This window comes from Lissotriton helveticus, chromosome 4_1 (assembly GCF_964261635.1).
Source record: "Lissotriton helveticus chromosome 4_1, aLisHel1.1, whole genome shotgun sequence".
NCBI classification, from domain to species: domain Eukaryota; kingdom Metazoa; phylum Chordata; class Amphibia; order Caudata; family Salamandridae; genus Lissotriton; species Lissotriton helveticus.
Window position 1 is genome coordinate 107,986,215 of NC_136063.1, and position 72,089 is coordinate 108,058,303.

Sequence of the window (72,089 nt, forward strand, 5' to 3'; positions counted from 1 at the left end):
CACCAGATTGCAGAGAAAAGAAGAGACGGGCGTTTTCAATAAAAGATGTTATTTATTGATCAGTCTCTTTTCTCATACAAGAGAAATGAATTGCTACAATTGCAATACTTATAGTTAAGTAAAGTGCATACAGTAAAAGCAGGATTATAAAATAATACTGTAAAAGCATTGATATGGTTTCTTAGCCGTATGATACTTTAAAATGGATAAAATAGATACATACATATATACATTTGACTAATCGTACTCAACTGGTGCTTCTAACTATGCCTACCCCGGTGTACCTGACCTAAGCCTAATACATGGGAAGGAGTAAGTAAGCAGCAGTTTAAGTTAAGTTTGGTTTGCCAAGAATCTGACTCAAGAATTCTCTGTAAGGGTTTAGTCAGTTCAGTACCTGGGGATTTGAAGGCAGGAGTGCTGGTATCTCTCTCTCAGAACTCGATATCCCAGTTCACCCGCAAGGGCAAGCTGGAAGCGCCGGAAGCTGGATTTCTCTGCAGCGTCCGTGGGCTCTCATCAGCTGGGCTCTCGGCAAGTAGTCGCTGCTCCAGATTCACCACCACCGTGTCATTGCTTAAGGCAGCGTTGGTATATTTATACCTGAAAGGTGCCGGGTTTGACGTAAGGATGGACATAAGACGTCAATAAAGATGTCATTAAGAACTGGTCGTTCTTACAGTATTACAGGAGTTCTCGGACGAAATCAAAACAATAGCAGAGGGGATTTCCCAGGGTACCTGGAGGTTTGGATTTGTTTAAGAACTCGGTGTGCTTTCTAGGGGGCTGGAGGAATAGGCTTGCTTAATGTGACAGCATGCGCTATGACCGAATTATGAAAAAGGGTTTCTGTGCCGTTTGCAGGGATATTATTGATTTATAACCGATAAGTGCAAAGAATAGGATATTGATTCAGGTACCTTGATAAAACACACTACATCATCAGTCACACTTCTAACAAGTTGGGTAACCAAATGCCATTATATACATAACTGAAAACGTGGAGGCCTATTCTAACATTTCTCCCTCTACGGGATATATTCAGTAGATTTTTGCCCTTTCTTACAGATAGATTCATAGTATTGAACACCAATGAGACTATATTATTGCTTTTAGATTAGCGTTTTGAGCGACAAAGTGTTTGGTAACTGATAATGATATCGTACTATGAGGAGTCTACTATGGGGTACTCGTAAACGTTCCAAGGAATTCACGGGGGCCACCGTGGTCTGGGCGGTGGATGACTCAGGTGCCTGTGACGCAGCCCGAGCAAGCCGGTCAGAGACCCCTGACTGCAGCTCAGCTCACACTGAGCAGGCCCGAGCGAGCTCGGCAGCCGGTCACCGGACAAGCGGAGGCCGCGGGCGGCCGACGGAAATGTGTTTGAACAAACAGTATCCCAACAGGTATCATTTACTTAGACAATTACAAAGATATGCAAAAACATTATCATTGACAGACAAGAGACTCAGTATATCCGTTTATATGTGCCAGTGGCATCAAAAATGAACAAACAAATTAGCAAGGACAGGATTATCAGCACTGGAAGTTAAAATTACACAACCCAAGTTGTACTTGGTGCAAACATGGTGCAAGTGATGTGCATGACAGTGACGCAAGTGACAAACGTGCTCAGCGTGAACGGCGCAAGAGATACAAGTGTACAATATTTACAGTGATACAGTGTGACTAGATACTAAATAGGAACACATTGTTTTTGGTATTTGAAGGTGGTCACATTGTAGGTGGCGCCTTTTGAATGGGCTGGGGAGTCGACGACGTTTCGATCCAATCAAGTTTGGATCATCCTCAGGACAGGGTTGTAGAATGGAACAGTGCTGTAGAGAGGGGACAAGGGGGAGTGGAGTTAAAGGGAGATAGGTGCCAAGAATGGACATCAGAAAGCTCTAACTATATATTCCTGGAAGGAGGAACTGGAGTGCAGGAAGGTACTAGGATTGTTGTGGCTAACCGGGTCCAAGTTGTATTTTAATCCCTTTAGATGTATGGTTTAAGGAGAATCAAAGAGATATGACCCCTTGAATGGTTAATGGAAGCCAGGAGAAAAACGCTGTGCCCCTCGAGATAAGGAGCATGTGATATCTACGGTCCAAGGGGTCTACGCCAGCGTATCCCAGTAATATACAGAGCTCAATTGCAGCTTGCAAGTATATCTGGCTCGCAGTGAGGCTGGGGGGTTTGGGGAAGAGGGGAAAAGGAAAACCTTTAGCGCTGTCATTCTGAACAGCGTGTACGGCATACAGCGTGTATACTAACTCGGGGATCTCAGTATATGCATGGCATTAGCATTTAAGTTACCTGTCAGATGTAAAGGGGTGTTCCGGGGTGTCGACTCAATCGGAAGTTGGAATACGGTTGTGACCTAAGAAAGAGTAATAGACGGGTGAAGGAAGTCCGTCAATGACGTCCAGGGGCTCAAGGAGTGGAGTGACGCAAGGTAACATACCTGTAGGGCGTCTGTAGTCCCGTGTACAAGTAGAATTACGGACCAGGAATCGGCGGCCAGGGGCAATGCCGGGAATTGCGATAGCCAGGGGTTAAGTCTGTAAATATAACCAAAGGACTAATGAACAAATCAAGGGACGGAACAATGGCGTGAGCAATATCAGAGGGACGGAATCATGGCCGCATACCTCTAGTATCTTCAAGGGTACTTCCGGGTCAGTCGGGAAGCCTCGGGGCGTAGTCTGGGAAACAGTGGAAAACCGGAAAGAAGTAAGGTAAGGGGGTAGCTAATTCCGATGGGAGGCATTGTCAGACGTGACACAGGGACGAGGGGCGTATTGCACGAAGGGACAGACATGAAGCTGCTGACACGGCGAGGGAGGAGGCGTGTGGTAGGGCGGGGCTGGCATGTGAGCTGTCCCGAAGTACAATGTGTCCTGTAACATTCGGAGTCACAATTAAGGGCATAATCATAATAAAATGAATCACAATTAAGCGCATAATCATAATGAAATTGAGAAACTGGTGAAATACAGCAGTTGAGGCGATACATTGGTAAATAATGACAATTTAGATAGTTTGAGAACATAGATTCTTAACATTCAATATTTTCATATATAGTTCATCACGTGAAATTAAATCAGTAATACATTGAACAACGGTATCAGTGATAAGACTGTAGATTCAACACGTACAATATACTAATATATAGTTCAGCCTGGGGTCTACGGTCACAGTCAAGCCAGGGACAATGACAATAGGAGTTGCCTGCATAGGACAATCGGCAAGAACAATGACACAGTTAAGTATGAAGCAAACAATGGGGGGCAAAGACAGATTCATTAGTGGATGATGGACAGAGAAGCAGGTGTCAGTATGGGATAGTACAGTTGAAACTTAAATGGCAATAGTACTATTCCATTCGTCTAGGGTGTTGAGCCCTCGATTAACTGAATCACAGTTTGTCATCCACTTACATTCGCATCGATTGAGTATGTTGCGAATGTCACCTCCCCTGATTGGTAAAGAAACTTGTTCCACAACCTGCCAGATCATATCTGTGTCCTTATGTCCCTTCTCTAAGTAGCGTGTGACCAACGGTGACCAACGGTGCTGTGATGGTTTTACAGTTAATTCGGCTCTTGTGCTGGATAATGCAGTTTTTTACCAGCTGGGTGGTTTTGCCGCTGTACACCAGGTCGCAGGGACATTTAATGGCGTAGATGACATTTGTAGACCGGCAGTTAGTGAAAAGTCTCAATTTATATGTTTTGTTTAGGTAAACAAAAACCTTAGAGTTGACGGTAAGGTCACAGACCGAACAGTTTTGGCACTTGAAATGGCCAATAACAGGTGGGAGCCCCCATGCTGCTGTTAGAGTGTTTCTGTCGGTAGCTTTGTTGGGCCAAGTAATGGTATGTACCAGATGAGTAGCCAAGTTGTCACCTCTCTGGTATGAAAAAAGTGGTTGTTCTTGAAATGGTTTGAGTGCCCATAGTATTGGCCAATTTTTCTTTATTATCTTGGCCACTTGGTTGCTTGAAGGACTAAATTTTGATACAAATGGAATCCTCTTTATTGGTTTCTTGATTTGTGGGGTCAGCAGGTGGCAATACCAAGCCCTCTAACGGAAATGCAGCAGCACTCGTGGGTGCATGAAGTAAGTGTGTTTGCAAGGCAAGCTCTGGATGCTTACAATAATTAATTGATGTAGCACGTTTATTTAAAGTTCCTTTTGTAGTGCTTGCTAGAATTTGGAGCCTCTGCCTGCCAACAGTGTCCATTTTGGTGAGTATCAAACAAAACCAGCTTATTTACCGTGTTGGCAGCGCTACGTTACATGTCTGCACAGAGTGCGGCTTTTTTAAAACTCAAAATCATAACGCCCAATACAACACACCTCTCTTTTAATTTAATCTGTTTTGAACTAACTATACGTGTACCATGCCTCAGCCTCCCTCTCCCGAGGTTTGCCCAATGACAGTCTGTGGTGGCTCTGGCGACTCGAGTCAGCTGAATGTTGTTGAGTATTTATTAGGCAGCTGCCGAGATGGGGCCTCTCACATCCTGGGAGACTCGGCCGGGGTGCACATGGGACAGAGAAGCCATGGAGTAGGCTGAGGCTACTTGATTAGTTGCTAGGGAGGAGCAAGGAGGCCAAGACATTTACACTATGTGCCTTACTACTTACCTAGGATATCCAGACGCTCACTGCGACCTTCACTTCACTATTCGTGCCCTGTGCTGAGTTAAGACACACACACAGCCTCATACACAGCACACTTTGTAGCATTAGGAGTACAGGCATGAGGCAGACAAACAAACTAAACACAAGGCTATTTTCATGTTGTGCACAGTACAAACTAACGCAACAGGAGAGATTAATGTATGGAAATGTGCTCTCCCCGGGATTGTATGCAGTTAACACTTGGTTATTTGTAGCATTTATTCAGTCTAGGTAAACTCGTCTTCATTGCCTCATTTTGTTCGCGAGTGTCACTCATAGTCGTTGAAAAGTCACTCTTAATTCCACTGAATTCATGAAAAGGTCACACATAGCAATCTGAAACCTTGGCAGCTACTTTACAAATGGTTGCAACTAGATACAACCCTCTCTTCTACTTTCCCAACCTAGGTGATACTATTCGAGTCGCAAATACTATGCTTTCTACAAAACACGCGGTGCTCATCGCATTCAATTTCTCGAAATTATAGTACATGCGGGCGTCTTGCTCAACCCCACATTCAGTGCTGTAGTACTGTCCTTACTCTAGTGCTACCAAATAACCAGCCTCAGCCCTCTCAATAAAGCCGGAAGATATAGATGAGGAGATACACCCAAAATACCTACTCCCTCTGATCATAGTTGTAGTAATATGATGCCAAGTTAAAACGGAGCAGTTCTGCTAGAATCCAAGCTCTAAAGCGCCCTAAATTATCAAGCTTGCCTATTGTCTGCGATGCGGTTCCCAAATCACGATGGACCCCAGCTTTTCGAACGATGAATGGTAACTTCGCCACGAATATCAGTAGCTTTAAATCGACCCGTTTTGCAATCAAAAACGGCGCGAAACATTGTGCAAGTCTGAAAAACACCCGGAAAAGGTGATCATTCGCATAGAAATAGGAGTATTTTAGTACCCGATATGAGCGCCAAATTAAGCACCATAATAACAAGCAAAAACCGGTGGGATGTAAAAAATCCACTACGTAAAGGAACATTGTAATTCTGTCAGAGTATAAAGAAATGAGAGGTACCCCTTAACTGAATCAAGGGAAATGAGGTTCAAACACCTAAGAAAGATCGATCCACTTGATCTAACTTCACAATCTGGCACAAATATAAACAACTCATAAGTGAACAACTATATTAAAAACAGTATTTTTATTCAGTGAAAATGTTTTTTTCGAATAATGTTAAAAACACAGTATAATACACAATACAAAATAAAAACGATTGAACCATACAAAAGAATTGCAGTAAAATTAGACTAATACATAGTCGATTATGACCCGCATAATCACAAAAATAGACAGAAACATGTAAGACATAGAATTTGTTCAATACAATTTGTACATTCAATTTCCTATGATCTCACTCCGTTTTATACAAAGATTAAATCTGTATTTAAACAGAAGTGCTGGAATCCTGAACTGTACATAGAAAGTGCGTCGACGCGTTTCGATGGATACAGTAAATTACACCATCTTTTTCAAGACTTAATCTTTTTCTGTCATGTAAGTGGGGTCATTTGGATTTTTCACCCCTTGCTGTCAATTTAGTTGTGGTAGAAAAAGGCAAATCCTAGTCCGTTCTACCCTACTAAAGTTTGCTTGGAGCGGAGGACGTCAGGCAATAAAGGGATAAAGCCTTGTGAGCTAAATCGCTAAAATGTAGTTTTACTTCAGAGTCCTATTTGCGGTCTGTTGTGGTAAAACGCTGTCCTAATCTTGAGGACTTCTTAACATGGATCCGTATATAAAAGGATCTAGAAAATGGTTAAATCCTATTTCTGTCAAGGTCCCTGTTGAGTTGGGTTGCAGTCTGGTAATCCCAATTGTGCTCACAGGTCCAGATAGGCTTCTTAACTATGCCCGGCGTGGCGTCACTTCTGGGGTATTTTAGTTTATATTTAAAATGTATGTGATATATGTTTTTTTGTTTAAGTACTGTTTGTTTTTTAATAAATGTGTTACATTTTTAGTAGCAATAATTTTTTTTTAATTACATTTTGCATGTTTTAGTTCTGTAGCAGGTTGTGGGTTTATAGGGGAATAGGGTGGGAAGTAATTTAATTATAATAAACAAATGATTATTTTTTTATTCATTAATGTTTATTTAATGGAGATTTTATAGTGGTAATTGTGGGAAGTAATTTATTTGCAATTAATTGTTAATTGGTTGTTAATTAATATTAATTAATTTATTGGTAATTAATTATTGTAATTGTGTAAAAAAATGTAAGAGCAGGTAGTGGGGTTGATAGTGGTAAAGAGTGGGAAGTAATTTATTTTTGATTCATTAATAATTTGTTAATTTATATTAATTAATTGATTGGAAATTAATTATGGAAATTGCGTAATTAATTTTAGGTGCGGGTTGTGGGGTTTATAGGTGTAAAGGGTGGGAAGTAATTTATGTTTAATTAATTGATAATTAGTTGTTAACTAATATTGATTCATTAATTGAAAATTAAATATGGACATTTTGTAATTCATTTTAGGTGTGGGTTGTGGGGTTTATAGGGGTAAAGGTTTGGAAGTAATTCATGTTTAATTAGTTAATAATTAGTTGATTATTGATATTAATTAATTAATTGCTATTAATTAGTTGTTAAATACTATTAGTTTTTTTATTTAAAATAAGTTTTCATTGTGTAATTGTTTTACAGTTTAATTTTAGCTGTGGGATGTGGAGAATAAGGGGTAAAGTGTGGGAAGTAAATTAATCTTTATGAGTATTAATTTGTTTTTTAATAAATAATATTTCTTTAATTGATAATCAATTATGTTAATAATGGAAGTACATTTTTTTTACATTTAGATGTGGGTTGTAAATTGTGTGGTGTTATGGGGTAGGACATAAAAAATGTATATTTATGTAATAATTAATGTTGTTGTTTCTAAATCATTTCTAATTAAAATATGTATTTTTTGGAAATTATTTTTTATTTCATTTAACCCCTTCACTGCGGTGGCTATTCCGCCGCAGTGCTACAGGGGAGGGGGGCTGCGCGGCGCTCCCGTGCTCATGACGGAACCTCTCGGTCATGAGCCTCGGGTGAGCTGTGCGTGTGACGGAACGATTCCGTCACGGCCCTGCCCACCCAATAAAACCCTCAGCGCAGGCGCGGAATTCGCGCCGCGCAGGCGCGGCGAGCGGGCCGTGACGAAACCGTTCCGTTACAAGCACAGCTCACTCCGTCACAAGCATGCAAGGGGTTAATATAATATTTGTATATATTTGTCATATGTATTTAACATTATAATATGTATTTCTAAATGTTTAATATTAATTTAATTTGTATTTTAATTGTTAACATATTTATATTTTTTTATTTATTTTGATTTTTAAATACTTTTGTTGTTAATATTTTGTTTGTTTTTAATTTTGAACTGACTGGAGTGAGAATATTAATTCTTACCCATCCGCAATCCAACACTTTCCCTACTGTTGCACTCACTGGAGTGGGAATAGTAATTTTTACCCCTCCGCTATCCAACACTTTCCCTACTATTGCATTTATTGGAGTAGGAATAGTAATATTTATCCCTCCGTTTCCATCACTTTCTCTACTGTTGCACTTCCTGGAGTGGGAGTAGTACTTTTTACCCATCCACTATCCAACCCTTTCCCGACTGTTGCACTCACTGGAGTGGGAATAGTATTTTTTCCCCCTGCATCCAACACTTTCCCTACTGTTGCACTCACTGGAGAGGGAATACTAATTTTTAACCCCCGCATCCAACACTTTACCTACTCTTGCATTTATTGGAGTGGAATAGTAATTTTTACCCCTGCGCTATCCATCGCTTTCCCTACTGTTGCACTCACTGGAGTGGGAATAGTAATTTTTACCACTCCGCCATCCAACACTTTCCCTGCTGTTGCACTGACTGGAGTGGGAATAGTAATTGTTACACCTTCGCTATCCATCACTTTCCCTACTGTTGCATTTATTGGAGTGGGAATAGTCATTTTGACCCTTCCGTTTTCTATCACTTTCCCTACTATTGCACTCACTGGAGTGGGAATAGTAATTTTTACCCCTCCGCTCTCCAACACTTTCCCTATTGTTGCACTCACTGTAGTGGGAATAGTAATTTTTACCCATTCGCTATCCAACACTTTCCCTACTGTTGCACTCACTGGAGTGGGAATAGTAGTTTTTACCCTTCCGCTATCCAATACGTTGCGTACGTTTGCACTCACTGGAGTGGGAATAGTAATATTTACCCCCCTGCACCCAACACTTTCCCTACTGTTGCACTCACTGGAGTGGGAATAGTAATTTTTACCCCTTCGCTATCCAACGTTTTCCCTACTGTTGCACTCATTGGAGTGGGAATAGTAATTTTACTCCTCCTATCCAACACTTTCCCTGCTGTTACACTTTTTGGAGTGGGAATAGTAATTTTTACCCCTCCGCTAAGCTCGAGATAAGCGCTGCTGTGGGTACGCCTGTGATGTCTGCGCACTCACATCTATTATTGGTTTGATGAACAGACTAGATTTTGTCGCTAGAATTTGTGTTTGGCAATTGTGGAGGAGGCTGGCATTATGCACTCTGAGCTGCAGTCATTTATTAGACTTTAAAGTATTTCCTTCCAGTGAAATTTGATAACAGATCTCATCTCACTGTGCTGCCAAGTTCCCGTCAGACACAGTAAGTTCGTCTTTGTTTCTCTGACATGTTGTCATGGTATTCTTAAGAACTATTTTCAGGACGTTATTGAATTGTGAACTTACATTCCTTGATAGATTTTTGTTAAAGAGTGCCATTGATTTATTAATTATGTGTGCTGCATAGGCAGGAAGTCGGAGAAGTTATTATGACAGTGACATGAAGCTGAATTAATTTCTTTTAAAGTTCTGACTATATCCCATGTACGCCCACAATTGGCCAGTGTCACATTTTTCCCTGTTAATGCATGTTTTCATTTAGCCACATGGGTTAGCAGACACACATTGTGACATTTTATCTGTCACCTATGCCATGCATTCTTAATATAAGTTTGATGCACCTTGTCTAGACATTACAGAACGTGCACCGGATTTAAATTTATTTTAAACACAGAATAATTTTGTTAGCTTCATGTTTCTGGTTCGTCCAAAGTCTTTTATTTAATGTCCTTGTGTCAGCATGCATTTATAGGTTTTGCCTGCATTGTGCTTGCACTGTGCTTGTTTGGTTTTTCCTCTGCCCTTTACCTAACTGCCCCATAGCTGCACCCATTTCAAGGGCACTTGTCTGGGAAAATGTTTTTTTCTCTATGTCCTCCGCCCTTTAGCTAATCTACACGGTTAATATTGCCACCAGTAACAGCACAATATAATGCCTTTCTCAATAAACAAGTCATAACACTTTCACGGAGTTTCTGTAACTTATATTGCACACCTGCTCACCAAGCTACAACTTACAACAAAAAAACGATTTATTATTAATCATATAGGTGAAACCTATTGCATTTACCAATGCTTGCTCAAGATTACTGTTGTCGGCATCAGGCTGAGAGCTCTACTGACACGTTCTTACCAACTTCACAACTGCTGAGTTGGCAAAAAGGGAGGACTCATACAAAGATGTTTCATTGAATGATCTGACTCATGTGCTGTGCCGGATTAAACCCTGAGGAGGCCCCAAGGCAGTCGAAATTTTGCCCCGCACCTCGAAAATTATCTCCAAATATGTTTTAAATTTTACCAACCAACAATTTTAATACATAAATTACATTACACATACGTAGTTTGCACTAGTTTTTTTACAAACTGCCAGCTGCCAGAAGATGAGCTTTTAATAGACAAATTGTTATGTGAATCTGATGTCTCTGGTTTATGTACTTTAAGTTGTTAATGGGTACATAACATTAATACAGTATTTATTCTATAGAGTCTTTAATGTAAAGTTTTTGGTTCCTTGAGTTTATTTATTTTTTTCCTATTTTTTGGAACCAATATTTAAGAAAGCTTTATTTGTAATTTCTTTCAAGATCAAATCAATGTTATTTTAATCAGTTGTCATGGGGACCATAAAAAGAGTGGGGCCCATAGGCCGGTGCCTACTTTGCCTATTTCGTAACTCGGAACTGCCCCTGTGTTGTGTTTGTTGACTCAATGCCTACCCTGTGCAGAGGCAGGAATCCTCCTTGACAAGGAACCCCACATTTTTCTCAATGTTGATGGCAGCTCTGTGCAGTCTTTGAATACTTAGTGAAGACACATACACGGAAGAACTGCAAACGATGAAGTGGCTGAAAATAATTTAATCTCCAGCTCCCCAAGTCTTTCACACGTACCCCTCCCATTCTTAACCTGAAGTCCCATGCCCCGATGACTGAGGCGACTGGACTTTTTTCATAAGTCCTGGTGATTCAGTGTCATCATTCAACAGTGAAGACAAACTGGAATTAACACGGTGGGAAGAGGCAGTCTCATACTGGGAGGTGGAGAACACGGATGCTTTTAGAAGCTCTGCCTTAAAGACGTTACATGCTGAATCATCATTTATTCATTCATTCATTCATACTGGCAGTCGCCAGTAGGTATTAATAGTTATAAGCTTTATTTGCCTTGGCTATAACTTTGGCGTCTTTTGACCAATCTTCATGAAATGTTCCAGAAAAAGTGTCAAGGTGGCTTCTATTGTCATAAAAAGTTTGGGGGTCATCCGTGCAGTGAGGACCGAGTATTTGGGGCATGAAATAAGGTTGCGTTTGTAATCTTAATTCCCATAGGAACCTGTGGCCACACATACAGCCCAAACAGCTGAGCCGACTTACACCAAATTTGGCAGGGAGCTAGATGTTGGTTCCAGGAAGTGCGTTTCGCTTATTTGGTGTTAATCTGTTCAGCAGCTGTTGAGAAATTTAAAATGACAATTATAGTGATATCTCTGGCCGCGGATATTTCGTGGAGGTTTTGCGATGAATCTCAAATGCACGTGCCAACTGGAATGCTCTGAGTGACTGCACGCAACTGAACAGAAAGTTGCTGCTGCTAATTTATCTATTAGGAATGGTTCCTGGAGCCGAACGTTTGTGTGAAAGCCCACATAAGGGTTTAGGGTGGAAATACTCAGACCCCATGGTCGGGAAATGGGGGTGTTAGTGACACATGTTGTGTCCAAAATCAACTTTTTAATCACGTGCGATATTCACCACGACCGCCAGTGCGGGCCCCGTGTGCCATCGCGGGCACATCGTGACTATCAACGTTGTCGCGAATATTGGTGGAAATATAAAAAATATCGACGTCATCGTGACTATAAAAAATGTGAAGAAAAAAAAACAACGCTTATTAATCCACTTAAGAAAATACAAGCTTATAAAAATACCCCTTAAAGAACCATTTTAAGGAATTGGTAATATCTTCAACTTCAAATTTAAAAACCTTAAAAATTCAATAAAAAAATTATAGGTTAAGTGGACATTATAGTTGGGAAATAGAATTTGAAAAACCTTAGAAATTCACTGAAAAAACCAAAGGTTACAGGGACATTATAGTGAGGATATATCATTTAAAAAATCTTCGAAATTCACTGAAAAAAACAATGGGTACAGGGATGTCATAGTTAGGCTATTTCACTCGTACAAAACCAGAGAAATTCGCCATTTTTAGTTAGCTGGGCTAACTATAACTTACACCCCCTGAATGCACTGCTTGTGACCACACATATTACATCAATCAGGAAATGGTCAGTGACATCACTGATGACATCTCAAATGACATCACTTATGATAACACTGATGGCATCATCCACCGAATCTCTGATGCACCCCCTCACATCCCCATATAACCTTTCATACACCCACTCCAACTTCCACACTACCATTCTCAAAACCAATGACCCATACTAGTACTTACACACCCACTCTCAGATTCATAGGTCTACAAACATCCACTCAGTCACCCATAAAGCCACTCATACACCAACTCACTCACTAATACATCCATTGATATATCCATATCCACTCATGCGCCCATTCAACCACTCACACACTGTCAGTCACTCATAGAACTACTCACTCACCTAAAGAGTCACTCACACAGCCATTTACTCACCTTTACAGTCATACACGCTCATTCCCTTATACATAAAGATACCAAAATGTACTCAGTCACTGACACAAGCACACACTCACCCATACAGCCACTATCCCAATCCCTCACTCACATATACACTCATATACTCCAACACTAACTTATACTGCCTTTCACATATCCAGTAACTCACCCATATACGACTGACACATTATTTCACTCACTGACACACCCATACACACACTCAGTCACCTATACAGCCCCTCACTTACCCACTCACTAACTCATGCAGCCACTGACTCCCCCCTTACAAACACATGCAGGCAGTCACACACCCACTCTCAGAGACACTCACACACCCATGTAGGTACTCAGAAACCCAATCAATCACCCATACACCACTCATATACCCACTCATATAACCAATTAGACACCATCTGACAGACTGATTCAGACATTCTCAAAACCTAGTCACTCACCCATACATTTACTGAGACACCTACTCACTCACTTATACAGTCAGTCACCCAGTGAATCCTTCATACAGCCACTGATTCATCAATACAGCTTGTTTTATATATATATATATATATTTAACAGTCATAAACATGTTAAAAATTCTCACAGTCACTGGATGATGTCATCAATGTTGTCACTGACCATGTCATGAGTGATGTAATATGTGAGGTCATAAGCAGTGCATTGCTGGGGTGCAAGTTATAGTTAGCTAAGCTAACTGTAACTGCTGAATTTCTCTGGTTTTGTACGAGTGAAATATCAACCGAACTATAACATCCCTGTATCCTTTGGTTGTTTCACTGAATTTCTTAGGTTTTTTAAATTCTATTTCCTAACTATAACATCCCTGTAACCTTTGTTTTTTTAGTGAATATATATATAAAGAACATACATCAGTCTGGCGAGCAATACTTTTCCTTGTAGTTTATCACCACCTAAATCAGAACTAAAACTAAAACAACTTGTTTTGCTGGAAACACCTGTATTTCCAGTAAATCATGTGACTTAGCTCCAGCAGGGTTTATTGTTCCAGTAAATTCTGACATGAAACAGACAAGCTGCAAGCATTCCTTCATTGCATTATGAATTATGAAAGGTTGTTTTAGTTTAAGTTCTGATGTAGGTGGTGGGTGGGGTTACAGGCCAGGCATATGCCTATAAAAGCTGTCAGGGAGTGAAGAGACAGACACCGCCAGAGGAGAAGGAGCTACCACACGGATGCTGACTACACAAGCCCCTCTTGAGCTGAACTACAAGGAAAAGAAGAGCGCAGAAGAGGTATCCTTCCCGGGGGGAGTATGCGAGTGAAGAGGGGGGTATTACTGCTGTACCAGGGTGAGGGGCCACCTCTCAACCTGAGAGCTGACATTTAAGGTGAAGTGCTTGTACATTCAGGCCTTTCTCTCTGAGCAGCATCTCTTTGTGGGCTGAGATACAACGCTAACTACAAGTCCCAAAATATAGCGTCATGTTGCCTAAAACTCAAGACACAGGGCTGTGTAAGTGGGCTGTAGGAGGGGGCGATGTTTGTATTACTTTTTCTTCTCTTTTATTATTTGATCTTTAACACTTTACTTCTTCTCCTACACTAATCATGAAGAACAGAGGTGCGCCCCATGGGTTGTTGTATGGAAAGAGCTGTGTAGCACACAATTTTGAGCTTCTTGGCACTATTCTTAACATTTTAAAACAAAGACATATAGTACCAGGTGCTTGACTATCAGCCTTTTTCTTCAGAATATTTATAGCACTCTGTGTTAGCATCTAGGAAAAGTTGCATCCTCTGGATTGCCTTCATCCTCCACCTTCCTTCCATGTCCCTTTTAATGTTTTATTTTACTTTCATTGTAATGTATTCATCATTTTACTCACCCCATTCTGTGCTTCACCTTTTGGTGCTAAAGTTTCACATTAGTGATTACTGGATTGATTCTGTCACTAGTTAGCTTTATCCCCTTTGTCATCTGCTGCCCTCATTTATAGATTATACTCTGTTTCTCTATTTTCCCTGCACTCCTCTACAATGGCATAGCTAGACCAACTGCCAACCAGCACGGACCCTAAGTTTGCGGTCGGTTCATGTAAGAGTGGTTGGGGGTGGCAATGGATGGACGACTTTTTGGGGGAGGGTCTGGTGGCCAAAGGACGACCTGTTCTTGGGGGCAGGGGGATGGTGGTAGTTGACATACACGACTTGCTCACCTCAGCCGCCCCCGAAAACAGTGCTGCCCAGGGCTTACTGCTCCCGCTTCCCCTAGCTACACCACTGCTCCTCTTCTCCTAAGAGGTGGGCTCTTTTGCATGGTTTGTTTACTTTATATTGTGACTCTGAGTGCTAATACAATTTCATGGCTTGAATATGGCAAGGATAGTTATTTTAAATTAGTTTGCCCTGGTTTGTTCGTCCTACCAGAAAGTCAAGGGTGATATTATCTGGATGCTTTTATGTCATTCAGATCTGGTGAATAGGAAACTGGAGCACTATCCATGCCCTCTGTAAGATCTTGGGCCCAATGTAGGTAATAGTGAAATACCGAATTCTAAATACCGAATTTTATCGATTCGGTATTCAGGAATTGGTATTTCATATGTAGGTAAGAAATCGGTAAAAAATATCAAATCCTTAATATTTGTTATTGCCGAATCGATAATAACGAATACCTACCCATTCATTCCTATGGGCTTGGAGGGCCATAGGAATGAATGCGAAGACATTCGGTATTACCGATTCGGTATTACCAAATCGGTAATACCGGGAGGTATTTCAAGGGTGCCATGCACCCCTGAAATGTGCATGTCTGCACATGTGGCACACATCCATGCCCTAAGGGCATGGATGTGTGCCACATGGCACTTAAAAAAAAGCAAGAAAGTGCTTTTTTAAAGGAATTCGGTAATTACCACCAACTTGAAGTTGAAGGTATTACCAATTCCTTAAATGCAAGGCCAATAAAGAATCGGTATTAGGGAATCGGTATTTACCGATTCCTTATTACTGATTCCTTCCCTACATCAGGAATGGCTAAATACGAGTCAGTAACTGTGAAATTTACCAAATATCACCGTTACCGACCGGTATTTGGGCCACCTACATCGGGCCCCTTATGTTTGTTGTTGTGCCAAATGTCTGGACAACAGATAAAATCGATACTCTCTGCCGATGTGATGGTTGTTGCATTCAAGAGACTATGCACTTTTTGTTTGTCCTTTCTATTCCAATATTAGTAAAAGATTTTTAAAACCACTTTGTACTGGGTGGAATTTTAGGCAAGCCAGGCCAGCCCTGCTACATTTGCAGATGCTGACTAATTTTCGAACCTGGCTTTATGTTGCCTGAATTTTAGGTTGCAGCCTACCAGACAGCACAACTGTCTTGTTTGCTAAAGACATCTTGGGGACTTTCAGAAAGCTGACCTAGGGATGCATGCCGCCCGTTGCATACCATTGGGGGAAACATCCTTTACAACGCAACTTTTACCACGCAGTGCCTTTACGACGCAACTTTTACAACACAAACCATTACAACGCATTGCGCTGGGGGGCGCTCTAGGATAGGGAATGTGTTTAATGTACTATCCAACACCTTCCCTACTATCCACGGGGACTGGAGTTGGAATAGTGAATTAAACAATTCACTATCCAGCGCCTAAAAGCACTATGCGTTGTAATGGTATGCGTTGTAAAAACAGCGTTGTAAAAGCATGCGATGTAAAAGCATGCATTGTAATGTCATACATCCACCATTGGCTTTATAGTTTGTAACTCACATTTTCTGGCTTTCTATTTTTTGGCTATATTTGCTTTAGGCACTCTATGTTCAGTTCGTCCCTCCCATTGCCTAAACTGTTTTCTGTATTCTTTCACGAATCTGCTCTCTGTAAAAATGCCTTTAAATCTTATTGTTATCTTGTCACATTTGCTGTGTATTCAAAGACAGAGGTCAAATGTCAGGCGCTGTCTTTTGCTAGATACTGACAGTGGGAAAGATTTTTTTTTCTAGCACACTACAACATTTAAATGAACTGTGTAAGTATTTCAGAATACATCAGAACTAGGAACACAAATGTTTAATATTTTTTGTTATTTCTGTGTGTTGGAAACACATACTTTAATATGATCAAAACAAATCATTACACTAGGTGATGCAATTTCCACACATTTTCGTTTTTGGAAACTCTATTCTAAGCCAATGAATTCTTTGTCACTGCACTCTACACCTCTCCAGTCTAGGCCACACCATTCGACTCTGCACAACTCCACTATATGTCACTGTACTCTATGCCAAAACACTCTGCGCCAATGCACTTTTCTCTATAACACTCACCTCTATGCCCCTGCACTCAATGCAAATCCACTATATGCCACTCTAATCTACTCTACACCACTTTACTCTAAGCCACCTCACTCTATGCCACTCTACGCAAATGCACTCTACCCTGCACCACTCTACTCTCTGCCACTTCACTCTACTCTGAAGCAATCTACTCGACGCCACTGCACCCTATACCACTCCACTTCACTCTATGCCACTGCACTCTACGCCACTCTACTCTTAACCACTGCACTCTACACCAATGCACTCTAAACAAATGCACTCTATGCCACTGTTCTCTGCATCACTGTACTCTACACCTCTTTTCTCCACTCCACACCACTGCACTCTGACAATCTGTTCTGTAACACTGCTCACTTTGCCACTGAACTCTACACCACTATATTCTACACTACTCCATTCTATGCCACTGCACTCCATGTTACTGCACTCTACGGCATTATACTCTACACCAATCTATTCCACTCTACTGTGCGCCACTCTATGCCACTGCACTCTTTGCCACTCACCTATAATCTGTGCCACTGCATCACTCAACTCTACACCACTCCACTCTGCACCACTCCTGTCTGTGCGTCTCCACTCTTCTATGCACCACTCTAATCTACTACACTGCATTCTATGATGTTGCATTGTACGCCACTGAATTCAATACCACTACACTCTACACCACTATACTCTACAACACTCTATGCCAATGCACTCTACACCAGTCCACTCTACTGTTTGCCACTCCACTCTACAACACTCTATTCTACTCGGTTATCTGTCACTCCGCTCTACGACACTCCATGCACCTCTCCTCTATGCAACTAACGTTTAGCCATGCTAAACAGCAGCCACGCTGGTGTACAACTTGACTAAAACATATTGGCAAAGCCAATAGCTCTTGCATAGGCAAGACCATATGGCTTTGCTAATGCTTGCTAAAATGTGCTGTTAGAATGAGAAATTCAATTATTTTAGGTTAACATAATGATTTTAGCATTGCTTTCATATTTTGTTAAACTTTTAATTGTTGTTTGTTGTTTGAACCCAAATACAGCTTACTATGTACTTGATTCTTGTCTTATTTATTTGTATTTTTACTGTATTGAAATATTTTTCTTTCATGGTTTACTTGTTTTAAACGAATAAAAAATATTGATTGATTGATTTATTCTGAGTGTAACTCTTTCCTCCTTTTCAGGCCCTGTGCACCTTCCTATAAATGTTTCCAGATAAATGGTTTCAAAGTGCAGATGAGTGACATTCTACTGCCAGTTGTATGACACTTCGAGTTACGCTTTCTCTCAGGTAATTCAAAGTAATGAACGTATTTGTGGTCTCTCTGTGAGTTTTCTGTTATTGCATCCAGACGTGTCACGAAACAAAGACCATACATAAAATACAGGCCAGACCTATTGATAGCACTTAATTTGTTAAAGAAAGAGTGCTGGTACCCGAAGCTGTACCCTAAACCCACAACCGGTGTAATTACACATTGGCCAGGGGCATAATAAATCCCCCTGCAGCCTCGTGGTACAGGGGTTGGAGGCCCCAAAAATACCCATACTGATGTGAGTATGAGGGGCCCCTTCAGCATAGCTTGCAGGGGGCCCCCTCACGCTTTGTTACGCCAATGACATTGGCATGCCGAATACTAAGGCAGGTAGTTTTAAATCCACTTCATGCCTCTTTAATCCACTACCACACACTCTATGCTCCTGTATCCCACTCTTTGAAGACTCCTATTTTCTTCTTTTGTGATGTTTTGCCATCTTTCCCTTCCTCCGCCTTTCCGATTTCTGTCTTTTTCCCTCTCTTGTGCGCAGTAAATATCTGATGCAGAAAAATAAGTGCCAGTCCCCAAAAATAAGTGCAGATGGCCCCCATCTGCTTAAATTAAGCTCTACCTAATGGCATCACCAATCCTTTTTTAGCAGTGATGGCTGTATAAATAATTACAATGATTTGTTGTAAATGGTTAGAATTGAAAATGTTTTAATTTGGAAGTTATTATACTAAGGTCTGTGGCAGCCCCCTGTGCTCTTGCACCCTCCCCCCCTGCTCCCCCCACCCGCAGGACCTCGTTATTGAAGGCAGCACTGTTACGGATATGGATTTCGTGATGGAAGTGTTAAACAGTTTCAAGAATTACCCCTGAAGAAGAGCTTGTGAAGCTTCGAAATGCATTGGGTTTTTAATAAAGGAATACTGCTATGGATGAATCATGCATTTCTATTGTGTTCTTAATAGAGGTCTGGATGGGCACTTCTTGAGCAATTGAAGCTGGGAAAGAGCATGCTACCTTACATGTGGATCAAACCATGAAAAAGATTTTTTTGAAAAAACTGGAGTAAAATTGAAAAAATGGAGTAAAAGGAAGAAAGTATTTTGGAAATATCGTAATTCTACAATTTTGCTGTGCAACTGGGTTTGGGGTGAAATGACGCCCCATATAGTATGGTTAACTATCACTGTGCCACCGGGTGAAGGCACAAATCCAGTAAATTAGCATGCACACTTTAATGATTTTGGACAAATAATGGATGAATTGTGATTAGTAGGGTGTGCATCCCATCACCGTTTGATGTATGACGCAGCATGGACCAGCCATAAGTAGGTTGCATAGTGCCCGCTTACCCCCCTGACTTACCTGCCACCAGTCCTCCGACAGGTCAAGACCCATTTCCAGAGCCTCATGGCACCCTCCTCATCTCTCCCCCTCTAGTGGGCGCTCCCTCTCTCACCCGGTTCTTTTCTCTTTCTCTTTCAGATTTTTTGGGTCATTTCTCTCATACCCTGTGCCTTTTCTCTCACTCTTTCTGTAACTTTTGTGCCATTTCATTTGCTCTCTATGCCTTTGCTCCCACTCTCTGTGGAACTTTTGTGACATGTCTTTCACCATTTCTATGACTTTTGTGCCACTTCTCTCATTCTTTGGGCCTTTTCTCTCACCTAATTTTTATGCTGTTTCTCTCCCACTTTTGGCCTTTGCTCTTGCTCTGTTTGCCGTTTCTCACTCTTCTGACATGTTCCGCTCTTTGTGCCATCTCTTTTGCCTCTCTCGCTCTCCTTTTCGGACTTTTCTTTGACATCTGTGCTGTCTCTCTTTCTCCTTTCTCTGCGCGGTACTCCTTCCCGTGCCCCTTTCTGGCCTTCTCTACATCATTCCCTCCCACCGTCCCCTGCCCTCCTCTTAGACCAACTTAATGGCGGCCGCAGTGCAGATGCGTCAAAGGCATGCCACAAGTTGCCCATCCCGCCTGGACCATACCCAGCACTACAACCCCCAATCCTTCTCTGACCCACCGCAACCCTTCCGCTCTCCTTTACGCCATGAGCCCCAAACATCAATCCACCCTCTGCTGGCATGTCAAACCGCACAACATGAGGGAAGCTTTCACCTGATCTTTCTACCACTTCAACTGCACCACCACTCCTACAACTCCAAAATCCACTAAACCCACACTCACTCAAATACCTACTTGCTCAGCAAGCAAATCAAAGAGATTTGGGACCTGCTGGGCGACACCCTGGACCGCCTCTTCCTAAGTGAAACATGGCTGGCCAAAGCCCAATGCCAGACATCCCTGCAGCCATCACCACCAGATACAAGATCACCAGGCATGACTGCTTAAACAGCCCCAAAGAGGATTTTCTATAGTGTCTGAATACTCATTGAACTGCACCCCCTCCACAGAATCCAGAACAAACTACATGGAACACCTCAACTGTAAAATACAAATCATAGAAAACTTTGCCCTGGGTGGAACCCTGGTCTACGTCCAACCATCGCTCCACTAATCCTACAACACTTTCATTTTCCTAAGAGACCTCATCTTCTACCTAGAAGACTGGACTGACCCCAACTTACCCGTCCTTCTAGACAGCCCCAGACACCTGGGACTAACCCAATGCACCAAAGAGCCCACCCACGATGACAGACACATCCTCTATCCTGTCTTTACATCCTTCAAGAACATCACAATCAACACATACAGACCAGTCACCTGGACCGACCAAACGATAGTCATTTTCACAATCAACATCCATCAATGCAAAAACCCCACCCTCCACAGCGTGCCCAGCTCACCAACACTGGAACAACCTAACCGAGTTGGATTGGACACCCACACTCTATGAGAGCAAACTGGAACACATGGGCCTCCTAGTATGCAACACTGAAAACTTTAACAAGTAGATCGCTAACTGCACCAACAATCTGGCTCCCAAGAAACGAAGCAAGACAGCCAAAAGTAGAAAGCAAGCCAGCTGGTACATGGAAGTCCTCAGAATGGCAAACAACTGGAAATAGAAAACGGGCCATTGTGAAGTGGAAAAGACACTACCAAAGATACCAGCGAAGGTACCACTAGATAATCTGTGAATATAAAAGGAAGGCCCTATTTGAACAAATAAATGCGAGCTGCAACAGCAGCAAACAAATCTTCCTGCTTGTCAAGGATTTCTCCACCCCCACAGCTGCTGCTGGCAACATCAGCCCAACTCCAGATCCGTGTATCAACATTTCAAACTTCTTGCAGCAAGAACGCAACCATTGCCCCACAAGAAGACCCCTGAATCTCACAAGAATCCTTCCATTGACACATGAAAACAGCACAATCACAACATGGGACCCCATTTGTACAGAGGAAACCACAGCAATCATGAAGACTACACACTTCAGGCCCTGGCTGATCCCTGCCCCTATCACGCCTTCGACAAAGGAACAAGCCCTATCAGTGAGTTCCTCCCCCTCATCCTAAACACCATGATCAGCACTGCCATCTTTCCAGAACCAGAAAAGCATGCAGCCGTCAACGCCCTCCTAAAGAAGGCTGCTGTCAACTAGACCAAAGACGCCAACCATGGACTGATATCCCTAGTCCCTTACAAAGCCAAGGTCATGGACATACCAGCCACAAACCACCTGGATACCCTCATGGGTGATAAGTGCGCTACAAAAACACTGTAAACATAACTTAACACAAAGACCAACAGTGTCTCAATCACTCCAGTTCTCCCCTCCTTACCACTTTCCTCTGCAGTCTCTCACAGTTAGACACTTGCACTTTTCTCCTCATAACGTTTCTGAAATCTTCCATCTGCATATCTCACACTCCATCTCCTTCCTCATCATCACCGTCTTTTCACTCTGCCATGCATGTACCTTCTTGTGTTGCCCCCTTTTACCGCCCACCCTTTTATTCTCTTCCACCGATGCTTCACCTGTAAACACATCTTTTTCTCTGATACTGTCAATATTTCAACAGCTGTGTGCTGCCTTCACACACTTTCATATAAAATGGAAATTACAATTGGTGCACATGTGACCATCGTACTGAATGCTACACAGAGAAGCCAAGGACGGCATGAGCATGTAGCCTGAAAACCTCTTTTACCCACCAACAGCCATTTTTAGAAAATCTCACTGCCTTGATCTCCTACCCAAGAACTCTTCATTAAGCCCCTCTTGCATACCCATCCATAACCTGAACTCACTCAGGAACTTAGAGACATCTCACTTCAAAGTATAAATCAAACAAGAGTCACATGTTGAATGGAAAACATTACAGAAACAACATCAAAACCTTAAATATTAACAGAAGCATCATTGACATGGATTACCTTAAAGGTTTACGCCATTGTTGAGAACTTGATCAGGGTTGGCTAGCTGAGTCCCTGCAGCAGTTTGGGAATGCATGCAATTTACCTAGGAATATGTCCAGTGTACAATATAAAATTACAGACGAGTGTTACATTGTGAAAAACTTCAAAGAGTGTATCCAATTTTCAAGTGATCAGTAATGCTGCTCTTGCATGTTCAGCAACAAAAATGTGCATGACACGGAGATGAGTAATTATTTCTTGCATTAGTTAAATTCACATTTACTTGTCAAGTCTCCCTGGACAAAAAGTTACTTCACAACTGTTTTACAAGTTAACCTACGTACAGCCCTTCTAACTCTGATATATTTTAGATTACAAGGGCCCACACATTTTGCATTTCTTATCGGTCTGAATCGCTATTTCAGACTGTTAAGAAATGAAAACTGTCTTGCGGTACAAATAAAAGCATATGTGGCATCAAAAAATGAGATTTCTACCTAGTAGAAATTGCATTTTGGGAATTTCCTATTTGCGATTCGGTAGCCGCATGTCCAGCGGAATTCCTAATTGCGACTAGTCACAAAAACAGCATTTAGGAAATGCAATGACCAGAATTTGATCTGATGGTAACCAGTTGCAAACATTCACAAGCATTGGTAAATGCATTAAGTTTCGCCTATGTGATTAACAATAAGCTGTTTTTGTTGTAAGTTTTAGCTTGCTGAATAGTTGTACAATATAAGTTACAGAAAGTTTGTTAAAGTGTTATGACTTGTCTATGTACAAAAAGGCAATATTGTGCTATTACTAGTGGTACAGTGTGGGTAAGTAATAGCAACATTTTTAAAACTGAAAGAGGGAAATAATAGAATAAATTGATGTAGTAGCAATAATATGTTTCGAGGAGTTCGGATTACTTTAGGGCCCGGTGCCACTGCACCTGCCACACCATTGAAATCATGCCCCTAGTACCTGCAAGATAACTGCATTTGTGAGAGCCTGTTTAGTAGTAAACTATAGCAATATTTGGTGTTTAGAAGAGCTATGACAACGTTTGGTCCTGGTACCACTGCACCTGCTGTGCCATTCAAATCATAACCCTATTGACTGTAAGGTAACTGCACTTGTGGCTGCCTGTTTAGTAGTAAAATATTGCAATATTTAGTGCTTAGGTGAGTTCCTAGAGATTTGGGCCCCGGTGTCACTGCAACTGCTGCACAATTGAAATCATGACCCTAGTGCATGCAAGGTAACTGCACTTGTGACAGTGAAGTAGTGTGGCTCACTGGTTAGAGGCGGCAGACCCGAGAGCAGAGGACGGCCCGGGACCAGGGTTCGATTCCCGGCGCGGCAGGTTTCTGGACCAGGGTCAGCGGACTCGACAATTCTCTCGCCTCGGTGCCCACTCTGATCAGCGATCACACTCGGCAACTCTGGGCATTAGCTTGCCTCATCTTCACTAACGGCCCCACCAGACCGCTGGGGATGCCTGGTCTCACCCTGGAGATACCCATTAAGGGACCATCTCTCAGGGAAGCCAGGAAGGGTTTTGCAGCGGTCGAAGCGCCTTGGGACCCTACGGGTAAGTAGTGCGCTATATAAATGCCTATACATTTACACATTTACATTTACTGCTTATTTAGTAGTTTAATAAAGCAATATTTAGTGTTTAGAGGAGTTCTGACAACTTTTGGGCCCGGTGCCACTGCATGTGCAGCATCACGGAAATCATTGCCTGTTTAGTAGTAAAATTTAGCAATGTTCTGTGTTTAGTGGGGTTCCTAGAGCTTTTGTCCCCGGGGCAACTGCATCTTCTGACCATTCAAATCAAGCCCTTTTTAATAGAAAGATAACTGCAATTGTGTCTGCCTGAATAGTAGTAAAATATGGCAAGATTATGTGTTTAGAGTAGTACTGACAACTTTTGGGCCTGGTGCCACTGCACCTGCTGCACCATTCAAATGATGACCCTGTTGTCTGCAAAGTAACTGCACGTGTGTCTGCCTGTTTAGTTGTAAAATATAACAATATTAGCTGTTTGTGGAGTGCCTAGAGCGTTTGGTCCTGATGCTATTGCGCCTGCTGCACCATTCAAATCGTGACCCTTTTGCCTGCTAAATAAATGCACTTATGACTGTCTGTTTAGTAGTACAATTTATCAATAATCTGGGTTTAGTGGGGTCCCTTATAACTGTTGGCCCCAGTGCCACTCACAATTCGAATCTCTTTTATCTGCAAGGTAACTGCAATTGTGACTGCCTGATTATTAGTCAACTATAGCAATATTATGTGTTTAGATGCGTTCTGGCAACTTTTGGGCCCAGTGCAATTGCACCTGCTGCACCATTCAAATCATAACTCTGTTGCCTACAAGGTAACTGCATTTTTGGTTGCCTGTTTATGAATAAAAAAGAGCAATGTTAGGTGCTTAGTGGGGTGCCTGGAGCTTTTGGTCCCGGTGTCACTGCACCTGCAGTACGATTGCAGCCCTGGGACGCCCCAGGGTAGGCATCGCGCTATATAAATTATCTTTTCATTTCATTCATTTCATTTAATTTCAGTTGCAAAATATAGCAATATTAGGTGTTTATGACAACTTTTGTCCCTGGTGCCACTGCACCTGTTACACCATTCAATTCATGACCCTAGTGCCTGAAAATATAACAATAATTGGTGTTTAGTGGGGTGCCTGCAGCTTTTGGTCCAGGTGCCACTCCACCTGCTTCACCATTCAAATAATGACCCAGTGGCCTACAACGGGTTTAGTGGAGTCCCTAGAGCATTTGGCCCCGGTGCTACTGCACCTGACCATTCAAATCAAGTCCCTTGTGGCTGCCTGTTTAGTAGTCAAATATAGCATAGCTTTTGTATTATAACTTTATTTTTATTGTGCAATGTTTATTACGACATTAGGAATTTGATCGTAATGACCAAATAGATTAAGTTGAAAACATCAATCCGATAATGCCTACTACATGCAAAGAACGATACTGAGGCATGAATAGCATCTGTTACCAAGCATGCCAAAACCACGCATGGCTTAACAACGCAGTCAGTACCATGACTGCCGTTACCACGAGTTTCATTACAAAGCAAGTCATTACCACGACTTGCTTTAGGGAAGAACAGCTGGACTTTGGAATAGTTTAAATTACTTTTCTGACTCCAGTTCGTGTATTAGTAGGGAAGGTGTTGGATTTAAAATCCAACACCAGTCCAACACTGGATTCCCTAAAGCAAGTCATTGTAATGATTTGCGTTGGAAAGGAACTTGTGGTAATGTCGCAGTTGTGGTGCTGATTGTGTTGTAAAGGCACTACGATGTAATGCCTGCGTTGTAGTATATTATTCTCATGAATAGGAAATGCCAGATACATTTTAAGGCTACAGCATCTGCTTTACACAACTCAGTAATAAAAAGCAAGCATTCCAGCATACTGTTAGAAGCGGTCTGCCTTTTCCGTGGGAAGAGATCTTATCTTGACATTGAATGGGGCTTAGGCAGTGCAAACAACTTTATTTAATTAAAAAAAAGTTCCACACAAAAGCGAATGAACACAGTAATTCGGTCTTGGGAACTGATAATAGCCCTCTTTTAAGACATATTAATATAACGCGCTGTGCAGGTAAAATCCTAAAAAGGCACCCAAAACGCAAAAGGTTCATTCAGAATGGCGGAGTTGAAAATCCTGGCAAGGAGGCTAGTTAAAAGATCATCTTGGCACATAACAGAAATGCAGATAAGAACAATGATTTTCATAACGAAACTTCAAACGTTTATGTCACACTCTACAAACACCATTCCCAACTATAGCACTACAGGGAACGCCAGAACTCACACGACTCCAGATAATCACATGAACTATAAATGTCCACTCTCACTCATGACCAGTGCTGTGGAGCAAGCCCAGATCAACCATTATTTCAGGCAATATGAAGCACAATCGCTGACCCAATATTGCAAATGAGGATGCAGCTGCAGCACGTGGACGCAGCTCCACACCAAAGGGTACTGCCATCATCTAGTTTCTAGTCAGGTCCAGGTTTATTAGGAGATACCTTACCTCTTTAGCATGTCCTTAGACTATATTTTCAATATATATCAGCTGGACTTGGAGACCAACCTACACCTCCTGCAGGCCGCTGAGGATACACTTGGGCCTATCATTGGTGTTAGAACTTCCATCCTTGTCTCTTTGTAAAATTACTGCCTGCACTGCATTTTTTGTCATTTGCAGATTCCAGATGGACATCTGCACACCATGTCACACCATCTTTCTTAAAGGTTTTGAGCCAGGTAATGAATGCCTTCATTTCTGTTGCCCCCCCCCCCCCACACATTTTATTTTAGTACACCCCAGATGATGAACGTTATCAATGCAAAGTTCTATAGGATTGGTCCTTTTCCTGAAATGATTGGGATGATGAACTGCACATACATGCCACCTAGAATATCTGGGGCCACAGAAAAACTCTACAGAAACAGTAAAGCTCAAAATGCCATCAATGTGCCGGTGGTGTGATGCAGGCCTAATGTTTACACAGTCTGCACCCAATTTTCTGGATCCACTCAATTCATAAACTTTATTCGATTCACATAAGAATCATAAAAGTCAATTAATACATTTCAGAACATACTTTAAAATTCATTTAGAAGCAGTTTTTAAATTTGTACAGTAAATTAATAACATACATTGATTAATAGGGAAAGTTATGGCCCATTGCTTATTCGATCAGGTTCAAATAATCATGAAAAATAAAGCAACAGTATACATGAGCAACAAAACTGATATTGGGAGCCAAAATTAGCTATACCGTTTTCTGATCATGAGTGACACACGTATAAAATTTAACATTGCACAACAAACTTCAGGTGTAGACAAAGCTAACAAATGGTCGTAGCCCTCTTTATAATGGCAAAGTTGTTTTTCCTTAAGGATCGGCTTAATGAACCTCGTTCTCGGATCCTTATATAAAGAACAGAAAAGAACAACATGCAACGTGCTTTGGCTATCTTTGTTGTTACAGGGACAGGGGGGCAGTCTCTCACACCAGCTCCCCTGTCTAGGAAACGCAAAAAGAAAATGCAAAATGTGTAACCTAAACCTTGTCAAATAGAATCGCCATTGCACATGATTTATAAAGGTTAAATAAAACTGGCAATATAAAGTAACCTTAAATTCTTGAGGGCTAGCCAAAGGGTGCACAAGTGAGGATTTCAGATAACTTTTTTTGATAACAGATTTGATATCCCCCTGGATGTTTTCAGGACTATCAAAAATGTTACCCAGGCCTATTTTATGAAGTGTTTCATTTACATAAGACAACCATGGGATCTTATTCATGTGTGTCAATTTTAGACAATCCCGAAGGATGTCTCTAGACAATTGTAAGTCCTCTGACAGCCATATTTTGCCCCATAATAAAAGGGGGGAGAGACGAATTGTGTCACTCACATAACTCAAACCTACCTCATCATGGGCAAATCTATTTGAGGAGCTTAGTGGAATAGCCAATACACGTTTTAAAAACTTGTTCTCCATAATTTGTATTGCATCAGGGGTTTCAGTTCCCCAGACCCCTGCCCCATAAGTAGCTACTGACAAGCATTTTGCTTTATACAGGGTTTTTAAATGCTTGACGGGTTTTTGGCCTAACTTCCCACAGAAACGAAACAGTCCTTCAATAGAGCGGCTAGCACTCTGGACTCGGGTCTTAATTACCGGGGCCCAACTTAGTTTGTTGTTAAAAAGGTTTCCCAGATAGTTGAAGTTTTCCACTTTTTCAATGGTGCAGTTGTTTACTACAAACTTTCTGGTTTTGGTGCCCTTTGGGCCACAGACCATTACAAAGGATTTGGTGAAATTTACCTTTAGGTCTAGGTCCAACATAAAAGTATAAAAGGCATCAAGACAATGCTGCAAACTATTTCCTGTGAGAGTCATTAATACCGTATCGTCGGCATAAGAGAGCATCGGTACACTCCTGCCATTAACCCTTGGAAAATCATGGCAGTGGTCCAACAGGTATTTTTCCAGCCCATTAGTGTAAACTAAGAACAGGAAGGGGGCTAAAATACATCCTTGACGGACGCCCTCAGTCGAGGGGATAGACTTTGTTTTCTCTCCCCCTGGCCCGAACCTTATGGCTACAGTGGTTGCTTCATGGAGTCTACGGAGCAGAAGAACCAAAGGTTCCTCGAAACCCATATCCTCCATCATCTTCCACAGCTTATTTCGGCAGACGGTGTCGAATGCACTTGAGAGATCCATGAAGGCAAGATGAATGAAAGAATTCATTGCCTTCATGTATTTCCCTATAATCAATGCCAGGTTTAGGCACTGTTCGACAGTACCTTTGCCTTTCCTGAACCCATATTGCAAATTTACAATAAGGCCCACCGAATCTGCCCATGTTTCCAATCTGGCTAAAATAACCCTACCCAATATCTTACATGATGCATCAATTAGTGAGATTGGGCGATAGCATCGGGGGTCAGATCTATTGCCCTTCTTAAAAATTGGCACCACTACTGCCTCCTTCCATGACGATGGAATACGACTAATAACAACTGCTCTAAATACATTTAATAAAAGAGGGGCCCAAATCTTGACATTGTGCTTGAAAAAATCCAATGGCACTAGATCAGGGCCGGGAGCTTTTAATGACATACCTTTCAACAGAGCATCTTCTACTTCCTGCAAGGTGAGTGATAGGCTCAGGGACAAAGTTGATTGCGAAACCACTAATTCCCTAGGGTCTCCCAATAACAATTCATTAGGTGGAGTTCCATGTGGGTTAAAAATAGCCCCAAAATGTGATTCCCATGTTTCACAAGGAATCTGCATCACAATATTATCCTTACCATTACTTATAAAAAGAGGGCGATTAATTACTTCCCAAAATAGCCTTCCGTCCTTCAAATCAGAGGCTTTTTCTAGATCTTCCCAAGCCAGATTTTTTAGGTCCAGCTTCCTTGTTCCTATTGCTTCTTTATAGGCCTTTCTAGATGCCCTAACTAATTCTATATCCCTAGGTTTTTGATTTAGTGCCACTTTCAGGGATCTATGTGTGGCCGAACATGCAGCATCAAACCATCTGGGCCCTGACCTTTTGTTTTTCCCAATTGGTTTTGTAAGGCGTTTGGCTACATGCCCACACAATGTTTCAAAATTCTCTATAACCTTTTCGGGATTAGATGTCGGTGATAGGCATACATCATATTCTGAGCTATGTTCAGTTATGATCTCTGCCTCAAGACCTGCTGCATCTATTTTACCCCATTTAAGAGTAATGCCTTGATTCCTGTTACATTTTATGGGTTGATCCCAAATAGAGTGTTTGAGTTTAACAGGACAAAAAAGGGATAGGATTAAGGGATTGTGGTCACTGGCAGCATTAGCAACTACTTCCAATTTATCAACATAATGGAAATACCCATTGGAAATAATTACAAAATCAATAAAACTCATCGTGCCTCTACTTCCCTGAAATGTCGGTATCGGGGCCAAGTCTGGACCAACCCAGGGTTCCACTATAGCTAGGTCATTCAAGATGATGATATTATTTAAAGCGTCCCCCTGGGGTGTATGTTTGAAATGTGTCAAAGGAAGGTCGTGGGAATCTCTCAGTCCACACACCTTCGAGTCCCCATGGGTACACAAAGAGCAGTTAAAATCCCCCACCCAGATGACAAAAAGTAGGGGATGCTCGTGACGTGCCCTGGTCATGGCCTCCTCCAACTTCAACATTACAGTTGTCTCGTTAATATCAAAGATGTTATAGTACCAATTAATCAATAACAACGGTTCGGGAAACAAGTTAACCAGCATAAGCACTTGGAACCATGCAGTGTCAACTATCTTGGTAATTACAAGTTTGCACAGTTTTAATGAGGTTGCTGTCATTAGACCACCTTTTGCCCTACCAGCCTGCGAGGCTACAGCAAGGGTATTAAGGGCTTGGAAGCCATCAATATCCTGTGTGCAACGGCTCCATGTTTCCTGGAGACACAAAATATCACAAACACCCACAAAATCTAACCATGCCTCATCCTCCAGTCTTTGAGCAAGCCCAGCAATATTCCATGAAATTAGGCAGATCCTTTGTTCACTTTGGATCTTTGTGACTGGCTTAAGTGATACTTCCGGAACGTGCCATTCAATAATTGCACTTGACACACTTTCTGTATTGATACCGGCCACAGGAACTTGGGGTTTAGAAGCACAACCGTCACCGATGGGAACTTTCACCCATGGGTTGTTGTTGCAACTTTCACCCTTCGCCCTCTGGCTAGCATCTTCTGTTATCAGGGCATTACCAGGAGAATAATGTGGTGGTCAATCTTGCTCATCCATACCCATAAGTGGTTCAAAACGATTTCTTAACGGGATATTATTTGGGAACCATCCTGCCACCTCCTGCAAAGGACCAAACATGTTGGTAGTTGGTGCCCCTTGCCACCAATTTTGCTGGCTATGTCCATCGAACCTATTTGGTATCCGTCCAGCATTCTGGACAATAGTCCAGGAACCTTCTTTCGCATAGTGAGTTCTTGGAGGATAAAAGAAGGTAAGGGGTCTCAGAACTATTGTAGGGTTAACTTCATGCGATGGCCGCACACATATATTCTGTGCTGTGTAAGGATCAGCAAAAGAAACAATAATACAGTCGCCAACCAAGGACTTAGGTGTGGGGCCTATCCATGGCACTCTACGGACCATTAATATACTGGTTCTATGATGAACAGGGAGCTGTGTGTTGGAATTAAGCCAGTGAATGACTTTATTTTTCAGGGATTGAGGATTCTCCTGGGAATTCTGATCCAGCTCTGGAACTCCAGCAAGTATAGTCACATAGGGCCCTGCTTCTGGTGGAAGATCAATAAAGCCACCACGAAAATTGGGGCGACTGATCGGCCGCTGGAAATTATTCAGAGAATTTTGCATTTTCCTATGCTGTGGGGCAGCTCGTGGATTAGAATTCTGCCTATAGGGTGGATTGGGCAAGGGACATAATTTTGGTGCAACAACGATTGGAGTTGATGCAGTCTGGTTTGCAACAGTAGTGCGTGGCTTCGGTATAGGTTTTACTAACGGTGAGGGCATAGGAATATTTTGAGGTAATTGTATGGGTAATGGTACGGATACTGGTTCTTTTATTTTGGGAGCCAAATCAATCTCACTAGCACGTTTAGCTTCCATTTCCTTTAGACTCAGGCTGGCCAAGGTAACTATGGTCTTATCCATTTCCAACAGATTATTCTCTATACGAGACAGCCTTAATTCTAAGGGAGTAAGTAGCTGTTTTAACGTACCCCAAACTAAATTAAGAAATTCTTCATCACCCCCTCTATCATTTGGTGATCCACCCACTTGAACCATCGGATCATCAGTTCTAGTTGTCTCTGGGGAGGCAACCGGGATGCTATCATCCGCGGAGCTGTTTAAATCCGAAACGGTTTCCACACCCAGAGTGCCCTGATTAATTTTTAAACTACCATCCGTTATCCCAAGGGATCCTAGTGCCCTTCTGCTATTGAAAAATTTTGATCTAGCGGTTTTCGCCTTTTTTCGAGCATGGATGGCCCTGGCAATACATTTCTTTTTACGTATTGCCGCTTTCCTGGCCCTAGCTGTATTCATAAGTGAGTTAGTTTTAGGGGGAAGCATGGTACCTAACATGGAGGTTAATGGCACGGGATCCTTAGTTATTACCAGTGGAGTAAGTGAATGGATCGAAGGGGATATTGAGGAAGAAACAAAAGGTGCTGGATGGATGACAGCCGTTGTCAATAGTGGCTGCGGACCTACTGTATGCTCGGGTGTACGGGCAGAGGCAATATTCCCCATCGAAGACTTTCTACTAGTGGCTAAGTGCTCGGATAGTCTTCGTGCAGCTTCAAGATCTAAAGAGACCCTGTGCTGCATTTTACTGATTTCCTCGTCAATAGCCAAATTGGTTTTGACTAGGAAATCATCCAGTGTCCGATTAGAGTTCGATTTACTTACAGCCATAAGGGTTTTACTCCTACTACCCCGCGAGCACATTATACAGATTTAAGAAATAAATAGCAATAAATATGTATTAAAATAAAAATTTTTACACCAATAAAACTGTATAATGCACCAACCAACCAGGGGGCTTGGCCCAGCCCAGTCCTCTTCAGTCCTCGAACGGCCTCAAACGGCCCAGTCTTTGCCCTGTCTTCGCCCGGGCTGCGTCCCGCGCTGCGGGAGTATTAAAGCAATAAATAGGGGTGGCGGCAGCAGGGAGAGCGGACCGGAAGTTGTAAAATGGTCTCGCAGGGGCTCCTGGGCAATGGAGTCCCCTGCACGCTCGCAGCCCCGCTGACCGCACTCACCCGTTAGCCTGCAGCCCCTCAGCAAAGTCCCGGTGTGCAGGTAGGCGAGATGTGGCTCCTTATCCTCTTTTAGCCGCTGGGTAGCGAGGTCAGTCCCAGAAATGCCTCCAAAGTGCCTCTGTTGCCTTGAAAAGCGTCCCGCCAAAGAAAAGGGTGAGAGAGGTTTTTAAAGTGCAGGGGGCGGGGGGCGGCAGCAGGGAGAGCGGACCGGAAGTTGTAAAATGGTCTCGCAGGGGCTCCTGGGCAATGGAGTCCCCTGCACGCTCGCAGCCCCGCTGACCGCACTCACCCGTTAGCCTGCAGCCCCTCAGCAAAGTCCCGGTGTGCAGGTAGGCGAAGCGGCACCCGCGGAGCGGGTGCGGCGAGATGTGGCTCCTTATCCTCTTTTAGCCGCTGGGTAGCGAGGTCAGTCCCAGAAATGCCTCCAAAGTGCCTCTGTTGCCTTGAAAAGCGTCCCGCCAAAGAAAAGGGTGAGAGAGGTTTTTAAAGTGCAGGGGGCGGGGGGCGGCAGCAGGGAGAGCGGACCGGAAGTTGTAAAATGGTCTCGCAGGGGCTCCTGGGCAATGGAGTCCCCTGCACGCTCGCAGCCCCGCTGACCGCACTCACCCGTTAGCCTGCAGCCCCTCAGCAAAGTCCCGGTGTGCAGGTAGGCGAAGCGGCACCCGCGGAGCGGGTGCGGCGAGATGTGGCTCCTTATCCTCTTTTAGCCGCTGGGTAGCGAGGTCAGTCCCAGAAATGCCTCCAAAGTGCCTCTGTTGCCTTGAAAAGCGTCCCGCCAAAGAAAAGGGTGAGAGAGGTTTTTAAAGTGCAGGGGGCGGGGGGCGGCAGCAGGGAGAGCGGACCGGAAGTTGTAAAATGGTCTCGCAGGGGCTCCTGGGCAATGGAGTCCCCTGCACGCTCGCAGCCCCGCTGACCGCACTCACCCGTTAGCCTGCAGCCCCTCAGCAAAGTCCCGGTGTGCAGGTAGGCGAAGCGGCAACCGCGGAGCGGGTGCGGCGAGATGTGGCTCCTTATCCTCTTTTAGCCGCTGGGTAGCGAGGTCAGTCCCAGAAATGCCTCCAAAGTGCCTCTGTTGCCTTGAAAAGCGTCCCGCCAAAGAAAAGGGTGAGAGAGGTTTTTAAAGTGCAGGGGGCGGGGGGCGGCAGCAGGGAGAGCGGACCGGAAGTTGTAAAATGGTCTCGCAGGGGCTCCTGGGCAATGGAGTCCCCTGCACGCTCGCAGCCCCGCTGACCGCACTCACCCGTTAGCCTGCAGCCCCTCAGCAAAGTCCCGGTGTGCAGGTAGGCGAGATGTGGCTCCTTATCCTCTTTTAGCCGCTGGGTAGCGAGGTCAGTCCCAGAAATGCCTCCAAAGTGCCTCTGTTGCCTTGAAAAGCGTCCACTCATGACTTAATGAGCATGAGGAACAACACAATAGTATACACCATGGAGAAATACTTCCTTCTCAAGACAGGGCTGCAAGGTGGGTATATCAGAACCCCCTCTCTCACAGCACAGGCAATATGTCACACAGAACAGGATTCCAGTGTGTCATTAAGGAATGTGTGAGCACGCACACCTGGGCACACTTGTCTCACAGGTGATACAAAGGGAACATTCACAGTGTGTCATGAAACTTCTAGAGGTCTACCCACACTCCTATCAAATAATAACTGTCAAGTGCCGGGTTCTGAAATAACCTCAAGGATGTCCTGATCCTGGAGTGCATTACAATTACAACCTGAGGGCAGTGAGGGGTTGGAGCCTGAAACCAGGACTTAAATAGCTCATCAAATATAGCTGTTGTCATCATTTAATAATGTGCGCTCACTGTAACGGTTGCATTGCTCATGGATGCAATGGACATTCAACATGACTCCTCCCAAGCAATCACCAGACTATTTAGTCTCCTGTCTCCACTTTCTGCATATTGTGTGTACCCACCACTACCATTTTGTGTGAATTTGACACTAGATATTCATGCGTTTAATTAATTGGGAATTGTTGTTTCATCATCACCCAATCACAATCGGCCAGGTTTCTTCCACTTTGATGAGTCACTTAGTGCACTTTTCAGTATCTGAAGGGCAGTGTATAAACTGAGGCAGATGTTAACATTTACAATGTCATTAAAACGTAAGACCCCAGGTGTGTGTCTGGTAAGATGCAATCTGGGCATGACTTTGATCTATTCCAAGACTGGGCTAGTGGCATGTATAAAGCAAACAGGAGCTTCCAGGATGCTCAGTTATCTAAATTGAGATTTCCTATTAGGAAATATCAATTTACCGATTCCCTAAATTGCGAATTCCTAATAGCGATTGCGAATCTGTAGAAATCACTGTTTGGAAATCGCAGATTACATGCATTCCATTTTCCAATTCCCAAATAGCGATTTCTACCGATACGCTCTTTGGGAATCTCAATTTCGTAATTTCATACATTTGGGCCTAGATCTCTCATCAGTCTTTTCTACGAGCCCTTAAAGCTCCTTCATCCACTCAGAGCTGTGAAGTAGACCGGGATGGTATAAGTATTATATAGGCAAACAATTCTATCATGTGGTACACTGAAAGAGGGGGCCCACATGGGGACTTGAAAACTGAAACAAAAAATTACATCAAGCGGTGCACCAAGGCTAGTGCATTGACAAAGGGGCAACCACAGTGACTCTAGTAAACAAATGGGGGGGCCACGAACAATGACATAAGTGCACCAATAAAAGCTAACACACACTGTCACTGGCACATTGCCACAGGATCCCAAATGAAGAATGTCACTGAGATACTGACATAGGCATATCAAAACTGACACTAGGACACTGACACAGGAGATATTATAACAGGACGGACACCAATACTGATATGGGAATAGTAACACTGGGATGTAAACAGTGGGCACAAACATTAATTTGAGGAGACTGGCATGAGCACATGAACCATAGCAGACAAAAATACTGTCACTCCAATAGTGACTCTAGGATTCAATGTCAGAACAGCGACATGACATAGGGTAACAGGGGTATGTGAATCTGGTGGACTGACTTGTGGACTCTGACGGGGGCACTGACTTAAATACACTACCACTGGTATACTGACACAGGAGCACCAACATGATGTTGAATTGGGAATAGTAACATTGATCATTGACCTGGTTCACAAACACTGACCCTAGGCACTGACATAGGGGTGCCAGCACCGATATTAGCACAGCAGCACCAGTAATCACATAGCAACTCCAACATAAGGGCACCGACACTGGGACACAGATACTGAGACATTGACACAGGTGTACCAACAGGAGTTGTGGATATTGACCTGGTGACAGTCAGGGCCGGACTGGGAACAAAAAACCGGCGGGGGGAGGGTTGGGGGTGCAGCCGAGCTGTTTGCCACGGCTGGTTTCAGCCGATTTTGTTATAGGTGTCGATATTGCAGCTATGCTGTAAATACGGCCCTGTAACAAAAATGGCCTCCTAGGGGCCTAAAACCGGCCCCCACCCTGGCAGCCCACTGGGGAAATGCCTGGAGCCCGCTACAGCCAGTCCGACCCTGGTGACAGTGACTCTGGAATGGTGCCAGAGGGCACATACACTGATTCTGTGCAATGGCATGGTGTGGTCCCACTGGGTGACTGACACAGGGACATCAGGATATTTACTTTAAGATACTGACATTTGGGCACAACACCAGGACAGAGATATGACACGGGGAAACTAACTCCACCGCACTGATTGGAGGGACAAAAATCTGGGGTTACTGACATGAGTCACTGACACTGGGATACTGAAACCAGATCGCTGACATGGAGACTCCGGCACAGAAATGTGTACACTGCTGCACTGCCAAGGGTTACTGGCAGAGCAACACTGCCTGGGTAAACTGACAATAGAAACACACTGGCACAGAGACACAAACTAACATAAGGATATTGGCATTGGGGTGCTGACATTGGCACATAGATAATGACATGGAGGAACTGGCATGGGGACATTGACGCTGGATACTGGGGCACATACACTAAGACGTGCGTTAATGAAGAAATCGTGCACTAACTTTGATCCTGGAATAGAAACAGGGGAAACAAACAAGAGGGAAAATACGGATCTGCACTAGCACTGACACGATGGCACTGACCCAGAAACACTGACAAGTCCACAAACACTGACTCAAGGGTACTAGCATAGGGACAATGACCCAGGATTTGCACAGCCAACTAATACATTTATACTGGGAAACCGCCAGGGGAGGTACAGCCATCGGAGCAGCACAATGTGTATATGACTCCTGATAGTAGGCTAGTGACATAGGAATGCTACAGAACATGAACATCGACACTAGCAACAGGAAGTCACTCAACGAAGGGACTACACACTCAAGGCACTGACATTGGTCACTGGCACTAGTGCAACAAGTTTGAAACCAGGAAGCTGTTAGGCAGAACACAAGCACCAACAGTTGTACAAGGATACTGATTTGGGGCACTGGCATGGATACATTGACACAAGAATACATTTAAAATGATACTGAACCTGGAACATTAGCACAGACCTTGGGAAGTCTGTTGCTGCCATTGGGATACAATCAGAGATACAAGGAGACACTGACACTGGATCAGGTCAGCTCTTTTTGTGCTTGACTTTATTAGTTTTCCAACAAGCAAACACAGAACATGCGGGACAGCGCCTGTTAACCAAACTCATGAGTGGGGGTCGTAATCTGATGGCAACTCTTTAACAATAGGACAATCACAATGAGGATCACATCAGAGTGTGACAGGATGCATTTAGTAGCAGATAGGTGATAGGGATCCACGTGTAACCCCCCTCAGGGTTCAGGATGAACAAATACAAAACAAAGGTAACCCATGATGCGCTTTATGGATCGGTGTGCTCCATGACCGCGATACCCCTGGTTCGTGTATACAGTATCCTTGACTCTGACTGTGGAAACCCAGGGCATGGTGGTCACCAGCTTCCTGTAAGGAGAAGGTGTGTGACGTGATATGTTGTATGAAGACCAGTCCTTGGGAAACTACAGGTTCATAATGTATATCTCCGAGGATGTTCCAATCTGGTCCATACCACCCCAAGTCCTAGCTTGAAGTAATAATGTCCATTTACGCCCTGGCCCATTTCAGTGAAGCTCGTCGCCAGCTCTTTATGTCAGGTGCTTCTCAGGATTTCCATAACATGACTATTTGTCTTTTATATAATATGAGGGCTAGGTCAATGAACTTATGAAGATATTTATCACCTGTGGATTTAGATCTAATGCCTAAGAAACAGTACTCCAATGTGGGTGGAACTATGGACTCTACAAGAGTTGAAATGGTCCCCATCACTTCCTCCCATGCTCAGTGTTTCATCAGGCAGTCACACACCATGTGGTGGAATCCTGCGCCAATCGACCTGCATCAGGGGCATTCTGAGGACCCTCAAGAGAACATGCATTTTATATGTGTAGTTGTAGGATACCCTTGATGAAGATAATTGAATTGCATGTAGCGGAACCTGAGGTCCTGCAAAATCCCCTTCACCTGTTCCATTGCACACGTCTATTGTTTATCAGTGAGTTTCCATCCTAGATCTGCTACACAGAGTTCCTAGTGTGATGCCACCCATTTCCTACCCTTCCCCCACATCAGGTCTGAGACGAGCCCTTGGAGCTCTCTAATAAATCAGGCAGGGGGACCATCGGTAGGGCCACAAAGTGGTACAGTTGCACACTCGGGTACTTAATCGGATGAAAGTGCCATAATAGTCACAATTGTACCACAATGTCTCTGTGGTGTTCTGGTAGCCACTCTAGACAAAATATACCAGATTTAGCCCAATTAACTCAGAGGCCCGATGTTATATGGATTCTATGAATTTCGTAGGACTGTGTATTAGGTCAACAAAACTTAATAATATTGAACCTGAGTCTAATAATATCATGAGCAAATGTTGGTTTTAGCTAGTTCACAGTAACACATCAGAACGGATCAAGGAGATTGAGCAGGTTGTGTGGGTTGAGTGCAGAATCCAGCAATAGGAGGACTGCAAGGTCCCAACCTCCGTCAGTCCCTCTGACAGTCAGCCTCGAGCTGCCCGTCCCTCTCCTCTCCTCCAATCCAGTCCTGCTGTATAAATAATAAAACACCCACCTTATCATACTGTGCCAGAGGTGCAGTACAACGTCTTTAGTTAGTCTGGAAATAAAGAGTCGCCACCAACGAGCACAAAAATAAAATAAAAGCATTGCATTCTGATATGCAAACACTATCACAGTACTAGCTCTCCAGACTGCAAATTTCAATATTATCAGTGACCTGAACCTTCACTTGCTAGAATCCCCGGACACCTTTAGCTTCTTAGGGGACTTGGCAGCCTGCCAACTAGCTCAACTGGTCCCCGGCGCTACGCATAGCGTCGGACATCTCCTTGACACCGTTTTCTAAAACCTTGAGTCACTGGAAGTCCTAGCACCCTTTCCTATGATCTGGGCAGATCACTTTCTCATCTTAATGTGGCTAACGCTTGCTGACCTTAAGTCCCAGCAAAGCCAGCACCCTTCATTGAAACGGCCTTGGCATAAATTTGACCAGGAGGCTTTCCTTACAGCTTTGAGCATAAAGCCATCAATATGGAAGAGGCTGATGCGCTCTTTCATAGGTGGGTAACCCAAGCCCTGGATACCTACATCCCTCTCCAACTCACTCACTCTAAAGGTGCTCGGGCTAACGCCTAGGTTCAACGAGGACCTGACCCTAGCCAAGGTTCTGGAAAGAATATAGAAGCGGTCATATGACCCCCAGGCTAAATTACAGTATAGTTCAGCTATAACATCCTACCACAAACTAGTGCACAAAACTAGGGCAGCCCACTACTCCAGCCTGATCACCACAAGTACTAATCGCAGCAAAACTATATACTCTCTTTTGAAAGATTTGGTCACCCCTCCCTTGGCATCAGGCATTATTATATCCTGTAGCCAACAATGAGAAAATCTGGGAATTTCTTCCTGGAGAAGGTGGAAGGCATCTACCATAACTTCGACCACGGCATAACTCCAAGCCCCACTAAGAGAACACACACATTGGTCCTGAGACCACTTCACTTACATCATCACCCACCACTCTCCTTAAAGCCCTGGAGGGATTAGTGATCAAAATTAAATCAGGATCTACGGACGATCCCTTAAGACCGGACTTTCAGGAAAGTTCAACAGGGCCTCCTACCTGAGTGTCTGGAATTGCTCAATCAATCCCTCGCCTCTGCGGTGGTCCCAAAATCCTGGTAACATGCAGAAGTGGCCCCCATACCAACATTGAATACTTCCAAGCCAGAAAACTATTGTCCATTATCATTGCTTCCATTTCTATCCAAAATCTTGGAAGCTTATGTGAATTCAACAGTAACTCACTTTCTGGAAGTCAATCATATACTTGATAGCTCCCAGAACGGTTTCCGACCACGATAAAGTACAGAGTCTGCACTGCTGACGGTGGTAGAGCAACTGAGATCTGCCTTGGATGCTGGCAGGACCTCAGCTCTGGTCCTACTAGATCTGAGTGCGGTATTTGACACGGTCTCCCACAAAATCCTGCTCCACCGTCTGGAGGAGATAGGGATCAGCAATAAAGTTTTATCGTGGTTCTCTTCCTTTTTGGCCGATTGGACCTTCCAAGAGATAGCCCCACCTTTCACCTCCCGCGTACATCCACTGTGCTATGGGGGTTCTCAGGGCCCCACGCTTTTTAATATATATGAGCCCATTGGCATGGATAGCCAAAGCGAGGGGAATTTCCCTGGTGTTGTACGCTGATGACACCCAACTGGTGATCACCCTGTCTAAAAATCCCAGCCAGGACAGAGCGAGATTTAAAGAAGACATATTGGCCATTGCAGAGTGGATGACAGCTAACTTCCTGCAGCTGAACTCTGCTAAATCTGAGATCATTTTGATTGGCAAAGACTCCGATCTTTGGCACAATGAATGGTGGCCTCCGGCCCTTAGAATTCCTCCTGCCCCCAAACCCGCAGTGAAAAACCTGAGCTTCATGCTTGACAAAGATCTCACCTTTGAGACGCATGCCAAATCAGTGGCCGTGAAATGTTTTGGGCAGCTGCGCGGCCTCAAACCGATACTTGGTCTAATTGACGCCCAAACGCGGCAGCTGGTCATCCAAGCCTCTATACTGGCCCGATTGGACTACTGCAATGTGCTTCTCTTGGGCTCTAATAAGTCTGTGCTGAACCGACTGCAGCTTGTCCAGAACACTGCAGCACGTGCCATCTTCACCCTTGCCAAGTACAGCCATGTCACAACCTCCATTGGCTGCCCCTTGAACACTGAGTGCATTTTAAGGCGCTCTGCACCATGCACAAGATTCTGACTGGCAGCGGCCCAGATATTCTGAGTGACCTGTGCACCCTCTACTCCTCACCGGGAGTTCTGCACTCAGTGAATTTAATCCTTGGACGAATCCCACGCATTCGAAGGGCAAGATCTGGCGGTCGCTCCTTCAGGCGACTGCCCCCCGCCTTATGGAACTCTCCCCCTCTACACATCCGCAGCAGCTCTGATCACCAGGTCTACAGACGGCTTGTGAAGACCTGGCTTTTCTCTCAACTTGAATTTCTTGCCTGCCCCCCACTTCGTCTTGTTTTAGCTCTGGGACGCCTCATTGCTGAAGCAGCCATGCGCTCTACAAGTATTTTAATCTAATCTAATCATATATGTGATCCTGGAACTAATTGTGCAGACTCCAGGCAAAAACATCTACCGCCTCGTATTAAGGGAGGACATGGCAAACTACCATCAGAACAAGAAACTAAGTTAAAAAGGAAAGCTAAAATGGAGAATAAATGTAAGCTCTATAATACCAACACATCCCCTGTTCTATTTAAAGTCTCCATCAGTGCAGAAATGCAGACGGCTGAGGGACACAACATGCCACCCACCAAATGCTGGTATTTGCTATTGATGGGCCTTCATACCCAACAAGCACACCAGTGTTTTCATGGCAATGGAAAATTTCATGGAAAGCGGGTATCCTTGTCTGGTGCCCCAGTGTATTTCAAAGCAGTTTGATATTACTTGCCCTGCCTTGACTCTAATGGACAATGAGAATGTATGATAAACTTGAAAGCTAGAGAAGACAATTCATTTTTATAGGAAAGGTAAACAAGGGTGTAAATTTAGCTAAGCTCAATTGGCTTCTAGCAGGTTCAGCATTCGGCCTTGACTACAACTAAGAAAGGTATGCGGCCAAAGGCCATGGTATCCCTCTTTCCTGACATGCTGGGTCGTAACTTCATGAGTCTTGGTACCAATGGTGTGTAGGCGGCAGGATGCACTCTGGGCGATTGCCCCTTTAAAACAGAGAAGGAGCTGTTGAACGTTGTATTGATGGAACTGGCAGAGCTGTGCCACTGTAGAGGAGAGGGTAACCCTCATAGGACTGTGGTCAGGAAGAGTAGGACTTTGTTATTGACAAGCATTTGCAGAACTTAAAATACGTATAGAGCTCGTCCATCTAAAAAGTAAAGATACACCGGAGGGGCACTTCAAAAACTGCATTCAGCCCTTTACTGGCACAAGCTGCAGCACTTAGGCCTTCACAGGAGGTCCAGCAAGTTGCATTCAAGTGTCTTTTGTAGAAGGCAGCTGCTTTTAAAGGAACCCTAGAGGTCCTATAGGCATAACTTGCTCATTTTAATAAAACTGCCACTTCAGTGGAGGTGTAAAACAGATGCACTGTATGCTGGTATAAGATAGGTATTGGAGGTTAGATTAGGTATGGTAGGTGACGTATAGTAGGTGTGTGTATATGTGCTTCTGCTCCAGCGGAACTCCAAATTTATTTTCTAATTCAAATATACCATTTCCCTGAAACCTCCGAACACACATTTATTCATCAGTGGGGCCCATAACACTGCACACTTTTTACACATTTAATTCAATTTCAGGGATTGATAGAAAGCAACCAAAGAGAACTGCTGAAACATTTGGCGGAGCGTCTTAACCTATTTAACTAATTATTTATTTACACCTAAAACTGTACACAGGTTACAATGGTTTTATCAATCATGCATATTATTCAGACACACCACCATAGTGGCAATGGATCTGCTAGAAAGAAAATTAGGCGTAGGAAAAATTACAAGACCAGCTTTTAACTTTTCATTTACCTCATTTTACTAAAGCAAAACTTTTAACATGTCTGACATTTAAGCCTTTATTAATTCTTTATTTAGCAAAAAATCTTAAACTTTTTATTTCAAAATGATCATTTTATTTGAGCTCAGAAAAAGTCGTTTATTTCAGAAAGCAGTTAAAAGTTTAGCAAAGAACAGATAGTTCCAAATTCATTCTCTCCTAACATCCCTACCTAACGCCCTCATATTATCATTCAGTCCTGCAAAGGAAAAGAAGAAATAAATCAAAGTATCTTACATCCAGGAATCGATATCCAATCGGGCAGCACTTCGAGGGGAAATGGAAGAAGAGACTACTTCTAAGTAAAACCATGGGTTTTTATACACTAATTTCCTAACTTAATTTGACTAATTGACTAAAAGTATCTAGCAACATCAACTCAGGTTCTGATTGGACACATTTGGGATGGGTGAGCATCTCCTCACCATTACAAAATAATTTTCACGGTGAATCAGCAGGTTTCATAGAGAGGTATTGTTTAAACAGTCTCTGGCCTAGTCACAATTTTGACCAGATACATTTACGTCCTTTCCCACGTTCTGAACACTCCAACGACCATGTTTTGGCAATCATCCTTTGTTTCTAGGGCACTGCGGCCTTGAACTTTCGTCTCTGAGCACAGGCAATTCACTCCCTCTCGCAGGCTTTTAGGCGCGCCTGCGCAGTCCAGCATTTGCTCGCAGTTTGCCAGAGTGGCCATGTTCTGACTAGGCCTCAGAGGCCACTTTTGGAACCATCATTTACCACCCACCATACTAATGTATCCCCATTAGTGGTTACCTAGCAAATAAGCCACATACATGTGTTTTATACTTACATATAAGACGACTATTTTGCACAATAACAGGTACAATAAGCACATTTATGCTGCGTTTGTTTATATTTAAGCTGTGCATTAGATCACATTACAACAACAATACAAATTAGTTAATTATGTTGCTTCATGCAGGCAAATTTAATAACCCCATGTGTATAAGTGTATGTATCTTAAACTATTGTTGGTTACTTTTTCACAACACACCATTAGTATCTGGTAATGTTATGGAACATTGATTTCACAAGGGGTACGCAAAATTTTGCTCTTCCACCTTGCTCCATCACTTCGGTAGTTGTGGAGTATAGTAGGTCAGACATGATAGCTATGTAGGTATGGAATATATGCTAGGTTAGTTATAGTAGGTAAGGTACAATAGGTTACGTATCATAATGTGGAAGTTAGGACTTGTAGGTAGGCTTGATTGGTATGGGGGAACAGTAGATAGATACAATAGGTAGGCATGATACAAGATCACAGTAATGGGCCAGTATTTTTTTGCATGTTTACGAAGAGCCTGCCCCAACATGTTTCCATTATGAATAAAAGAAGCTGTAAATCCAACATGTTTTCATGACAGCAAAGTCAAGGAAATGAACAGTCAATGTTGAGTAATGAATAACACTGTGTCTTTAATGTATGACACCCAAACATCAAGGACATCCATATAGTAGTAATTACAATGTTGCTTTTCCTGCAAAGTAAATATATCAAACAACATACACTGGATCCCATTTTCAAACCTGGCATCATTTTGCACGTGCTGTTTAACAAAAGAACAACGTGATCCTATCACCAAAATCTAATTGCAACACAGATAAGACAATTTAACCATCCTCAAAATGCCATCGACAAAGATAGTCCACCCAATCAACAGCAAACCATGAAAAACACACAAAAACCAATGGCTGAACGCGCAAAGTGCTTTAAAACATACTGATAACAAGAGCATTTGCAACAGACAGTTAACGCTAAGTGTAGAAAGACCTAGAAACACAAGAAATGTGCTTTCAGCCCATACGCCACAATCACTCACTGGTACATTTAGACACACTTGCACCCACAAACATGTTTCTCTCTATGTCAGCTTCATGACATGATACACAGACACACACGGAAAAACACAGACAGATACAAGACACACACAGCCACTACAAAAAGATAGCGACACACACAGACAGTAACAAGGCAAACATACAGACACCCCAACATAAACTATGACACACACAAACACATATTAGCATGCTCATAGAGAGATAAACAGAAGCACACAGTCCTCCACGACACACTCACTCGCGTTCTCCAGTAAGAGTTGGAGCCCATTCATGGCATATGACACATGTCACTCTGTGCCACAGCATGTCATAGAGTTCTGACATGCTCTTTCATTATTACCTGCAGATAATGCCACTCGGCTAAAATAAATACATTTAAAAAAAGAAAAACAATAAAAAAACGACAATTTCCCAGGTAGGGTTTGAACCCTTGACGAAAAGCAAACTAGTCCCTGCTACTAACCCCTGTACCATCTGTTTTACTCTTATTTTCCTGGGCCCAAAGCTTTTTTGTCACAGACAGAGAGTGCTGGTCCTTCTTCTGTGTTCATGCTGTTTTGCTTTTACATTCTACAAATCCACACTTGATTTTCATAATTTATATACAAATAGCCCTTCCTTTCTTTCACACTGGCACTTGTCCCATGCATTTCGAATTCTTACACAACCATTCCAAAGTCTCATTCCTCAAATTAAGGGATTTCTCAATTTCCAACGCGCATCTCACCCTCTGTATGATTATGAGGGTGCGCTGCAGGGGCTTCTGTCCCATTCAGGGAGTCCAGGTGGCATTTGATGGCAGATGGCTGACCGTAGCTTGCGAGCTGTGCTGCTGACTCCATCGGTGACAAGCCACGCCCCCCTGGGGAAGTTCGCTTTTTATATTCTGTGCCGTTCAGGGTGACAGGATGGCATTCGATAGCAGCTGGCCGACCGGAGCTAGCGAGCTTGCTGCTCACTCCATCGGCGCCAAGGCACAACCCCCTGGGGAAATTTGATTTTTATATTCTTTTCCATTTTTTTCTATTTTACCCAAATTAAAGATGCCCTTTTGTAAATCACCCCTAGCAGTGTCTGGGAGAATTGTGGCTTTTTTAGTCAAGCCAGTGCATGTCAGACATTTGTGACATGCTGTGGCATGTGGAAGGGGGCAATGTTTGCTATGAAAGAAATCACTTCATTTGTGGAATGAGGCTTTGGGGATGGTTGTTTAAGAAAAGGAAATGCATGGGGCACGTGCCAGAGTGAAAAAAAGGAAGGGCTCTTTGTTTATAAATCACGAAAATCAAGTGTGGATTTGTGGCATGTAAAAGCAAAACACCATGAAAATAGAAGGACATCACCCTTTTTTCATGACACAAAAGCTTTGGGCAAAATAATGCATGCTAATTAGATAGTGTACTGGTAGCTAACAGGAGCTATGAATGATTTTTGACAAGGGCTCAAACCCCAGCTGGGAACCTTTGATTTATATATTTTTTTCTATTTTTATTCTATTTTACCCAAATGAAAGATGCCCTTTTGTAAATCACCCCTAACAGTGTCTGGGAGATTTGTGGCCTTTTTGTCAAGCCAGTGCATGTCAGACATGTGTGACATGTTGTGGCATGTGCAAAGGGGGGGGGGCAAGGCTTCATATGAAAGAAATCCCTTAATTTATGGAATGAGACTTTGGGAATGGTTGTTTAAGAAAAAGCAATGCATGGGGCAAGCGCCAGAGTGAAAGAAAGTAAAGGCTCTTTGTAGGACGCTGGCTCTGTATATACTATACCAAAGTGAGGTATAGTGTGCACAGAGTCCAGTGGAACCCCAAAGGTAGGCAGAGGTAACGTTAGATTGAACCTTACTCACTATTTGTGGTAGTTTGGTCTAGCAGTAAGGCAGTATCAGAGGACAGTGTTACGCATTTGTTGTACACAGTCAGCAAATTAATTCAAACACTCAAAGACTGAACTTCAGACCAATTGTTTGTGTATAAAAATATTCTTTTAGTTATTTTATTTTCTAGAACCAAGCAAGTAGAAATGCAATTAAAATACAGTTTGAATGATAATTGTATATGCACTTTGGTTTGATTTACAGTATGGATACAGAGAAAATGCAATACTTAGTAAATGCAGTACATAGACTTGAATAGGCGTTTTAGTAAAATGGCAGGTAAGTAACTCTTGAGATTACTAGGCTTACACAGAGTAGTATACCGAGATACTACTCTGGAACATGTCCTGAAAACAGGAAAGTAAAATCAATTTTGTTAGATTATGCAATTTTAAGAGTTTTTTTAGTTTCTGAAAATCCACACTTAGAAACTTTTCACAGAAAAACAGTCAATGTTATACTATAGGGAAAATAATGTTATCAGTTTTGAGGTAAGTATTTGGTAGTGGGAGTTGACGTTCTGGGGGTAGACTCAGGGGTCCCCCAGGATTAAGGATGCACTCTTGTTACACCCTCAGCGGCACTAGGGCAGGCAGGTGAAGAGTGCTAAGGCCTAATATTATCCAATGGGGGTTAGGGGGCCTCCGGTTGGTGGCTGCTGACTAGCAGGCCACTTGGCTGTGGGAGCAAAGCTCCTGGACTTTAGCTCAGGGCAAATGTGGAAACAAAGTAGCACCAAAGGTGCACCCTCAGCGGCACTAGGGAGGCCGGGTGCAGGGCAGCCGCGGCCCTTGGAGGGAGTACCGGTGGGGCAGAAAGGCAGGGTGGTGGAGGGGCAGGGTGGGGGGTGCTAAAAACTGGAATATGGATAATTGGAAGTAAGTAAACAATTTAATTAATAAAACGAATTTCGTAGTGCGCGCTAATCAGGTGCCATGGGTACCTGATTAGCAGGAGCTCAGGGCACACTCAGTCAAAGCACATCAGCATTTCAGAGAAAAGTGGGGGCAACCATGCAGAAAAAGGGCATTTTCTCACACAACGCCCCCTCAAACGAAAGAGGATGAGACTAACCTTTCCCTAGGAAGTCTTCATTTTCTAAGTGGAAGAACCTGGAAAGTCCATCTGCATTGGCATGGGCAGTCCCAGCTCCGTGTTCCACTATAAAGTCCATTCCCTGTAGGGACATGGACCACCTGAACAGTTTTGGATTTCCACCTTTCATTTGCATTAGGCATCTGAGGGGTATTGGGTCAGTTTGAACTAGGAAGTGAGTACCAAAAAAGTATGGTCTCAGCTATTTTAGGGACCAAACCACAGCAAAGTCCTCCCTCTCAAGGGCACTCCAACGCTGCTCCCTGGGGAGAAGCTTTCTGCTTATAAAAGCAACAGGTTGGTCTTGGCCTTCATCATTGGTCTTCAATAGGACCGCTCCTATCCCTAGATCAGAGGCAACAGATTGCACAATGAACTGCTTGGTATAATCTGGAGCCTTGAGAATTGGTGCTGAGCACATTGCCTCTTTCAGGGTGTCAAATGCCTTTTGGCATCTAACTGTCCAGTTTACCTTTTTGCACATTTTCTTGTTGGTGATTTCTGTGTGGGGAGCCACAATGGACCCATATCCATTCACAAACCTCCTGTAGTACCCAGTTAGGACAAGGAATGCCCTGACTTGGGTCTGGGTTGTTGGAGATGGCCTGGACCTTGGGCTGTAAGGGTTGTAACTGGCCTCCACCAACAAGGTGGCCCAAGTACACCAGAGTTCCCTGCCCTATTTGGCATATGCATGCCTTGATTGTTAGGCCTGCAGTTTGCAGAGCATTAAAAACCTTCCCAATGTGGATCAGGTGATCCTGCCAGGTGGAGCTAAAGACAGCAATATCATCTAGATAAGGTGCACTAAAGGACTCCAATCCAGCAAGGATTTGATTCACCAACCTCTGGAAGGCGACAGGGGCATTCTTTAAACCAAAGGGCATAATAGTAAACTGATAATGCCCATCAGGTGTAGAGAATGCTGTCAAAGGTACTTAGAAATTTGGCTGCACCCAATTTGTCTATCAACTCATCTGCTCTTGGGATAGGGTGAGCATCTGTCTTGGTGACAGAGTTGAGCCCTCTATAGTCCACAGTCATTTCTCTCTTTCCACCCTGTGGATGCGGTTTGGGGACTAGAACTACTCAGCTGGCCCAGAGGCTCTCAGAGGGTACAATAACCCCTAACTCCAGCATCTTGCTGACTTCAGCGCTGATGCTTTCCTAGACTTGATCAGACTGTTGATAGATTTTGTTTTTGGCAGTTGAACTGTCACCAGTGTCCACATCATGGGTACACCAGTTTGTCTGACCAGGGGTCAAGGAAAAGAGCTTAGCATACTGCTGCAAGACTTGTTTGTAATCAGTCTGCTGTTGGGCAGAGAGGGTGTCTGAAAAGACAACTCCATCCACTGACCCATCTTTTGGGCTGTATGAGAGGAGGTCAGGGAAAGGTTCACTCTCTGTCTCCTGATCCTCATCAGTCAGAATCAGCATGGAGATGTCAGCCTTGTCATGGTAGAGCTTCAGGTGGTTCACATGGATAACCCTTTTGGGTGTCCTGCTTGTGCCCAGGTCAACCAAGTAGGTGATCTCACTCTTTTTTCTAGGATAGGGTAAGGGCCACTCCATCTGTACTGGAGAGCCCTTGGTGCCACTTGCTCTAAAACTCATACCTTTTGACTGTTGAAATTCAACCAGTGCAGCTTTTTGGTCATACCAGTGCTTCTGGACATCCTGGCTGGCCGCAAGATTTTTAGATGCCTTTTCCATGTACTCAGCCATGCTGGACCTTAGGCCACTAAATAACAAAAAAAGATGCCAGTACTGCAAGCGTTTTTCAGAAATACCAAATTGACTCACACTAATTGAGTTGAAACAAAAAGTGGAGGGAACTCCTATTTTATCCGATTTAATCAGATATCTGTTTATTCAAATTTATGCATGTTTTGAAACTTTCTTATTTTTTACTTTTTGCATTTTCTGATAGCAAAGATCACAGAATTAAAATATACAAAAATATACAAAAATACAAATCCCAAGAACAACCTCATTAACATTTTTACATTCGACTGTATGTTGTTGTTACCTGATGGTATTTTTTCATAACGTCATCTGATCGGGCTCCTGTCCTTGGGTCTCAAGGGTACTCATCATTTGGCCAATCAACTGTAATTTTACATTCTGTCCACAAATCTGCAGGAACAACGATGCCAAATAAATCATCTAAGTCTTTTAGCAGTACTTTTGAAACTTTCACAAACCTCTCAACTTGCCTGTACCATTCTATGGGTTTCTCTCTGAGTTTTGGAAAGTCATTTGTGAATGATAAAATATCCTGTTGGGACTATGGAACATGTACATAACCTCCTCCCGGAACTTCTCTCATAGGACACAACCTTTCTACCTTCTCTGTTTATTTATCACTTCTCTTTCCCTTTCTTGCAATACCTTTTCTAATGTGGTTTCATGTATAATTTGTGGAACCAAAGGTGGTTTTAAGAACGGAGCACTTGGGGTAACCTGCCTTGTCTCTTCCTGATAGGGTTTTTCATTAACAAATCCTAAAGATTATCATCTTCTCAATCACCACTATTAGTCATCAAATTTCTCATTTTCTCTGTATTTTTACTACCTGAAGGTTCTTCTGTGGTAAGCACAGGATATAATCCTTCCACCAACATAGACTGTCTTCCCTGTTTCATCTGCTTGTCTCTTGTCTCTTTCGGAAATCGGGGTAGAACTTACTCAAATTTCTGTCACACCGGGGCCTGTCTCACTCGAAAGCCTCAGTTTCCCACTCTTCTATTGCGTTAATCATGGTCAGGGATCTAATTCATTCATGCGGTGCGTAAATTATGCAAAATTCTACCATTAAAGGTACCATATTCTGGAGATGCCAATACCCCATTATCTTTTGTATACTCTATCTAATTTTCTAACCATACACAGGTGTGGTAGCCCCTTTCTATCATCACCTTTGATGTGGGTATGTTCGCTGGTGGAATAATAATCCCTTCTCTTGTTTTAATGATGTTATCCTTTTTGAAATAATTCTTAATTTTCTGCAAAAATGACATTTTCCTCTTCTCTCCGTACATGATATAGGGTCTTCCTCTAATCTGTTGTTCTTTGGCAAACCCTAAATATCTTCTATCAGGCCGATTTCCTATAAATGCTGGATCTAGATGCCATATATAATTAGCACTAAAACCTTTAACTATTGCAACTTATTTCAATTATTTACTTAAACGCTTTTTTCAATCCCAGCGTGTCTCCTATTTTCAATGACCAATCAACTTTTAATTTTCAAATAGATTAAACCAATGGTTACGCGGCTTTTCTGTGAGATGCGTTCTCACGCTCTGCACTTCACCCCTCCTTTACAATATTACCTCAGCTAAACACCTGCTGCCTCAACCAATCCCAGCGCGGCTCTCTGTGACGTCGGTGCAGCACCCGCGACTGACCCTTCCTTTGCAAGGTAATATGAAAACTTAATTCTTTTCACTTTTTAATGCACAATTCATTAATTTACAACATAGAAACATTCGCTACTGTGCCTGATTGACTAGATTCAAAGAACAGGCAATTTCTTTCACTTCCGTTTACCCTTCAAAAATCACGAGTAAAACCTCTTCCACTTACTCTTCACATAAGCATAAAAAAACCTGTTACTCCTACAGACTTACCCTTTCTAGGTGATATAAGGCCAAAGTTTCACCAGTGAACCCTTTTGCTCTCATTTATTCACTCTTTTACACAAGTAAAATAATCCCTAACCAGGGCTTCAAGTTTTACCTAACTTTACGCACTGACTTACATCAGGCAAATAACCTCACTGCAGTGTGGCTTCCATTTATCACCCACTATTCAATATCCCAGGGGCTAATTTACAACATAAAACAATACAAAAGGGTTTTGGTTAATACATAAAAATCAATACAAATCAATATTGACTCAATACACAACTAACTACCTATCTTTAACAAAACCCTAACCATCAATCTGCTACCAAGGAAATACTGACGGCACGCGGGATTACCAGTTCAGTTTATCATACTCAGCTGGGCCCATAAACATTCACACCTTGAACCGGTAATCCTGTTTTACCTCCTGCTGATCAGAATTGTATTCACTTTTAGGACTTATACCTATACACCATGACTTACCCATTCTTGTCACCTATGTTAAAGTCCTAAGGGATCAATGGGAGTTAGCATAATAGGTAGCAAATAACATTTACTTTCATAATAATCACAGACTCGGGAAAGTTTTAAACACTTTAGATTCCATACAATAGCAGTTAAATACTTTTCAAGTAAGAAAATGATAATCAAGGCAATGGTCTGTGAAAAGATTACGAGATTTCTTTTAGACATTGGCACCTGGGAAGGATGAGAGAAGGAAACAATACTAGGACGTATCACACCGATTATATTTACTTAGAATGGTGTGAAGACCAACCCTGACCAGGAGCTGGAACAAAGACAGGGCTCCCGACTAATCTGGTGCCAACGGGACAAGACAGGTGCAAATCAGGACAGGACAGGTGCAGATCAGGACAGGACCTCAACTAAGTGCAACGCCAGCGTCACACCCCTCTCTCTCTGTGGCTAACACTCGGACCCTGACTGGGTCATCGAATCTTCTCCCTCAGCAAATTCCCGATTTTTCTGACAGAGTGCTCGACTAGCACCTCCGCTCTTGAACTTCTTCAGCATTCGTTGGGTCAGTGACAGGTCTGTGACAAGTTGGACAATCTAACTGACTAAGCCTACCATAGTTATACCATTTCCAGGGCAGTGTACCACCCCCCAATGTTGGAAATTTGTGTATTCCCTTCATTTGATTGGTCAGAAAAGTGAGGAGAGGCCATAACACCATACCAGTATGAGATTATTTCCATTCAATAAAGTTGATCAATGTTCCCGCCCATAATTTACTTTCCCATGATTTTATTCCACCCAGCAATATTTGTTGCAAAATCACATACAAAGTATAAAATCATTTAGTCTCTTCCTCTTGACAGGTCATGGGGTCGAGTTCCCAGGCGCATCGCAGGCAAGACTGTCATTGGCATTGGCTCAATGGCACTGCTCGAGTTAGTGCAGCATTTTTGGTTCATGCGCAGTTCACATTCATTACGGCGTTACAAGTCACCCTTCAGGCCCAAAATATGAGCTATTAATAAAGTCAAATAAAGACACATTAGAATGCGAAAATAAATTAATCCACTGTACACCACTTATTTCTATTCTATCCCCATTACTTGATTTTAACTATAGCATTAATAGTTAAGCAGAATGAACAATGTTTAGCTTAAGCAGTAGCAGGTGCATTAGTATGTGAGACATGAAGCGGCCATCTTTAATACTAGTGCGCAGCTGCAGGAATTTCCCACCAAAAGCAAAGATGCGTCACACCACGTAGATGTGGCAGACGAATGCGCAAAATAGTTCCGTGTTTTCGGCGGCCATTTTAATACACTCGGGTTACGGTTAATAAAAGCACATAAGCAAGCTTCCCCTAGATAGTAGAAATGTTGTGTAATGCAATTGTTAAGAATACAAACATGTTGGTTAATTAGTTACATGTTATTTCGAGGGAATTGAGTACAAGCAAGTTTCTCTGCATATGAAACCTTGCTCCATCAGAACCTCATAAGTATTTAATTATGCAGCACAATATCCTTGGTGCAACAACATCAACGGTTGCATGGCTAAACACTTATAAGTTCCCAAAGGTGAGACCTATTGGCTATGCTAATGCTTGTTAAATACATTTTGGATAAGGCCATTAAAAGACTACCTTTCGGGGTTAAAGCACCTTTTCTTAACTTCTCCACACTCTTCAGCTGTGCAACTGACATAGAGACCTTCATCTTTTTGTTGCTTCTACAGAATCGTCAGACACAGTTGCGGAGACCTCCGCAGGAGGTAACTAGGAAGCGTGCACATCATCCTACCAACAAGCATCCTCTATTCGTTGTTCATTTCCGTCCTCTCTTACTCAACAACACTCTGGCGCCGATTACAAATGGCCAATTTAATTGCTATCCCTACACAAAACAATGTTTGCACAGGGTGGTGTGAAATTTGCGGCGCACCTGCAATAACTAGTTCAAAGGGCTGGTATTTATCAGTATACGCGGGTTTTGGTGCATAGAGTGCCACAATCTGCAAGTTATTCCCCAAAAAGTTGAAACAGGTGAAAATTACGAACATCTTGTTGGGTTTCATAGGATGACATAATTATCACATCTGACATGCGCCACTTACTGTAATCAGTCTCTTGGTCTCTCGCCTGTGCCGGTACATTCTGATTTCTGTTATTCATAATTGGGGTAGGGTCAGGGAGAGGTTAGCCTTGGTCTCCTCCCCGAGCTTCAAAACGGTTAATAGCGTAGGCGATACATGACGGATGTTCAGCTAAAGGCCTCCGGAAGAATATATACTATCCCATCTTTAAAACCAAATCAAGAGACTCGAATGTAAATATATTTAGATTTCCCGAAATTCACTCATCTCGACCGGTTGAAAATGCACGCACAAATCTTTGCAAGTTGGCTGTCCTTCCACTCCACATCTCTGCTGCAAGTTCCCTCCTTACAATCCATTCCAGAAGAAAGCAGCCAGCATTACTCAAGGAGAGTGAACCCTTTGGGCAGTATACATTTTGACATGCCAGGAATTAGGTTTAGATAAAGTCAAATAGTCACAAAAACCTGAAATAAAGTTTATGTTAAATACTAGAATCCTTAAATATTTAGTGCATTTATTCACAATTACAGTACGCCTTTTTTCGTTAACCCAGCTCTTGCCCATTGCGCTTGGCTGCTCTTCTGAAGTTCCATTTTACTTTGTGATTAAGTAGATTAGTGTAACAATGGGGATCTTCTGTTTTTATATATGTGCACTAACCCTACAGGGCCCAACACATTATTAACTAACATTAAACGTTATGAAAATCAGTTTCTGCGTTGACAGTATTTAAATATGTATATACCTCTAGATGGTGACTTAAACTTGTCCTGAAACTGGACTAGACTTTTGAGCAAGCCATTGCTATTTAAGACCCTAATCGCTAAAATTCTCTTCATGGCTTCGGCCTCTACTCTCCTCATAAATTGTCTTAGGAATTAATGGATTCTCGTATAATGGACTCATCTTGTGGTGAATGGATTTTTGGGAAGCAAGAAGCGTTTCTATTTTAGTCCCGCCCTATGAATGAAATGAAATGAAAAGACATTTATAAAGCTCATGGCTACCCGGGATCTTCCCAGCGCTAAGAACCAACACGGGAGGGGGCAAAAGGCTAAGGAAAGAGAAAAGTCTTGAGTTTTTTACGGAAGGCCTGATGATTGGGAATAGTGAGGTGGCAAGGAGTTCCAAAGTTTGGCGGCATTATAGGAAAACAGTTGTCTGCCCCTTCTGGCCTTCTTTATTCTGGGGACCTCAGCCAATCGCAGTTCATCCGACCGAAGTTTCCTATTTGCTTTATAGGGGCGAATCATGGCTGAATTAATGGGGGGACCTCTCCCTTGCATTGTTTTATGAGCAAAGCACAGGGCCTTGAATCTGATGCATTCCAGCACTTGGAGCCAGTGGAGGAAGCGTATTGCCGGTTTTACTGATTGTCTATTAGATAATCCTGTCAGAAGTCTGGCTGTGCTATTTTGGACTGACTGAAGTTTAGAAATTACTGAGAAGGGGAGCCCAGGTATAGTGCATTCCCGTAGTCCAGCCTAGAAAGTATGAGGGATTGTATCATTACCTTTTTTGCTAAACGGGGGAGAAGAGGGAGGATTTTGCGGGCCATTTTAAGCAGGCCGAAGCAGGTTTGTGCTGTCTTCCTGGCCTGTATCCTGAAGTTCAGGTCCCGGTCCAGCCAAATGCCCAGGCTCTTAATCTCAGACTTAGGGGCCCTATCTTTGTTGCCTAAAAGTAACTGCAGTGGCGAGATGCTCTTCAGCAAAACATATCTTGATTTCTTCTCAGATCCTATCAGCATTACAGCAGCTTGAGATAACAGTTGCAGTGGTACATCTGGATACTTCTGAAGTCTCCCAAAAAATACATAAGCCCTACAGCACTTCTGTAAAACAAACCCATTCAACTAGTATGTATGCTCTCCTCTGATTTCTTGTGAAGTTGATATGTACCTGTACTGGTAATGTTAACTGTCAATTTCAGTATTTCTAATATGGTGACTTCAATTCCCCTATGACATCAACAATGTCTGCTGTGAGACGTGAATATCAGTTGCCACCAGAGTATGCATGATGGATGACAGGACAGTTACCAGAGAAAAGTGCTGCTTTGAGCTTCACCTCAGTCACATGCACCTGGGCGGATGAGAGGAAAACTCGAAACCAGTGACCCTTTTATGAGTATAATGTTCAAAATGTTGATTCTGAACATGCATATTGTCTTTCACAGTATGCCCTACCATTAATTTGTGTACTACTTCAGTAACTATTTTCCTAGACATTTTAGTCCAATTTCGCTTGCCAGATTAATCTAAATGTGTCATAGTGATTTTAATCCCCATCGAATACAATCCACAAAGGATCAGTTGTGAGCAGAAGTTTTAAATAAATCGATGCTTCTGTTCTGACTCGTCTGACGTTGGAATTAGCACCTGGGGCTCACTTGATACATGAACTCCTGCAACAAGCCATCTGCCCTTCCAATCACTCTCGTATCTTATGATTTGTGGATCTTGCAGCCCTGGAAAATGATGTCTATGCCACGATGTTGTTTAATGTTTAATCAGATGGAAACTGGTGTTCGTAAATGTGGCACAAATGCGCACTTGTAACTTGTATCTAACTTGTTTTATATATAATTTTCTCCTAAGGAAAGCACTTTTCGCATGGCGTACACCCTTCCCCCATCCCCACCGCTCCCCACACACACCCTCATTTACCTAGAGTGCTCCCTACCCATTTGCACTATAGAAACACGCTAAATTACCATCCACAGCAATAAAAAGTATGTTTCCAGGGCAGGGCTCAGCGTGATTACTTTGCTACATAGGGACATGAAGTAAATACATAAATTGTTATAATGTTTGTCCGACATTTGACCGAGCCTTTCCTCTGCTTGCACATGTGCCGCCTACCTTTGCTTTGTACACTGTGTACTGAGCATCATCTATACAAACCCCGTTTGTTTCATTCTATTAAGAACTGCGAAAGCTAGGGGCTCTTCACTTATTTTGTTCATCACATTCCAATGTCCAGAAACCTTAATCCGGCTCTATCCGAAGAGCTACAAGTAAGAGGTGAAGAACAGCAGCAGTGTCTGTGGGGGAGCAGGACATCCACCAAACTAGCCCCATTACCTGCACCCGCCTTACAGAGAGCCCTTAATTGCCTAGTTATAGAGCGTCCTCTGAGTGTCCGAGGTGTGTGGGTCCAAAATGTAAAGTGTGACAAGGGCGCTTTAAAAAAAAAACGTACTAGTGAATGTGTGTTAATTGAAGGGGCAGGTTAATATCGAACACGGTAGGACCGATCGATTGATTGCTGGAGACGGCGATTGTTTCGCCTCTTCATTCAGCTGGTATAACTGTTTAACAGGAAACCCCCTGCGCCGTACAAAACAATAATGATGCCTTTCCTCTAATCTAAATGCACAGCTGTTAGAATATCAACAGTCTCCGAACCAATAGATAAACAAGCGCGGGCGCTTTGAGGTGGAGGCAGCAGGGGAGGGGAGAGAAGAGGTGGCCTGCGCATGTTTTCCTTGCGGGAGCGAGCAGGAACCATCTGTTAATTACAAACCGATGGTTTGAAAGCTCGCTCCCGCAAGGGAATCGCCAAACGTGCACACATTGCCTTTGAAAGTAATGCAATGCGAGCACGTTTTTGCCAGCAAAATGGGATTGATTGCTAAAGGTCTTTTTCCTATGCAGTGCATGCATGCTGCGTAGGCGAGGCCTAAAAAGTCGACCATCCATTAACACATGTATAGACACCTGAAAACACATTCTTTGTCTGCAGTCTTCCACCTCATTATACGTTCAAAATGTGTAAACATTGTTTGTTTGTTCACAACAATGCCTCTTTCTAACACATAGCATTTTCTTTGCAGGTGCTGGCAAGAGAACAAGAGACTTGAACAGAGTAAACTGGGACTGAAAAATCATTCTTTCTGAAAAACCATCTCGGGAATCACCAAATTAAAGCTGGTTGAAGAGAAGACTGTAGTTCTTACTAAACTAGGACTTCTGGGCGCTAGACCCCAGGTAGCCTTAAAGTGATAAGAAAGTGTGCTGTGTTTTTCACACTTGGGCCTCATAAAATAATTATTGTGCTGCAGACAGTTCAGGGAAGAAACCTTGAAAAGAACTCAAAATATATTTGGAAAGGAGTCTGCAAACCACACACTCGTCTCATATACACAAACTGATTATTTGGCAAAAAAAACAAGTTTATTGAAACAGATGTAAAGTGTGGATCATCTAATAACTAATCGTGTATTTTCAATAATAAATTAAAAGGGATCACGTGATACGTGCTTTCAAGGAAAGGACATTAAAAAGGACGATAAAGTGACAGACAGAAGAGTGTGAAAGACATGGATCAGCAGAAAAGAGACGAGGAGGCAGCCAATCGCCAGTTGGCTGGCACTTTCACGGGGTTAGGTGCTGGGGCGGGTACAGGAGCGGGTGTGGGAGCCACTACTGGGTTCCTTGTAGCAGGGCCTATTGGTGCGCTGGTTGGAGCAGCCATAGGATTTTTTGGGGGTGCTGCTGCTGGAACTGCTATTGGAGCCGCTGCTAGTAAGTAGTGTTCATAGCAGTATCCAGCAGGACACTACCATGAATGGCCATTATAACAGATCATTTGCTAAATTACCAAAACTTGTTAAATTACCAAAAATATATAGTTCTAGTATTCTATGCTACACTGTCCAAGGAACAACCTTATAACCGGTATGTTAAATAAAACCACAGAATCCGCTAGATTGCAAACAAGTCTTACCAATCATTGGCAAACTTAATAGGCCTGCGATCAATGTGCAAATGGAGGCAACGTTAGGACATTACAGTGATGCACACAGAAGGGAGCCAGCAGGAGTGGACAATGTAAGCACTCCAGTGGAGGCAGAAGGATACACCCAAACAGCCAATGGCATTAGGTGAGTGATGAATACTCCATTGGGCTGTACCAAGACGTGATTGGTCTCCAACAAATGGCTTACTGTATGGATTTCATAAGCAAAAGCTGGCAAGTCCAGACCTAAAAACCTAAATGGAGTCACTAAATAGTGTCAGTAATGTCCAAGGTTGCAACTGAAGGACAACACTAACCTTCCCGTAGACCTCAGTAGCACTGGGTCCATTCTATGATTAAGTAGCATTTTGTCAGTTAGCCTAGACAGAACATGTCTATAGATGAGCTTTTTCTTACTGATCCCACTTATATGGTAGAGCTAAGCATATAAAACCTAACTAAATGGTTTATTAAAGCTCAGCTTGTCACACACCTGCAGCTCCGATCTGGGTATTTCTCTAGGTCGCAGGGCCAGAATGGTCAACTCGGCACTGAGCCCAAAGTGCATGCACCTATTGAAAGCCATAAGTGAGGCTGAAGCTGACACTACTATTTCACTCACTGCAGGGGGGACTCTGCCCCTTCTCTCTCTACTGCGAATTAAGGAGACATCCAGCCACCCTTCATTCGTGCCTTGAAACCATTTGTAACAGACCATCTGCAATATTCACCGGGACAGCCTCTCCTGTGCACGGTGCCAGGGTGCACGATAGCCTTACATTTAATTCAATACATTGGAGTTTAGTGTGGTTTTTTAAAGTGTTTTGCTTTTTTCACTGGAAGTTTACACGCAATCTGGAAATGCAGGCATGCCTTTCTACTGTAATTAATAGCTGCAGGTAGTGACCACATACACACAGTAGCACTGGAAGGGTGTCAGCCTCTCTAACCAATAGACGGGGGCGATGGAATCTTGGACCATATGAAGCAAGTGGGGGTAGGAGAGACCCTATCTCAGCCCGACCCCCACTCATACCAGGGTTTGACTCTGTCTGGTCCTGTGAGAGATGTCCTGATGAAGGCCTGTGATCACTTCTGATTTGATAAGAAATTGTGGTGATATTTGTGCTAGGAATCACAAGTCTCCTACTCTACATTTGCAAACTATTGTTATGCATAAGACTATGTTTTTGTAATTCACTAACTAAATTCAATGTTTTCTACTTTTCACAAATATTTCTGCTTTTAATAAAGCCAATTACATAAGCCGTTGTAGCCCTGCTCCTTTTTGAATGTTTTGATAAATACTTTGACATGCCTAGACATTTATTTATTTTGTTTGTTGTTTTTTCCTGAAACTCATTGTGGCTCTCAGCATTTCTGTGACATCCATCATTACTTGTGGGTGTTGTTGGCACAGCCATGCATTCTGTCATGTTGCTCGTCTTCTGTAATATTCTGTGCAGATTTACTTTCACTGGTAAGACAGGGTTTAGCCATCGAATAACCAGCCATGAATGGGAAAACACAGTGATGGGACGACAATCACTACTCACAGACCTACGTACCACTAAAAACAACTGCAACATGGGAGAGTGCGCCACAGAACACCGCGCGGGTGCTCAAGGTTTCATTGTTGTTGTGACACAGAAACGTGTCACACCTTGTAGGTCAGGTGTGTGGATAAAGAGGTGCGAAGACAGTTGCTTAAATATTTTAAATTCAGAGGAGTGAGTACTTGTGATTAGGGCTGAGAGACCCTACAATTGACACTCAGTGAGCATCTGGACTGCGAGTGAGCTTCTGGACAGCGAGTTAGCATCTGGATTGCGAGTGAGCATCTGGACTGCGAGTTAGCATCTGAACAGCGAGTGAGCATCAGGACCGCGAGTGAGAATCTGGACTGCGAGTGAGCATCTGGACAGCGACAGAGCATCTGGACCCTGAGTGAGCATTTGGACAGCGAGTGAGCATCAGGACTGAGAGTGAGCATCTGGACAGCGAGTGAGCATCTGGACAGCGAGTGAGCAACTGGACGACAAGGGAGCATCCGGTCCTCAAGTGAGAATCTGTACTGCGAGTGAGCATCTGGACTCCGAGTGAGCATCTGGACCTCGAGTGAGCATCTGGACTGCAAGTGAGCATCTGGACTGCGAGTAAACATTTTGACTGCGAGTAAGCATCTGGACAGTGAGTGAGCATCTGGACCCCGAGTGAGCATCTGGAACGCTTGTGAGCATCTGGACCTCGAGTGAGCATCTGTACTGCGAGTGGGCATCTGGACCGTGAGTGAGCATCTGGACAGCAAAGTGAGCATCTGGACTGTGAGTGAGCATCTGGACCATGAGTGACCATGAGTGAGCATCTGGACAGTGAGTGAGCATCTGGACCGCGAGTGAGCATCTGGACCCTGAGTGAGCATCTAGACCACAAGTGAGCATCTGGACCTCGAGTGAGTATCTGTACTGCGAGTGAGCATCTGGACCCCGAGTGAGTATCTGAACAGCGAGTGAGCATCTGAACCGTGAGTGAGCATCTGGACAGCAAAGGAGCATCTGAACCGGGAGTGAGCATCTGGACAGAGAGTGAGCAGCTGGACTGCTATTAAAGTTTTTGTGCATCATTCAAGCAGTTTCGATTCTACGTGTCTACATTGATATAGTGGTAGTGTCTTTAAAGTGAATTTCCTATGACATGTAGAAGTGAGTTTTCTTGGCTCTTGTTAACTATATATGTCTCAGTTCAGGCTCAGTCGCCAGTAAATAAGGTAGGGCCTAACATGTCAAGATTTAAATATCTTCAAATATCGAGTTGGGCTCAAGCGGCAACCACACAATCTGCACGGCGAACAAACTTGCCACTAGGAGGAGGCTGTGAACTCGAAACTCTTCTGATGGATAAACCACCAGCAAAGAAAGAGATCTCAGTGTGGTACAATTTAGTATTGGAGGAGATCGATGTCAACTTCCCTCTTCCAGAGTTATTGTGGGGAGAATTAATACCAGGAGTGCAGGTGAAAGATCTCTGGCTATTCTCTTGGAGGGTCCTCTGGGATTTAGTTAACATTGGGCATAATATTCCCCTCAGAGGTTGTCAAAGTTCTCTCTGGATGGCCCTGTGGCTTGTCCAAGGTGTGGTTTAAAAGAGGCCCCGGATACTCATATGTTCCTTGACTGCCCCAGCTGAAGATCTTTTGGGACTCGATTAGCAGCAAAGTCTCATCATCTTTTGGCTCAAATTTAGTGATTAATCTTTGCATGGTTATTTTTGGAGTTGTGGATCAGACTCGAAGTCCTGCAAAGAACTTATTGTTTTACTCCATTCTGGCAGCTCGAAGAGAAATCTGTAAACATTAGAAAGATGCTTCTCCCCCCCACGTTCCATGATTGGTCTATCTCTATCTTACAGATTTCGAAATTAGATCTTGCCAAGGCTGGGAAGAAAGATAAAAGAGCTTTTTGACATTTGTTGGACTGGACACACTGAACCTGGAGGAGAACTCTTGTTCTTGTTCACCTTTGTATCTTAACCTTAATGAGCAAATTATTTGATATTTAATTCTGTCTTCATTCGTTGTCAGTCATTCAGTCAATAGCTCTTTATTCAGTTTACGTAAGAATCCAGAAAAGATAATACTTAAACCTTGTAACACTTGTTTTATCACAATTGAAATATAGGTCTACAACATATGAAGATTAAAAACCAAATGTGGTAAAAGCCATATCCTCTACATTTGCAAAACCTACAAAGAAGAACAAAGTGCAAAGTACTTTAAAATCAAGATTTATCGCGAGAAGCAAACTCAGGCCTTTGCACCATCAACCCATATTAGGGTATTTCGCCATAAAACGAACAATGTTCAGGACAGCATAACAAAGTATATATTAAAGCAGCAAATTGCAAAATACACGGAAGAGGATCATGCATTTTTAATAGTGACTAGACCCCTGCCTGCTTTTTTAGACTAAGAACAGCCTGCACAAATTTATAGACAATGAAACAAACAAGTTTATTTGGAAGGGATTGAAGGCACAAATTGCCACTCTATCTCATCCGATGTCTCCCGTCTTCCAAGCAGGCACTGAAAACTGCTATCTTGGTTTTTCATATAATTTGCAAAAGAGGAAGAAAGATGAAGTGGATTGAACTGCAGCTGAAGCACGTGGACATGGAGGCAGGAGAGCAATTGTAATGTACACTCCAGGTAGCTGCCTACAAAATGTACCCTGTGGAATATAAAGCGTCAACAGGAGCCTGTGAAGAGCGAAAGGGATGCATTGTAGAAAGATATGGGTGCGAACCTGTGAAGAGCGAAAGGGAAACATTGTGGATATGGGTGTGAACCTGTGAAAAGTGAAAGGGACACCTTGTGGATATGGGTGCGAACCTATGAAGAGCGAAAGGGACACATGGTGGATAGATATGGGTGCGAACCTGTGAAGAGCGAAAGGGAAACATTGTGGATATGGGTTAGAACCTGTGAAGAGCGAAAGGGACACATTGCGGATATGGGTGCGAACCTGTGAAGAGCGAAAGGGACAGATGGTGGATATGGGTGCAAACCTGTGAAGAGCGAAAGGGACACATTGTGGATATGGGTGTGAACCTGTGAAAAGTGAAAGGGACACCTTGTGGATATGGGTGCAAACCTGTGAAGAGTGAAAGGGACAGATGGTGGATATGGGTGCGAACCTGTGAAGAGCTGAAGAGACGCATTGTGGATATGGGTGCGAACCTGTGAAGAGCGAAAGGGACACATTGTGGATATGGGTGCGAACCTGTGAAGAGCAAGAGGGACACATTGTGGATAGGGGTGCGAACCTGTGAAGAGTGAAAGGGACACATGGTGGATATGGGTGCGAACTGGTGAAGAGCAGAAGGGAGGCATTGTGGATATGGATGCGAACCTGTGAAGAGCGGAAGGGACGCATTGTGGATATGGGTGCAAACCTGTGAAGAGCGAAAGGGACACATTGTGGATATGGGTGCGAACCTGTGAAGAGCGAAAGAGGCGCATTTTGGATATGGGTGCGCACCTGTGAAGAGCGAAAGGGACACATTGTGGATATGGGTGCGAACCTGTGAAGAGCGAAAGAGGCGCATTGTGGATATGGATGCGAACCTGTGAAGAGCGAAAGGGACATATTGTGGATATGGGTGCGAACCTGTGAAGAGCGAAAGGGACACATTGTAGATATGGGTGCGTACCTGTGAAGAGCGAAAGGGACACATTGTGGATAGTGGTGCGAACCTGTGAAGAGTGAAAGGGGCACATGGTGGATATGGGTCCTAACCAGTGAAGAGCGAAAGGGCTAAATGGTGGATATGGTTGCGAACCTGTGAAGAGCGAAAGGGACACATGGTGGATAGGGGTGCGAACCTGTGAAGAGCGAAAGGGACACATTGTGGATAGGGGTGCAAACTGTGAAGAGCAAAAGGGACACACGGTGGATATGGGTGCGAAACTGTGAAGAGCGAAAGGGACAAATTGTGGATACGGGTGCACAAATTTATAGACAATGAAACAAACAAGTTTATTTGGAAGGGATTGAAGGCACAAATTGCCACTCTATATCATCTGATGTCTCCTGCAGGCACTGAAAACCGCTATCTTGGTTTTTCATATAATTTGCAAAAGAGGAAGAAAGATGAAGTGGATTGAACTGCAGCTGAAGCACGTGGACATGGAGGCAGGAGAGCAATTGTAATGTACACTCCAGGTAGCTGCCTACAAAATGTACCCTGTGGAATATAAAGCGTCAACAGGAACCTGTGAAGAGCGAAAGGGATGCATTGTAGAAAGATATGGGTGCGAACCTGTGAAGAGCAAAAGGGACACATTGTGGATATGGGTGTGAACCTATGAAAAGTGAAAGGGACACCTTGTGGATATGGGGCGAACCTGTGAAGAGCGAAAGGGACACATGGTGGATAGATATGGGTGCGAACCTGTGAAGAGCGAAAGGGAAACATTGTGGATATGGGTTAGAACCTGTGAAGAGCGAAAGGGACACATTGCGGATATGGGTGCGAACCTGTGAAGAGCGAAAGGGACAGATGGTGGATATGGGTGCAAACCTGTGAAGAGCGAAAGGGACACATTGTGGATACGGGTGTGAACCTGTGAAAAGTGAAAGGGACACCTTGTGGATATGGGTGCGAACCTGTGAAGAGCGAAAGGGAAACATTGTGAAAATGGGTGCAAACCTGTGAAGAGCGAAAGGGACATATTGTGGATATGGGTGCGAACCTTTGAAGAGCGGAAGGGACACATGGTGGATATGGGTGCGAACCTGTGAAGAGTGAAAGGGACACATGGTGGATATGGGTGCGAACCTGTGAAGAGCAGAAGGGACGCATTGTGGATATGGGTGCGAACCTGTGAAGAGCGAAAGGGACACATTGTGGATATGGGTGCGAACCTGTGAAGAGCGAGAGGGACACATTGTGGATAGGGGTGCGAACCTGTGAAGAATGAAAGGGACACATGGTGGGTATGGGTGCGAACTGGTGAAGAGCAGAAGGGAGGCATTGTGGATATGGGTGCGAACCTGTGAAGAGCGGAAGGGACGCATTGTGGATATGGGTGCGAACCTGTGAAGAGCGGAAGGGACGCATTGTGGATATTGGTGCGAACTGGTAAAGAGCGGAAGGGAGGCATTGTGGATATGGGTGCGAACCTGTGAAGAGCGAAAGGGAAACATTGTGGATATGGGTGCGAACCTGTGAAGAGCGAAAGAGGCGCATTGTGGATATGGGTGCGAACCTGTGAAGAGCAAAAGGGACACATTGTGGATAGTGGTGCGAACCTGTGAAGAGCGAAAGGGGCACATGGTGGATATGGGTGCGAACCAGTGAAGATCGAAAGGGACAAATGGTGGATATGGGTGCGAACCTGTGAAGAGCGAAAGGGACACATTGTGGATATGGGTGCGAACCTGTGAAGAGCGAAAGGGATGCATTGTGGATATGGGTGCGAACCTGTGAAGAGCGAAAGGGACGCATTGTGGATATGGGTGCGAACCTGTGAAGAGCGAAAGGGACGCATTGTGGATATGGGCGCAAACCTGTGAAGAGCGAAAGGAACCCATTGTGGATATGGGTGCCAACCTGTGAAGAGCGAAAGGGACACAGTGTGGATATGGGTGTGAACCTGTGAAGAGCGAAAGGGACACAGTGTGGATATGGGTGCAAACCTATAAAGAGCGAAAGGGACACAGTGTGGATATGGGTGCGAATCTGTGACACAGTGTGGATGTGGGTGTGAACCTGTGAAGAGCGAAAGGGACACATGGTGAATAGATATGGGTGCGAAGCTGCGAAGAGCGAAAGGGACACATTGTGGATATGGGTGCATGGAATCAGTAGTGGAGAGCGGCTGACAATCCCTGGCCTTGAGTTTTGTCAGTTCCACCCTCTATCTGTCTGGGAATAGCTTTTAAACACCATCTTTAGTGGAGAGCCTCATATATTCAGGGGTGTTAAAGAACTTCGGCTTGCCTGACCCTGTCAAAGTGTTCCTGAGGTAAGAGTCAAGGAAGTCTAAGCCCATACTCATGTCACAGACAGTCTGAAATAACACCATGATTAAAAGAAGCCTCTTCTTTGCCCCATAATAACATTCTCTGATTGTTGAAGTGACGATGGAGCACAAATGCCGCAAAAACCTGCACCATATGTAATGGTTGAAATACATCTAGCTGTGTGAATATTGCTCATGGTGGGCATGTGTTTAGAGCCTAGCAGAGCTGAAAATCTAAAAACTGCCTCATGGCATTTTTGGAACTGCATCTTTCTTAGCTTCAGTAGATTAGATGTGGCATCAAAGGGGACCTCTAAATGTGTGAAAGTGATTGATGTGATGGGTTTTAGCTCTGGTGCTTGATGGGCCACAATCCATAACATACTGCTTAGTATACTTTGTCTTTAGATCCAGCCCTTCCATGAAAACTGTAAATGAGCTCTATAGCTCCTGTAAACTGATTGCCACTCTTGACGTGAAAACAGAGTCATCTGCGGCAAGCAGGACTGGAGTTGGTCTGTCGCCCGTTATTGGAGTATCTGCCCCCGCCTCAACATGTGCACGTTACAAGCTATAAGGAAGGAGGCCAATACACAGCCATGTCTGACACCTCTCCCAACCTTAATTGTGTCTGAAAACTCAACAGAGGGTCCTAACCTAATACGTGCTGTGACATCTGAGTGAAGAACGCTTAAAAAGTACATTAAAAGGCTCTTCAACACCCATTGAAACCATCAGGTCCCAGAGCTTTGAACAGTTTACACAGTCAAAAGCTTAGATTACCTCCAACTGGAGACAACCCTGTTCCACCCTAATGTACTTTTGCATCAATAGTTACAGATTTCGGCATTGCTCTATTGTCCCGAGGCCCTCTCGAAAGCTCAACTGTACCTCAGATAGGATGGGGTTCTCTGAGGCCCCTGTCTCAAGACGTCGAGGAGGATTCTGCCACCACCTTAGCTGTGGATGGATCGAGGAGATTGGCCGGCAGCACTTAGGGTGCGCCCTATCCCCTTTTCTCTGTATAGGCACAATCCTAGACTGGGGCCTCGATTTAGGTGGGACAGTACAAGCTGCGCGCTTCGATACATTTGTCAATAGTGGCGCCCACAGATTGATGTGGCGATATAAAAAGCTCCATTGGGACCCCGTCTGGTCCAGGTGCCTTATTATGAGGGCTACGCTTAGTAGCTGTGATCACCTCAGGCAGATCAAAAGTTAGGCAAATTCTTTGCCTCTTTTCATCAGTTCTTTTTTTGTGTGTTGTATATTTTTATAAACAGTTTAAAGAAGTTATATCATGACAGCAACAATAGCATCGGGCACACAAATACAATGGCCGAGGAGAACGACTGAATAACAACTTGTGTGGTGTATGCTTCTTACAAACATCAGCATTAAGAAGTGTGTGGGGGAGTTAGGTAGAGGGAGGGGTAAGGGGCTGAGGGGTGAGGGGGATGTCTGCATCAGGGGAGCATATAGGTAAGAGGGATGTACGTTGTTACAACGCAGGTTGTAACAACGCATACCTTTACCACGCGGCCGCTACAACGCAAGTCGTTACCACGACTTGCGTTGGAGGGCGCGGATTTAGGATTTTTATAATTTTATATTCCAACACCAGTCCCCGTGGATACTAGGGAAGGTGTTGGAATATAAATTTATAAAATTCCTTATCCCACAGCGCCCTCCAGCGCAAGTCGTGGTAACGACTTGCGTTGTAACGGCCGCGTGGTAAAGGTACCGCGTAGTAAAAACTTCGTGGTAAACGTTGTTTACCAGGTAAGAGTATTTCTGTTGGTATCAATAGTCTAGTCTGGTGTGGAGGAGATGTAATCCTGCACTAGTGGCAGGGTCAAAGTTGGTCTGGAGGGCTGTAATTATGGTCATTTGGCGGGGCCAGAGTGGCTCCTGCGCATATGGAATGGTATACAAGGGATGCTTGCCAGTACCTGGGTGGGTCTTGAGAGCCCTGGGCTAGCAGTCTATGGTGCTGGACTCCCACGAGGTTGCAGTGCTAGAGAGGGGGTGGGGATGAGGGGGGAATGGGAGATCTTTTAATCAGTTCTAATTGAGAGAGGGGGAGATGGGGGATCTTTTCATCAGATCTAATTGTGGATGAAATAGTGCTCTCCTGAGGTAGTGGGTGTAGGTGGAAGAAATGCGAGTCACCCAGACGGCAAAAGAAATAGGTGTCAGTGGGAGCTTGATTGTTGTCTTTAAAGAAGGGGACATTTATGCTTTTCTACAAAACACACAGACATTGTTTTGGCTGGATATCCTTAAGCTCTACCGGGCATCTTATTTATTTATAACATTTATAAAGCGCTCTGTCATCAACTGGTATCCTATGATCCTGTCTAATGGACTACTTTCTTTAAGTGAATACATGTTTATAGGAGAGTCTTCAGATCTGAACTTCTTGCCTGTTGCAGGGATTTTTCGTAAGAGCGGTCATGAGTTCTGGATAGAGCCTTGTTAAGCTATTTAAAGTGCTTTGGTTCTCTGGGCTTTATCAACATTAACAGTTCTTACCTAATTGCCTGACAAAAAGTCCCAAAAGCATTTAACACTGCAGCTGTCTCAGCAAGATGTTATTTCCTATGGGTTATTACATAGTTAGGAGAACAGTCGGGTCAATAAGACCCCACTTCAAAGTGGCTCCCTTGTTTGTCTTGACTTCAATGACCCCTTGGTAGTTCATAGAAACCTTCTCAGGAGTCTCACGGATAAACCTGGTCCTTTTAAACCAACAAGGAAGAGATTGGCACAGAAGCTGTAATATAAAAGTAGCATCTTTAATAACCTCAGATGAGGGAGACTACGTCACACAGTACCCTCAGAAACTGTATGAGGCAGTCCAAGGAGTACAGAAAACCAGGGCCTTATATATGCTTAGGGTACATAGTCAGCATAAAACCAAGGGAAGGTCCTGGCACATGTAAGTATGCACAGTGACTAATATGGGTATATAAGATCTGCTTGCCCAACAAAGTGGGAGGAGAGTTACTTCTCCATACATCAGCAAGAATAGCCTGACAGTTCTATAAGAGGAGCAGGTGCATTCTACTAGCTAGGCCTCTCTGAGCATGTGCAAGGCTCTGAAGAGGAAAACAGCACATGGCGAGCACATGGCTACCTAAAATGGCTGCCAAATACAAAATGGCTTGCAGCTCATGCTAACAAATCCCTGCAATCTTTAACAGATGGTCCTTTTAGCATGAGCTAAAGACATTCCTATGATCCAGTAGGAACATAGAAAATATTTGCACATTAATTTTCATAAATGTATCAATATCTTTATTCATTGCTACGTGGGCATTTTTCCATTCTAAACATTTTATTAAGTGGGTACATATGAGGTATAAGCAGGAATACAAAGGGAATGAAGCATTGGGTCATAATTAACATACAGATAGCAGGAGAGAGTAATGACCATTATCACAAACAGAATTATCATTTTTTCTCGTCATAAGCAAATCCTAGAACCATCTAGTAAACAAACTTTCAGTGCTCCTATGCATTTCAGTGACCATTCATTTCAATTTCAGAATAGTCAACAGCACATATCTAATAAAAACATTTTCACTAGACTTTTCTAGTGTTTTCTTTATGAGGGCTAGAACATCAATTTAATACATTCAAGGAAAGGGCAAAGTCAAATTTGTCAATTGCTCAGAAAAACGTTTTTCATGCAGAATAAATAAAACTAATGCAAATATTAAAGCAACTAAACAGATTATTACAAAACAATCCTGGCTCCAAGGGACCAGGAGGACCACACAGGGCCATAGGACTTAGGACGAAGAGCTGCACATGCCTGCTCCTCATCAAAAATGGGATGACCAAAGGGGTACATTATTAACAAGAAAAAGAAGAAGTCATTGGGGAAATTGAAGCCGCTGTACAACCAACCAGAGGGGAGTCTTCTCCCTGTGTCCGTTTGAGCCTCCCAGGCAGGCTCTTATTGTTTCCACAGTAGAGCTGCACAACTCGCAGCTCAAGTATCACAGCCCACTTTCAAGGAAAAAGTTTCTTCTTCCAGGATAGGACAGTCACCTACCAGGGCAAATGCTCTCAGTGATCCTGTCCAGTGTCTCAGGCAGTACACCAGTTTCCTTCAGTTCACTCTAACAGGCACCAGAGACACAGCACCTGTACCCTGAACTCAAGTCCTTCCCTAACTTCTGTATTGCTCTGCTGGCGCACTGCTCATTCATTGGGCCCACACATTTGCATCCAGTGTGCCCAGGTATCTCTTGACCAACAAACAAAGGAGCAAACTTGCATTCACTTTGGGACCAGGATTCAGAGGCCTGATGCTGGGATCTCTGAAGCAACCCTTGTTTAAAAAAGGGTCACCTCAAGCAAAACCTCCATGCCGTTCTGGTCGGTCTGTGAGTCTCAGCTGGGCATCAAAAACTTGATCCATGATTTCTCCTTTCTGGTTTGTGACCCCGTCTTTCGCCCAAGACAGTGGCTGGGGTGCACAATTAACATCCCAGGGATTCCGCCTTCACTGAGGTCCTAGTTGCCAGCAATGCCTGTGCTGGTTATCTTCACTTTGGCTTCAAGCTGGACTGGTGCTGACGCTGACTCCCCAGGCTGAATCTGATGGCCGGGCCCCTATGGCAATGATTGTAAGGCAGCAAATATCTATGGGTGGACAGAACAAAAGGTCTTTAGACAAGGCACAGAAACAGTCTATAAACAGAGAGGATAGTCTCAGAATACTTCCTAGTCTTGGGACGCCCCATATATTGGCAAGGCACCTAAGAACCACTTCCATCTATCTATGTGAGAGTAAAAAAACAACAGCCTGGACCTATTGGGAAATATAAAAGGAACTTTTTGGTGAAATGAAAAGAGTAATACATCACCCAATCCCAAGCAGCCAAGGAAGTCTGTGTTCATTTACTAAATTCTTAGGAAAAGAGGAAAACAACACAGAAATACCCTAAATCGTTACATTGGTGTATTCCTGTGTACTAATCTGAAAACCTTCAAGAGAAAAGGAAATATTCTATACTTTTACTCATAGATTTTAAACTACTTGTACAGGACTGCAGACACTTCTAAAATGATTCTTCTTAATAAAAGCACCTACATTGTAAGCTTAGGACCATGCTCACATGTTATAGGAGCAGCAGGAAAATCTAAAACTGCTAATTTACAGGGGTTCTTATCTATAAAACAAAATTTCCTTCAAAAATGTTTGCTAAGGATCACATGGGCATCTTCCTGCGTTCTACTTTTCATGTTCCAAACTATGCAGCATCAGTTCTAATAAGGGCTGTCAGTTTATTTATGCAGACTCGCTAATAAAAACTAGCAATGCCCTTGCAAAACTATGTAGCATGAGAATAACATACAAAAATGGTGTTATCACCTTAAGACTTGTAGAACAAAAACTACCCACATCCAGGGGCATATTACCAAGCAATAGCGATAATTATCGGTATTGCGTGGTTAGCGGGAAAAAAATATCGCCGAGCACCGAGGATTTTTACCGCTGAGATACCTTGATATTATCAAGGTTTATCTCAAAAGTGTTAAAA

General features: G+C 43.3%; 1 long non-coding RNA gene across 1 annotated transcript; it reads left to right on the forward strand.

Moving 5' to 3' along the window:
• The first annotated feature begins 13,936 nt into the window (after positions 1–13,936).
• Positions 13,937–60,257, forward strand: LOC144827044 (uncharacterized). The gene is made up of 3 exons (XR_013609991.1): positions 13,937–14,023; positions 18,268–18,374; positions 58,105–60,257. It is a non-coding gene; the product is annotated as an uncharacterized LOC144827044 (long non-coding RNA).
• Positions 60,258–72,089: the final 11,832 nt, after the last annotated feature.